The sequence below is a fragment of the Leucopleurus acutus genome (assembly GCF_964270905.1).
Source record: "Leucopleurus acutus genome assembly, chromosome: 10".
Lineage (NCBI taxonomy): Eukaryota > Metazoa > Chordata > Mammalia > Artiodactyla > Delphinidae > Leucopleurus > Leucopleurus acutus.
Window position 1 is genome coordinate 96,877,209 of NC_139153.1, and position 72,089 is coordinate 96,949,297.

The following is a 72,089-nucleotide window of genomic DNA, read 5'->3' on the forward strand; positions in this document are numbered from 1 at the left end:
CAGCAATCCCACTACTGGGCATATACCCAGAGAAAGCCATAATTCAAAAAGACACATGCACCCCAGTGTTCATCGCAGCATTATTTACAATGGCCAGGACGTGGAAGCAACCTAAATGCCCATCAACAGACGAATGGGTAAAGAAGATGTGGCACATATATACAATGGAATATTACTCAGCTATAAAAAGAAATGAAATTGAGTTATTTGTAGGGAGGTGGATGGACCTAGAGTCTGTCATACAGAGTGAAGTAAGTCAGAAAGAGAAAAACAAATATTGTATACTAACGCATTTTTGTGGAATCTAGAAAAATGGTACAGATGAACCGGTTTGCAAGGCAGAAATTGAGATACAGATGTAGAGAACAAACGTATGGACACCAAGTGGGGAAAAAGGGGGTGATGGTGAGGGGACGTGGTGGGATGATCTGCGAGACTGGGATTGTCCTATATACACTAATATGTATAAAATAGATAACTAATAAGAACCTGCTGTATAAATATATTAAAAAATTAATTAATTAATTTAAATTTAAAAAATGAAGTATATGGGAGGATGTGCATAGGTTATATGCAAACACTATGCCATTTTACATAAGGAACTTGAGCATTCTCAGATTTTGGTATCCGTGGGAGTCCTGGAGTCACACCCCAAGGATCCGAAGGACAACTGTATATAATATATGGCCATACTATATATGTGTATTATAAATATATATATATAATCTCTCTTAACTTTTTATTTGAAATAATTTCAGAGTTACAGAAAAGTTGCTAAGATAGTACAAAGATCTCTCATACTCTCTTTACCCGGGTAAAACAGATTTTAACATTGATCCACATGTGCTTTATCATTCATTCTCTCTTTATGTAATTATTATTATAATTTATAAATATTAATATAATTTATATAACATTAATATTAATATAATGAGTCGGTTACATACATGATTCCTCTTTACCCCTGAACGTACCAGTGTTTGCCTGAGAACAGAGATACCCTCTTATGTAACCACAGTATAGTTATCACATTCAAGAAATTTAACAGTGATGATACTGTTATCTAATCCACAGTTCATAAAATATGGCTACAGTGTATCCCAGAAGTCTTAGTGCAGCTTTAAGCTATTTAATGTTTTAATAAAACGAAAAATGTTCTACTCACTGCAGATATCATTCATGAGAACCTTCCTACCGATTTATATTAAAAACAAATCATTTGCTCCGTAAATTATTTATTGATCTAGCTATTTTTAGTTTGTTTATCACCTAGCACTGAAAGCTTCTAAATACCTGTTTACAAATCCAGGAAGATATTCTGACAATCCTGCTGGTATCACGTTGATTTGAAAAATGTGTTATTTTATTATAAATGCAATTAAACAATAAGAAGTTAAAAAGGTAAAATATAGGCTTTAAAGTTTTAGCAGGATTTGGGCTTCTGGGGTACAAAAGAATGAAAATGTGGATTAGGAATGTTCTTTATGAAAATTACCCCAGTGCCCATAAGGCTAGGAAATGCACAGTTAACAGCCCCACCAGAACCCAACAGCGAGAGTCACTAACCAGGGTACAGAACCGTCTTGTTCCAATGTTCTTCCTTCTTAAAGGGAAGGGGAAAGTGATGTTTTCCACTGGGAGGGTGTGTGTATGTGTGTGTGTGTGTGTGTGTGTGTGTGTGTGTGTGTGTCTGTAGTCATTTCATAATAATGTAACACAGAATTGTAGCAATACCACCTACTTACCCTCAGGCACACTGGATCTTACCTCCCTTTCTTCAGAGATGTCTTACCAAGTCAGGGCTTCCCCCCAACAATCAATCACTCTCTCTCTCTCTCCTCCTCTTTCTCCCCCTCTCCCTCTGTCACCTTTCCCTCCCTCTCCATTGGCTTTTTTCCTTACGACCTGGAGCCTACTCAAGTCTTTCCCCGGGAGCCAAGTCCAGGTACACCTCACTTGGAGCAGGCTGCAACGGTGGGTGTCGTGCTTGGGGGGAGGTGGAACTGGAACGTGCAGGGTCAGAGACAAGGGGCCGAATGGACACATGAGGAAGGAGCTACCACGTGAGGAGAAAGTGAGGCCTTCAGTCCAGAATGAGAGAGCCTGGGTTGATGGGAAGAAGTCAAAATTAACTTTATAAAATCCCCCATGGAGAGATAGTGTATGGAGAGAAACAATACATCAAAGGACATAAATACATTTCTGGCTAGTAATAGCTATTTGCTAAATGTCTTATTGTCTAAAATAAACTCTCACAGCATAAGAGTTTACTTTTACTTATTTTCAGTGCCTTGAGCCCAGGTAGTGTCCTGATAAGAGACATTACAGAGAATTCCCATCTGGCATTCCTTCCCCCAATTAACTAGCTTTAAAAAGAAGAAAGGGAGAAGCTACAAAGGGAATTTTAGTTTTCCAGCTCTAGGCAAAAACTGCCGGGTTGGGGTCAATTGGTTTCACCTCCCTCTGACCGTGGTCTTTGCTTGGGAGGTAACTGGGCAGATTGGGTTTCAAAAACTCATACTCCCAGAGCCAGTCCAGGTGGCTGCCTCTGTCTGTTGATGACAGCAGACACTAATGCTAATGAGGAGAATGGAGAGATAAGGGCCTCACCAGCGGCCAAATAACGCAACAACTCAAGAAGGAAAGATAGGGTAACAGCATGGTTCTCTCAGTTGTGGGCAGTCAGGGCGGTGTGGACTCAGGGATCCTGCGAGGCACAAGCAGCTGACCACGCAGCACGCCGGTCACGTTGCTGGAAAACTACAGATCAGAATGATCTCTAAGTGCACGGCTTTATTGAGCATGTCTGCAGCTGTGTTTCATTCCAACAGCACCGTCACTTTACAAGTACTGCACTGTTGAAGCCTCACAACAACCTGAGGTAGCTTTTGAAATCATGTCATACGTGAGGAGACTAAGGTTCCGAGAGATCATGTAACTTTCTCAAGCTCATAAGTGGCAGTAATAGGTGGGAACAGATGGAGGATTCTGACTCAAAAGCCCTCGTTCTTTCCCACTAATATCTAGAAAGCTGACACGTTGATGTAAAGGCAGCACTACCCCACACGCGCCTTCCGTGAATTTCAGATGGAGGTGTACTTTTCCTTCTCAGAAAGCTTCTGGTTTTCCTCTGCCTGTAGGATACAATTCAAATTTATGTGCCTGGTATCTGGTGTGTGTTTACGTTTCAGTCTTACCTTCCACTGTCTCCCACTGCAGCCTCACCTGTCTGTAGCTCACTTCACATATCCTGATCCCCCCACCTGGGTTTCCATTGTTCTCCCACCTGATCTGTCCATGTCCACCCTTTTCCTCTTCATTATGGGCCACCACTTCTGCCTTTAAAAACATCCTTCAAGGCCTGTCCTATTGCCAAATCATCTGTGAAGCTGCCCCTGAACTTCCCAGTCCCCAGGGGTCTCTTCCTTTGCTGAAATGCTGTGACATTTAGCCAGCACCTCTCATTGGACACTTGCCAGATGCAACCTTGAATTTTATATGAGGGTCCCATTTAATATGACTAACTTGAGCCTGGGCCATGCATAGCAAAATGCCATCCAGGGAGCTTGGGCCTGGGACGTCCCCAAAGGACGTTAAGTTAGGAAGCGCCTGACACAGACCTGCCAAACAGGGCTGGGAAGGTACCGCTATGCAGAGTCCAAGCAAAGGATGAGGAGCCAGAGGTCAGCAGACATTGGAGGCCAGAGAGGAGCAACACTGGGAATAAAAAACTCAGGTTAAAACTTAGATATTAAAACCCTGCATCATCGGGGCTTCCCTGGCGGCGCAGTGGTTGGGAGTCCGCCTGCCGATGCAGGGGACGCGGGTTCGTGCCCCGGTCCGGGAGGATCCCACATGCTGCAGAGCGGCTGGGCCCGTGAGCCATGGCTGCTGAGCCTTCGCGTCCGGAGCCTGTGCTCCGCAACGGGAGAGGCCACAGCAGTGAGAGGCCCGCATACCACAAAAAAGAAACCAAAAAAACCCTGCATCAGATTTAGTGTGATTGAGCCGGAGATCTACCTGGTGATGCCAGGTAGAACTTTTTAAATACGCTTGGAAATGCTTTCTAGGAGTCCACAGAATCAGCAAGCGAGAGATTTCTCTTACCGCGATAGACATTCTTCAGAGAATTCATGGCAATGAAACAAAGCCAAATAGAGTTCCTAACTCAAAGCTTTTGAAAGTCTTTAACATGCTTGTATGAATTGTGAATCTCTAAGACAGGGATGTAGAAGACAAGTTTTATCAAACTCACTTGTCCAGCTAATTCTTTCTCTCAAGATCCTCTCCCAGTGAAGGCTCTTCAGCACACACTTAATATGTGCTATTTACATTTAGTCTGACCCGTGTTTCATCATGGCTTAAAAAACAGATAAGCCTGGGAAGTTTTAAAGAGATTGGGCCTTATTTTACCAAATTTATCATTGTATAAAAAGCCAGATTTATTGGTAGCTTTGGACAAGAGGATGAGCCCAGACTGGATTAGTAACAGCTAAGATAACCATCGAATTTTTTGAGGTATACGTCATAAAACTGGAACCTCACCAGATGATTTGATACATTTCTCAGGTTGATATTTTCCAGTATTAAAGGTATTAGCTTGATTGTCCTCATTTTAGCTTATGGAAAAAGTCCTGCTTTAGTGGCAGAACCTATTTGAAGGGCTCATCTTGTTAACTTTGGGGACCGTTCTTTTGCAAAAAATCATGTCTACTTGGTCCCTCTTAATTCTTCATCTGTGCGTGTAAAGAAGCCCTCTGACTCTTGACCACCTCTGCCCCCTTCTGGACATGGTGAGCGAATACAAGGTTTATATCCATTTGAGAAAGAAACGCTTGAAAATATAAAGAGATCTTTGCAAAGTGGTGCAAATTTCAATGTCAGGCAAAAATTCCTTTAGGGTTACTTGTCAGTTTATTATCTCTGCCTCTTGTCCTTCCATTGTAGATGTGTTGTCATAACGTTGAGCTGGCCTTTGTTTATGGGCACTGTTGTAATCTAAATTTCTGTTCAGGCCTTTAATAGTTTCCCAATACAGTTTCAGATACCACAGATTCCTGATGTCATGGGTGGATGTGTTTTTTCTTGATCCTGATTCTGAGGTTAATCAGCACGCTGTTCATGTTTTCCATCGTAGCCAGCAAACCTGCTGCTGACACACTGCAGGCCTCAGTCTACAGATTTTAGTAAAACGCTGCCTCCCATTTCTGTGATACCAAAATCACACTTTTTTCTTTTGGTCTGTTTTGGATTCAAAATGTCCAGGAAGACTTAAGTGTTTTGCTTTGACTTGGCAATTTTTCCTGTCCAGATAATTGGTGGTATGGATAAACCAGTTAAGCTGACACAAGGGTCTCTGAAAATCATGCTGTTTTATTTATGAAAGAAAATATCTGCTCAGTTAAGTGAAATCTTGGAAAACAATTAAATTTGGTGGCACCTCTACTGATAATGAGCATTCTGTCAACACTGTCATGTAACTCTTATGTCTGAAGATGTCCATCACAAGTAAGATATTTCTGATAGAAGAAAACAGGTTAATGCCCCAGTAAGATCTTGTGTGAACACATGTGGGCCTTTCTGCATCCTTAAGAGTTAAAAACTCTTAAGCCAAAGCATTGTGGCAGGAGAATGAGCCGATCATGGGTTACCCAGGAAGTGATCAGTTTCCACGGGGATCTCTTCAGGCCTCTAGGCTGCTGCGGCCACTTCAGGTCTGCTCTTATTATTGGCATTTGTCCAAACAGCTGCCCAGTTCTCATGAAAGACCTGTGTTTAACCAGGTAAATTACTTTGATTAAAAAAACAAAAACAAAAACATTTTTTTCTTTTCCTCCAAGTAAGAACAAATTGTGCGGGTAAAATGAGATTATAGATGTGAAAATGGTTTGAGAGTGAAAGTTGAATGCCAACATTATTACAAGGTCTACCTTATCAATAATATAGGCCTTACATAGTTTATCCAGATACTTGTTAAAAAAATACAACAGAAGTTATACTTTAGATTTGAAATGTTCATCCCTTCTAATTCACCTTGCAAAAAGTCTCCAAGTTAGACAATCTTCAAATAAATCTAAAGATGGATTAAAGCTTAAAACTATAGTAGATATGGCACATGTCAAGTTCAAGGTGTCAAACTGGTCCAGGTCTAAAAGAGTTCCAAGAACAGACCTATACTGATGTTGTCCCATTGAAAGTTTCAACCTGCATTAAAGAGAAGACAAAAGAAGCTAATCTATTTCCATGTTTATCGCAGAAGAAATTGTCATAGAGAGATTAAGTCTAACATGAGCTCTCCTGTTGCACAAGGGGTCAGAACCAGGGAGAAGACCCAGGTCTGATACCCTCCCACTCAGTCAACATGCACAGGGCCTTCAAAAGTCTGAAGTCTCTCAAAATTGTTGTTCCCTCAGCCCTACAATGCCACCCACCCATCTCTGTACCTTCTATTATTTTCCACATCAAAGACAACACAAGTGTCTTCTTGTAGCACATCCTGTAGTCACCCACCAATACCAGTTCCCACAAAAAAATAAGCAAAAGGGACAGGAGAGGTGTCATTTTATGAAAATCTGTTGGGTCCCTTCTCTGGTCTCTTAAGTGCCGTTCTGATTGCTTTAAGACCTAGAGTGCATGTTTGTCTCCGAGGCTATTACAGACCACGCTGTGTAGTAAGACTTGAGCTTTTAAGGTCAGACATTCTGGAGCTGAAGAGACCAACACTTCTCTGTGTTTGAACCATTGGCTGTCTCTGCAGAACAATAAACAAAGCCAAGAAGCCCACTTGCAACAGGATCTGAGGTGGTGGATGACTATGTGCACAGCTGACAGGCGAGTCACGACCATCTTTCGGGGGATTTATGTTGGCTGCTTTGGCTTCCTCATCTTGTACATATTTGGTTTAGAGAATGCAAGGAATTTGCTAGCTGAGCAAGTTTATCCACTCTGTTCTCTAACCAGGCTCTTTTTCACTGAGGTCTGTTTCTGAAAAATTCCCTCAGCCAACTTTGCTGCCAAAGCAGCCCACGGTTCAGTGGAACAGTTTAAACCTGAAACAAATCCTCTCTAAAATCCCAGGGTGCACTGTATGGAAACAGACTTTGAAAATAGAGGTACCTGAACTTATTATCAAAACTCATATGGCAAAGTCCAGAACAACATCATCTTTCTATGTGCACATGACACACGAGAGGAGGAAGCCCATGGGACAGAGTGTTTGCTGAGCCCCCAGGAGGTATTATCCTCATTTACTGATGAGAAAACTGAAGATCACAGAAGTAAAATAACTCGGCCCAAGTTAATATCCTAAGTGGCAGAGCAGGACTTCAAACCCAAGTCTCATGGTGTAAGACTGATTGTGATACGTTGGTATATTCCTTTTATCCCAACAAGTTGACCAACTATGCAATTAAAAATCATTAAAGTATAGACTATTAAAGACCATTATGCATTGAGCTGGAACACAAATTTATGAAGAGTACATAAATCAACGTCCAGATTAATGATTTGCCAAAATCACAAAATTAATGTGATTTTCTAATTTGTAAATAACCTCTGAACACTGCTTTTTAACCTTTTTGGAAAATTAGTGATAACATGGAAACTCTTGGTTTTTCTTGTATTTAATTTCCTCACGTGTATTTTTATCCGAACAAAATAAAATGAATGTATTTTATGGAAATGAGTCCAGAAGTACAGACTGATTTAATTCGGGTTGGTTCATAGATAAGAATGGCCAAGACAAAAGCAAGGGAAAAATAAAATAGAACTACTGCACCATCTAGTGATGAAACTCTTTCTTTGCCAGAAAACCACCTAATGCAATTCCATTTTGCAATTCAATCCCCAGAACTCTGAGCCTGAAGAATACTCATAAAATTGGCCAAAAGAAAAATGTCTGATAACAATGAATAATGGAAAATTAAAAGCAGATAAACAGGAATAGTGAAATGGGACAGACTCTTCTGTTAAGATTCTATTGGAAGCTGGAGGTGAACCCCAATTCTCCTCCTCAAAGATCTGCCATAGATCCTGTTTACTTTTTTCTTTGTACCCTAAAACTTTAGGTACCATTTTATGAATTAACAAGGGTTCAACTTCAAAACATAGATGACATAAGTATCCATTTGATAAGTCTGAGATATTCTTCCTCCACAACTCATTCTCCATCAGAAAGCAAGCTCAGTGTAAGAACTGAGCATCTTTCTTCTAGATTACCTTTCCCTCTGGTCTTATTCTAAACAGGTGGCAATAAATCTGAAATTCAATGCATGCTTTCAACGCTCAGTGAATATCAAAATACCCAAAGATAGCTTTTCCTATTACAAATACTATAAAAATATTACTTCAAGAGCCAAAAAGAATAAAATCAAAAGAGAAAATTTCTTTTTAATCTCAAGATTTATATTTTGTTCAAGAACTCTTTAAGACTCATGGTCAGGAAGGAAATATATTTAATAACTTTATAATTCTTACGGTTGAATGAAGAAGTTACCTAGAAAAAAATACATTTCAATGTAGTAATTACATGAAATATGTCAGTATGTGTGAAAAAAATGTTTACTTCCACTTTCCTTGCACAATTTTTAAAGTTAAGCAAGTTTTTATTCCATCAGGGTTTGTAACAATTTCAGTGACTGGCTCTGTTGGCCCCAATCTCTCCTCAGGCAGGAGAATTAGTGGAAGCTAGTTGGGTACCTAGTACCTTCCCTTAGGAATCCCTAACAAAAATTCAAAATATGCATAGCTTTGGCAATACAAATTCTGAGTTGATAATTTTGAAAATCCCCATAATGCTGTCTGGTCTTTGTCAAAAATGAGATCTTATCTCATTATAAGAGCTCCCAGAATACTCTATTGAAACCAACATAGCACGGTGGGGAAAAAACATAGGTTAGAGTAAGAAAACCCCAGTTGAGCATTAATAGCTGTGTGACCTTGAGAAATTCATCACCTTCTCTGAACCTCAAATGCTTCATTAGTAAAGTGAAGGATCACGTTCATAATTATTAGTAATCCCTTTAACCTAAAGGTTACCATAAGTGTTAAAGAATGCTTATGAGGTGTCTAACAGATACTAAGCACTCAATAAAGGGTAGCCATTTATTAATAAACGTGACAGTAGGCTCTTTAAAACATTAATTCTTAGCAGTAGATGCTTATGTGGCCCAGCACTGGTCCTTGGTAAAACTATGCACTAGGCCAAGTTTGTCTTTTAAACTCCTTGCTCACCTTTTCAATGCTACCTTCCAAATCCAGTGTAAAACTGGCCCAGAAAACCCGACAAAAGGGTAAGAGGAAGCACTTGAGTCTACAGTGAATGAGTTAAAAAGATATGTCGTAAAGAATCAAACACCCCATAAAGCTTTTGAAGACAGGTTTATTTATATATAAGCGCATGAAACTGAATACAGAAACTTTATTAAAATACTGTATATTACAAATTTTTAATCCAATAAATTCTGTGTAATGACATTTAGTGCTGGATTCACTTTTAACAGTTGTTTTGTGTGTATCAGTAAAGAGTTCACCCTGTATATTACAAAGAGGAGAGACACATGTGGACCTCAGAAATGGTCCTGAGATTAGACAGTGGATGATGTTAATTGTGCATCTTTTCTTTAAAGCAGTGAATTGGAATCTAGATCTTGTCTTTGCAGACCAACTTTCTATAATCAAAAATAACTTGCATATATTTATTGCTGCCCTTTGAAGAAAATGAGTGGTGAAAAATAATTTAAAATAAAGAGCAACATTTCTATGCTTACTACAATTAAAATAATTAAAATTCACTGCAAAGTTTGTGTTATCCAGGAAATTATGCTATATACACAATGAGATTTGTACATGAATTGGAAATAAAAAATTGCTTATATAAAATTAAAAATCAATAGTATACAATATTTACAGCTTGTTAGGTATTATAAATAAACATACTTTTTAAATAACCCTTCAAAATTAAACTGTATTATGTAAACATGCAGTACACATACTCATACAGTGTGGTTTATAGTCTTAACAGAAGGGGGAAAACTGTGTTCACATAATGTAGGATACTTCATCACATACGCCTTTGTTTTTATGCGTTACCCCTCCAAGGCTTCTTCTTCCTGTCTTTAAGCTTCACAGTACGTTAAGTATTTCTATAGTAAAAAAAACCAAAAAAATCCCTGATGGTAAACGTATTCCTAAAAGTTACATGAAGTGTCTGCCCTTGTACTACAATATAAAGCTCACACTGTTCACGCTAGACTCTCTAATTTACAACAAAACTGAATTTTAAAATTCCACGTTTAATTGTCTTGACATTTTCTCTCATTTCAAACTTACTTGGAAAAAGAAAAAAAGACAAATACCACATCATGAAAATGTAATGAAAGCAGTTGTCATCTGTCATAGTCAATGGTGAAATAACTGATTTTTACTAAACCGCAAGGACCTAATTCAATTACACTGTTCCTCACCTCTGAATCCCCAGCAATAGGTGTACCAATCCTGAATCTTACTAAATTCACTTTGCGAAAGTATCTTAACTTCCAAGGCACTAAGGCATCATTTAGCTTTTAAAAACTGCACTGTGGTTTACTAAATGATTCATCAGTGGTCTGAGAGTTAACACAATTTGAAAGTGAGTTTTTAATACCTATCAGGTAAACTGTATTTTTGCTGTGTGAATAAAAACATTTTCATTGATTAACTTTAAGGTAAAGTTGATCCCCTCATTCTAGAATGACTAGAATTGAGAGTTAATACTTTACAGTAGGATCCTATGAATTTTACCTAGTTATAGGACTGAAATGAAAAATACTGTGGAATTTTATATTGGTAGAGCTCATGTGTGTGCATGTGTTTGAGAGACGTACAGAACTTTTAAAATTCCTCCACCGTAAATGCATCCGATATCACAAATACCAAGAAAGTGTCAACAATTAGACTATCAACTCATCCAGTATTAAAGTAAATCATTTTTGATTACTTTTCAAACAAGTGCCTCTATTTTGCCTTCTATGGAGAAAACTTTAAAATGTTCCTTCCCAAAGATACTCAGTGATGATGTATAAATACTTTAATTTAAAAACAAAGGAAACTTTTCACCACCAATAGTACTGTCAAGTTATCATTCATTTATACAGGGCTATAAAAATGATGCTTTTTAGAAATTATCAATATGTAACATGTTTAGGAGAAAAAGTGTTATAGTTATGGTGATTATGCATTATAGTTCCTCTTCCTATATATTTATGTAACACTGCTTTCCAGTTTCAGTTACATACGTAAATACAGTTCCCAAATGGGGACAGTCATGTCACCACTGAGGGGAGGTATATACGGGCACAGGATATAATTTAAAAAAACATGCAGGAGGTCCACGCTCTCTTGACTTGCTTATAGTATTTAATTTTCAGCAAGATTATAGCTGCATAACCATAAGGTGTTAAGAACATTCTCTTCTAAACCAGCACTTTTGAGTCTATCAACAAACTGTACATATGTTTAAACTTTACCATATGACATCTGTATGGAAGGGGGAGGAATATTTTTAAGAAACTGCTAAATTAGTTCTCAAAATCAGGAAAGGGTTATTACATAAGTTCAACATATGTGCAATGAATGTAAAGAATGTGAAAATGAGTCCCCTAAGCTCAGGGGAGATGGCTACAGTTCATAGCTTAGTGCTCTCAGAAATCTGGGTGTTTCCACTAATCTAATAGTGTATTAACTGGTATATCTCCACATTTACTGAAAATACTTTATATATTAAGCATTACTTCCTCTAAACAAATTCATAGATACATTTTTAGATAACAACTTCAGCAACCTCCTCAAAAACATTGCATTGCCTACACTGAACAGACATCCTTAAGTTAGTAGGCAAACCTACCACCACACGCACGAAAATGTAGTACGATTTCAAAATGCTTTGTGGTAAGTTTAGTCTCACATATAAAAAAACACTGCATTTTGCAAACATGCACTAAATGTACTCATACAGTGTAGTTTATAGTCTTAACAGAGGGGGAAACTGTGTTCACATAACGCAGGGTGCCTCATCAAGTGTGTCTGTGTTTTTGTGTGTAACCCTCCGACATTTCTTCCTGTCTTTAAACTTCCCTCTGCTATAAATGCTACCACATGTTAGAAAAAGTTAATCAGTTTTTAATCAAATAATGTCCTTTTTATGCTGTAGAGTCTTCCTCCACGATGTTATAAAAAGGACAGGAAGATAAGGGAAATTACTAGTCAATTTTAACCACTGAGATTCTCACCCGATTATTAAAAGAAACAACCGTTTACCCAGTTACCCAAGTGTTGCCAAACTTCTCTGCAATCTAGGTCACTAGAATTTCTTCAGTAACTTTCCACATTCTTCCATCTTAAAAACAAATGGCAACTCTTTGAAGAGTTCTGATTAAGACTTTCTGAGAGAAACATTTGTAATAGTGAGAGTGAAGTAGCTTGAGAACATTTCAGAAAGTCCTCTTAACATCTTGTTACTTCTTGAATTATAAAATGGACATAAATTAAAAATAAAAGTATTTCCTTTTAAGCTACAAACAACAAGTAGGGCTTAAGCACTTTTGGTCCACAGAAGGAGGGACGTGGCAGACACTGCAGCCCAGTTCTGTTCTCACCCCGCATGGTGAAGCCACAGGCTGGGGCGGCGGGAGGTACACAGAGGGAGGGGACACCCCTCCACCCCGAAAGCAAGGAGAGTAAGTTGCATGTAGTGGAGATTCAATGAATATTGGCTGAGTAAATCCAAAAGAAGCAAGCAGGCTAAGGTAAGGGCTAAATCCTGGCTACTTCTCCCTTTCCCTGTTTTAACTAGTAATAAACACAGCCTGATACTGAATCCAGCTTGCCCTGCCATTTCCATTGCCACCAATTCCCAAAAGTGCTCTTAGAGAACTATCTGCTGATTTAAAAACTAAAGAGGTGGAGAGGAGAAGCAACATTATAAGAGAAATTTTTTAGTTTCCATCTTAAAATATATGTAGGGAAAATGTAGAAATGGAAGAAAACAGTTGAATCTTACAAAACAATATATTCAATTGGTATTGCAAAGTGTATTTAAAAAAATTATAATGACTATTGATCATTTACTGTTAAATACTGAGTCGTCTCTTAGTATCCATAGTGGATTGATTCCAGCACCCGCATGGATACCAAAATTTGAGGATGCTTATAGAAAATGGCCATTATAGAAAATGGTGTAGTACTTGCATGTAACCTATGCATATTCTCCCATATACTCTAAACCATCTATTGGTTACTTATAATACCTTATACAATGTAAATGCTATGTAAATGGTGTAAATAGAGTGTAAATGCTATATGAATAGTTGCCTGTGTGGGGCAAATTTATGTTTTGCTTTTTGGAACTTTCTGGAAATTTTTTCTAAATATTTCAGTCCAAGGTTGGTTGAATCCCTGAATGTGGAACCGCAGATATGGAGAGCTGACTGTACTGTTTCGCCATCATAAACAAAAAGTCAACAAGTGGGAGGGCCTGGATTCAAATCTATGTCACGGTATTCCATTTGGTTAATAAACTGAGAAAAATCAGAATTGGGGGAAAAGACAGGACTTAAGCTCTCAGCTAGAAGCAAGATATTCTCCCAACTGTTTTAGGATTTAAATCATCTTGGTAGCTCTTGGGGACTCAAGAGTGGGAACCCCATCTTGGTCATCCTTGTACTTACTACAGAAAATACCAGGTTCAGCACTTTGTACATAGTAGATCCACCAAAAATGTTTACAAAACTGAATTCGCTGGCGTGTAACTGCCAGCTTGGGCACACTGACATGGCAGCCCCACTCTCCTCATCTTAATTAGAGGTTCTCTAAAGACGTTTTCCAAGAACATTTTAAAAACTATTCCTGTTCCTTACATCACAAATATATGATACACAGGGCAGCTCATTTCTTTATTTCTCACTTAAAGTACAAACAAAACCCTCACATTTTGGGGGGGCAGTAGAAATGTATGCTGCAAATACTAAGAAAGTACATTGGGTTACAAACTATAACACTGTTCAGTAAACACTAAGATCTAAAGTAAGAATAATTAACCTGCAAACACTGAATATGGCCACCATTTAGGACTCTCCTTATGTTAACTCCCTGTGTTAACTAATTAACAATTAGTTTGGGCATATAGGCGTCTCTTCTCTGAGGAACTGATTTCACTGTCAGCAATATTTTATTAAGCATTTTTAAAAATAACGAAGTGTAAACTGCAGAGGATTCTCCCCTTCCCTCCTGCATTTTTCACAAAGAAAATTTACTGCTAAGTCACATGTAAATTTTAAGAAGATTTAACCCAAATACATCAATAAGGGCTTTTGTCACATCACAAACAAGGATCTCTACCACTATTAAACCAAGAAAACTTACCCCAAATTAAAAAATCTCAAAGTTCCTTAAACCTATTTAAAAGATCACTCAACTGAGCAAATGTATCAAGTTCTCCACGATAATGTCCAAGTGTTCATTGAACAAAAGCTTTCCAATTAGACTGTATTCATATATAGCAGCTTTATATATATATATGTGTATATAATGATATATGTGTATGTAGATATATATCATTAAATGTTACTTGTCTCTATAAGAAAACCAATAACATTTTAAAAATCTCATCACAGAAACAGCTATTAAGACATTTCATCAATTCACACTATCAACTGCATTTCAAAACATCGAAATAGTAACAGTTGCACAAAATCCCAATGGAAGCAACTAAAAACAACAAAGAAACCAAAAATTCCCCCAAAAGTTAAACACACACACACACACACACACACACACACACACACACACACTCCTCATAACGTAAAGCAACTTGATAATGAGATAACTGCAGGACACTCTACAAACTGATCCACCTTCTCATACTTCATTCTAGAGCAGAAACAGGAGTTTCATTCTCTTTGGTCCATGCAGCCATACACTTAATGTGTCCAAGTTATTTTCTGGCTAATTTCAGATTCTGAACCATGTGTTCCATGTTACCTTACCATGGTAACTTTCTGAAACATAAAATAACCATGTGTTAAAATAAATATTCATTTCTGTAGATCTCAAACCATTTCAACATGTTACTGGTAATTCCTCCCAAAGAATATGAACACTTTAAATTATTGACCAAAGAATTTAAAGAATTTAAAGAATAACCAAAGTAAAGGAAGAACACAATTCAAGTCTAACAGAAAAGGAAAAATCAAATTGACTTGGAAGATTTAGGCCTAAATTTAATTTAGGAAAATGTCAGGAATATAAAGAACACATGAAAACAATTTCAGGCTTGAACATAATAAAAAGAATCAATTTTAAGATTTACTTTAAAGATCTCTAAGAATGCATACTTGCTTCTTGGGTTTTTAAAAACAAATTTCCAAGCCACAGTGTTATTAAACTCCCGCACCGCCCCAAACTGGCTTCCGTACTGGTAAAATACCCCCAGTTCCTCATCGGTGAGTTGTTGATACTACTCAGCTTTTTGGTGGAGAAACGGTGCCGTGGGTAACAAAGGTCTTATTTTGCATGGAACCTAATAGAAACGTATGTTTTTCCAAATTAGGTTATAAAACAGTGAGGCTAGAGTATCAGATTATTGTTTGGATTGTCCTTAACTTATATTTTCCGCAGTTGGCTCTTCCTTTGAGTTACCATATATATAATTGTACCTGGTATTAAAAAAATCTCAGTAGGAGACAAATTCCACCAGGTTCTGTGTTGCCCTTACTTCTTGTACTCTTAAATACAATTACATATTGTCAAAACCTCTTAAAACCTCTAAGGATTTTTTCATTCTAATAAATGTCATCACAGATTCTAGTAAACTTAAATAACAGCATAAAACAAGAGCTGAACAAGTGAAATGAATAACTCAAGTATGCATTCAATACTGTGTTGATATGCTGAGATTTGTTGCCAAATTTTATAATTATTTACTATATTCCCCAATTTTTACTCAGAGAAATTATGATGCTACCACATACCCAAAGTAAGATAGCTTATTACTCTTCCTATATGTTTCTTATCTACAAATGAGGCTTCTTGTTTTCATAGCCTAATTTAGGCCACTCTTTAAATACAGTTAATACTCTAGAATGAAAGACTGCTTATGTTTTGTCAAAAATCAAGGTATATGCAACAAGTGATATAATCCCACTGAGATACTAGTTGTAAAGATGTTTCCTCCATGAGCTACATGGCAAAAACTTTCTTTAGAAGGGTCAAGAATGCAACATGCATTTCAGATTTCTTACAAAATTTATAAGAAAATTTTCAAATTATACTTTTGTGACACACAAGCTACAATCAATGTGTATGACCCATAAAGTTTTTAAATTCATATCAATAGAATGTTTATGTATGAGGGAAACTATTAAAAGAGTGTTACTTAAGTGAGTGAAAAGGATGCACCCTATAAATCTACTTTGAGTCCTTAAAAGAGTTCAGCAGTTTTCCATTAAGTATTATTTTTCACGTAAGTAACAATAATGCCTAATTTATATGAAAGCCCTAAATCCCAGAAACGTTCAACATTAAAAATCAAATAATTTGTCTCCTAGTAAATGATTCGGTATGCAGCACTCATACGGGATTTAGCATTACAAAACAAAAATCTCACTACACCACCTGAATTCATGTCAGATATGTTCACAGCACTCATCTACATCTACACTTGAAAATTTCACATGATCAATGTTAAAAAAAAAAGAAAAGAGTTTGGCACATATGTCAATTCTTCAAAACGTCCCTGTAACTTAACACAACACTGTTAAGAACGATGATTCAACGCCAGTGTTAACCTGATTGGCAGCTAAACAAGGTGCTTTTTCTTGTAGCTTCACGTAGTGTCATGCGCCTTGCCTGGGACGGAGGCACGTAAGGTGCGGTGCGGTAGTGCAATCACTTGAACACCAGAGGGCAATCTTCCCACACAACTCAAGGCCTTATGTTTTGACCTGCTCCTTCCACATTCTTGTACAATTTCATTCCCTTGTTAACAATGCCATTTTCAGAGAATCTGTACATCTGCTTCCTTATGTGAAGTAAGACATGCCCACATAAACCTCAGAGTGTGGCGAGAATCCTTGAAAAGGAGATGATTAATGTCAGTACGGTCTGTCCCACGCCCCACACCAGTGCTTCCAAGGGGGCCATGTTCTTCCCTGCCACTCTGTAAATGCCGGCAACTGCTGCACCTAGACGAGAAAGAGGGAGAGACAAATAACACCTTCATTCATTCTGAGACACGCTACGTGGCTGTAACTTAAAATCTCTTTTCATCTGAGCCAAACAGTAAATCATCAATCATTCTCATTTTATAATTTTCTATGCAAGCGTTCCCATGTGATTGGTAAAAGTCACTCTGCCATACCGCATTTCCCCACAAAACTGAGTAACAGACCTTTCTATTCAACTGCAAAGTATGTATTTATGGTACATGCTGCTTACTTGACATAAAATATGTTCACAAAAAACGAGTAATTCATTATTGTAATCTCTCAGCTGGGTGTTAAATCGGCCAGACCTCATCGGCACTTTCATAAACATATGACACAATATATTGGTAATTATAAATAATAATACAGAAAACCATACAATTTAATATAATTTCTAAATTATCCAAGAAAAAAGTTAATATTAAAGGAATTTTAATTTATTTCAGTAAAATGAACGAATTCTTAAATGTCCCATAAAATATCAGAATTGTGACTAATGTGCTTCACAATCTACCATATAAAATGGTTTCAGTGTTTTAATAAAGCATACAACTGTAAAGTTATTTGGAAACGAGTATCTTGACATCTAATAAAAGTGGAGTATGAACCTGACATCCATCTGTTCTAGGAGAAATTTTTAGATAACGTGCATTTCTGAGAATGAGAGACTCTCAGGAGCTTCAGAGCCCCGAGGCTCGGTTCATCTGATTGCTATAGTATGTATAATGATGTGGTATCTATGAGGCTGATTTTAAAAGTACATTCAGAAATCATAAAAGGAAACATTTAAACTATGGTTATGCCATCTCACAGGTTGAGATGGCCTTACAACCCTTCTCTAGAAAAAACTGTCTATGTATCCTAGAATGATCAAACAAAAAGAACAGAAATAAATTATTTGAAGACACTGAATTATAATTATTTGAGATAGAAATTCTACTCATAAAAATTAGCTAAGAATTAACTCCAGAGTTCACTTAAATTCAAAATATTATATTCCTCCATAGAAGATATAAATAGGAAAAGCAAATTATTAATTTAAGCCAAGGCCTTTCATATACATATTTTAAAGACGGAATTAAAATATATAGTATATTTACAGCATACTGTGTATCTTGACAGGAACTTTATCATCTTAAATATGATACCACTCCTGAGTATTATTACTTAATTTAAAGATGAAAAAAACAGAGGTTCAGAGAGTTTCATTTACTAGCCCAAGGAAATATAGTAAGTACAGAGCTGGAATTTCAATCCTGGTTAGTCTGGCTATAAATTTCCAAATCATTCTATCATTTCACATTTACACCTAGTGAAAAAGAGAATAAGGACTTCATAAAATAATGAAGTAACTGATAATCATCTCAATACTAAATAAAACTCCTAGTAGCACCAACATTTACTTAATCAATTAATAAACTTCACTAGTATAATTAATCATATCCTCAAATTTTAGAATTGGATAACATTCTGAAAATATTTTAAAGATCTTAGCCTTCTTTGTTATCAGAAATTATGTTAAAATAAACCTGAGAAATACTGTCTTTACTTTGGGTTCACCCTAGATTTCCATGACTATCTTCAATTTTAAAAACTACAATTTGGCCTCCATTTCTCCAGCATTAAATTTTCAAAAATGATCCAAAAGGTGAAAAACATAGCAATTACTAGCTCAGGCTGCCTGGGAAGTGCCAGTTTGTTAATTCAAACATCTCATGCTTATATAAAGTTAAGAGCATGGATTTTGGAGCTAGACTTGTGGGTTAAAATCCAAGCTCCACTAATTAGTAGCTGTGTTACACTGAGCAATCACTTAACCTCCCTGTGCCTTATTTCTTCAACTGTAAAATGGGTGGGTTTGAAGATAATACTTGGAAAGTGCTTAAAATAGTGTCTGGTCGCAGTATGTACTCCAAATTTTGGTTAGTAGTTGTTGCAGTAGTAAATGATAAAGGAATTTCCAATCAGTGATTCATCATTCAATAAATGGTGTGGAACAACTGATAGCCACTTGGAAGAAATAAATTTAGGTCCCTACTTCACACCACTCCCCAGAGTAAATTCAGACGGGTTAAAAACCTAGACGTTAAAAGCAAATAAATAAGATGAATTTCACTTTGGAAGGCTTGCTGTTTGAGGAATAACTTACAAAACCACCAATAACCCACTTTTCTTTATACTCTTTCAAGAAACAGAGGATAAGATCTTCAACCCTATAATGTAAGGGGAGAAAAACCACTGTAAAACTCCAGAGTTTCCAAAATCAAGAGAGATATTTATAGTGTTATACAGAAAATAAAACGAACTACTGTTTTCCACCCAGCAGATAATCAGGAACCAATTTGTAAGTTACAACTTCCCTTCAAAAGAAGCAGATTTACACTAGCTCCCATTGCACTATATCATTTCACAACCCAGAAGCACTAGTCAGAAAAGACTGTTCCAGTGGAACTCTTAATCGAAAAGATCTGAAAGAAAACAATTTTGTGTGCCTATTAAATGATTTTGGAAACACTGCTATTAAATATTGAGCAGATATGAAGGAGTATTTATAAAATACGTGTAGACTGTTAAAAAAAACACACAACAAATTCCCAAGTACCACCATCCAACTGAAGAAAAGAACATTACTATTTCATTTGAGGTTCCAGTGCAGTCTCCACAGTCACATCCCATTCCCTCCCAAATTTGGTTTTTATCATTCCTTTGCTTTTCTTCAGCTTTACTGCCTGCCTATATCCTAAGATATCTGTTATTTAGTTTTTTTAATAAATGAATTTTATATAAATTGATACTCTAAGTATTTTGGAATTTTTGGCTTAAGGTTATATTCAGAAAATTATCCATCTTGTTGTATACAGCAGTAATTCATACATTTCCAATGTTGTACAGAATTCCATGTATGAATATACCACAACTTATTTATCCATTCTACTGGGGATGACATCGTTTCTAGTCCTTAACAATGACAAACTCTGCTTCTGTGAACATCCTTGTAACATGACCTCTGGCACACATACGCAATCACGAGTTTCTCTACAACGTGGGTAAAAAGCAGAATGGCTCAGTCCTATGTTATGGGCATTTTCAACTTTACTAGGTAATGCCAACTTGTTTTCCTAAGTAATTGTACCAATTTATATCCCAGTTACTCCATATCCTCAGAAGCAGTTGATATCTTTAAAAAAATTTTTTGTCAATCTGGCAGGTGAGAGATGTTATCTCTGCAATTAATTTGGGTTTCCCTGATTTTTAATGTCATTGAGTTTTCCTCACATATTCTTCACATTTGGCCATTAGGGTTTCTACTTCTATGAAATGTTTGTCAAATCTTTTGTCCATTTTTCTAGTGGATTGTCATTTTCTTATTTGATTCATAGGGTTTTTAAAATACAGTTTGGATATTAATCTTTTTACATTTATATAAGCTAACAAATATCTTCCCCCAATTTGTGCTTTAGTTTTCACTCCTGTTAAGATGTATTTTGCTGAACAACAGCCAGTTGAAGGAGTACAAATATTGTGATCGTTATTTTCTTGGTGAAGTGTGTGCAAGAATGAAGAAGGCAGAAGTGTATGGGGTGCCTGAAATAAATGAAACATGTTTGGAGCTGCCACTGTGAACAACAGCAGAAGGTATCAATTAGAAATATGTAAAGATTCCCAAAGTATTAAGGAGCTAGAGAAGACTGGCATAGCAAAGATGAAGTGGAGAAAGCAATTCTGCTGAGCTGAGCTGAGCTGAAGGTAAATAACAGATGTAAACCTGCAAGGACAAGGGTGACTAGGAGAAGAGTCACCAGTGACAGAGATGTCCATATACAGCAACATAAAGTGTCTGCAGAGAGGTGGACCACTGAAAAGTGATTTGATCTGCCCTCCACATTCCTGAGAGAACGCAAATATAAAGGTTAAGGCAGATTTGGTTCTAATGGTGTTGATTCTCTGTTTGTGTAGTCAGATCAGGGGTCAGCAAACTATGATCCACAGGTCCAGTCTGACTCACCACCTGTTTTTGTACAGCATGTGAGCTAAGAATGGTTTTTACATTTTTAAATGGTTTAAAAAAATCAAAAATAATAATATTTCATGATACATAAAAATTATATGAAATTCAAACTTTAGTGTCCATAAATAATGTTTTATTTGCATACAGCCGTAGTCATTTCTGATACTGAACTATCTTTGCACTCCTAGGATAACATTCTTAAAGTAAATGAACCTATACTTTTCCATCCTTCTGTAGTCTTCAACTTGTTTAGCAACAAGATTACTTTGATCCAGCAAATATGCTGTGCACAGTTTTTAATCTTTCCATTTCCTGCAATAATTTGGAAAAAATAGGAACTGTTCCCTGAAAATTTGGTAGAACTCATCTGTAAACCTCATTTGAGCCTGGACTTCTTTTGGGAGGAGGAGTCTTCAACATTTCAATTGTTTAAACATACTTATTGTATTATTCATATTTTCTCTTTCTTCTTATGCCAATTTTAGCAACTTATATTTAGGAATATATAACTGTTTACAAAACTGTCATTTTTATAATCCTTTATTCTACCTTTATTATTGAGTCTGTAGTTCTCTCTTCTATGTTGTTCCATATTTTACTTTTCTGCCTTAACTATTTTAGAGTTACGGCAGCAATCTATTCACCTTATTATCTTTCCAGAAAACCAGTTTTTTGCTTTGTTATTAATCTCTCATAAACTCAACTTAAAAAACTTAAATGCATTTCTCTATAAATAATATATATATATAATAAAACTAAACAATGTAATTAAAAAAGATACCATGCACAACAACCGTAACATAATAAGAGTTTAGGAATTAACTTAATCAAAATATACAATCCTCCTATTGAAAAAAAACACTTTTAAACTCTAACAAAAGATGTAGAAAATGATCTGAACAAATGGAGATATATTACATGTTCCTGGGTGGGACTTAATTTAATATGTCAATTCTTCCCAAATTAACCTCTACAATCAATTAAATCCTCATAAAAATAACAGTTATACTTTTTGAGGAACTCAGTAGACATATTCTAAAATTTATATGAAAGAATAAAGGTCCATGAATAGTTATGTTAACTTTGAGAAAGAAAAGAAATGAGAGGGACCAGCCCTACCAGATATTAAGAAATACTACAAAATAATAGAGACAAAAAAATGAGGCCTTGCTGCAAGAACAGATAAAAAGACTAACAAACCAGAACAGAATTTGAAGGCAGGTCCATGTACCTTGAGAACACAGTACACAAAAAAGGATGAATCAATGGATATTTTTTAGTGACGTGGTAAAAATTGACTTACTACATGGGAGGAAAAAAAAAATACACATGGAATCCTATCTAATTCCAAACACAAAGATAGACTCTAGACCAGAAGGCAAATTATGACCTGAATGTCAGACATCTGTTTTTGTAAATAAAGTTTTATTGGAAAAAGCCATGCCTATTCATTTACCAATGTCTATGGCTGCTTTTATGCCCTAATGGCAGAGCAGAATAGTAGTGACACAGACACTCTGGCCTGCAACGTTTAAAATAGTTACTGTCTGGCCTTTTAAGAAAATGTTTGCTCAGTCCTGCTCTAGATAAATTAAAGACTTTAATACAAAGGTAAAACTATAAAATTAACAAAAGAAAATATATCAGAGTATCTTTTGACCTTGGTGTGGAGGAGAACTTCTTAAATAAAATTCTAAATTAGGCAAAAAGACTCTTTAAGCTGATTATATAGAATAAAGATTTCTACTCAATAAACAACATCATGGATGAAGGTACTGATAAAAGACAGAGAAGTTATTTGCAAAGTTCAAAACCAATAAGACACCAATACATCTAAGAAACATCTATTGTTTAATAAAAAAACAAGAACCCCAAAAGAAAAGCACAGAATTTAAAGAAGCAATTTGTAGAAGAAATCTAAAAATATGATAAGAATAGAAAGAGATGTTCAAATTCATTAGTAATCAGAGAAATGCAAATTAAACCAACAAAGAGGTGTCACTTTAACCCTCAGACTCGCTAAAATTAGACAGCAATACAATGCCAAGCAATGGCATTATAGAGAAACCCATTTCCTCCCAATTCTGGTATTAACTATCAGTACTAACTGAAATGAAAAATCACTCTATTCTGGAAATAAAAATCTAAGAGGGGGCTTCCCTGGTGGCGCAGTGGTTGGGAGTCCGCCTGCCAATGCGGGGGGCGTGGGTTCGTGCCCCGGTCCGGGAGGATCCCACGTGCCGCGGAGCGGCTGGGCCCGTGGGCCATGGCCGCTGGGCCTGCGCGTCCGGAGCCTGTGCCCCGCAACGGTGAGAGGCCCGCGTACCGCAAAAAAAAAAAAAAAAACTAAGAGGTAGTAAAATATAATAGATATGTATCTATATTCAGTCAGCCATCATGTGCTGAACTGAATATACAGCTGTGATCGTGCTATAGCACTCACAAAATACATTAAGAAAATAAATGCAGTTAAATATTCACAGTGGCTAGTTTTCTTAATTCAAGTGTTTGCAGGTCAAAAAGTTAGCCAGAAGAAATTTATATGTTTTATTGTTAACCTGCATACAAATTTTTACTTGAAATTGTGTCAGACATATTTGTAAGGATTTTTAAATATAACACTGTGGTTTCCAAAATCATTAGCTTATTTTATTCCTGACTGAACTGAAAGCAGGTAATATGTAGATACACATCATTAGGGAAGTAGAATCATGTTCTCTTTAAAATTTCACAATAATTTACAGCAATAAACACACATACAACACACATACTACTTTTGACTTGGGAACAAGCTGCTCCTTCTTCCTTCCTCCTCTGTTTACGGTTCCACAGTTGTAGCAGTGGCCCACATCAAGAATGTCAGCAGTCCCTTTCATGTCTCTTTGTATGCCACCACAGTGAATAACAACTAATTTGGATTTTTCCCTTTGCCACAGTCCTGACACCAACTCCTTTTCCAACCCACCGCCACTAGTCTAGTTCAGATCTAGCCTCAATTCAGATCACAGTTAATGCCTCAACTCCTCTTCTTTCCCCTTTTTCCTCCCTTCTTCCCTCCCCCCACTTTCTTCCTTCCTTTCCTCTGTGCTTCCTCCCTTACTACATCCATCTATCCAACCAGTATTTTCTGAGTATCTGTTCTATTCCAGGTACTGTTTTATTGTTGGAGATTCAGCAGTGATGAAGACAGACAAGGTCCCTGCCCTTTCAGAGTTTCTTCTTGGTTCTTTCTTCACATATATTCTACATTCAGCCATAAAATAGATTTTCCTATTGAATTGCTTTGCCCCTTTCCAACCCCATTCTAAAATATCTAGTTGTTTTCCATGACCCACAGAATAAAGTCCAGACTCTGGCTGGCCGTCCAAGACCCTTGAGGATCTGGCTCTTTCCAGTTGACTTTCCTGCTACTCCACTCTGCACATTCGGTGCTTCAGCGAAATCTGATTTCTTGTTTTAAACTCTACCTATGGCAAAATGAATGAAGTACCACATGAGAAATTTACAGGTTGAATGCAGCACAAAGAAAACCTAACGCAAGATAACACACAAAAACCAAATAGTAAATGAAGACAGGACGAGGAAATAGACTACTCCCTACTTCCCACAACTATTTTATGACTGTCTTATTTGTGCCACAGGACAAACCCAGAGACGTGGGAACAGGGCTCTCCCCTCAAGGCAAGGCATGCTGATCACTCTGGGAAAAGGTGACTGTGGGACACAGAAGGAGGGAGGCCTTGGAGCCATGGAAGAAAAGGACTTCCTCTCATCTCTGGGGCTAAGAATGAACTTAGAAAGGAAGAGGCCCTCGGTGGCGAGTCTTGAAGCAGATCCAGCAGCGACAGCCAGCTACCCTAGCCTCCCAGAAGCCGGCCAGAGTGAACAGCAACAGAAGCTCTGCTGTTCACCTGCAGTGACGAGACTACACAGCAAAGAGAAGCACCAGTGTCCGGCAGAACCACACGAAGGAAGCGGCTGAGGGCCCTCCAGGCTCAACAGGATGCATCTAAGTTCTAGCTCATCTAGCACAGCAGAACCCAGGCTGGAGTTGGGGCCTAAGTACAGCGCTAAGAGGAGAAGGTCAGAGGGAGTGAACCTGAGGGCTGTAGGACACGCACATAAGGCAGCACAGTAGAAAACTTGCAGACAGCTGGAGGACACCGTAAAGTGGCTAATTTCTAGTAGGCCAGGGGAGACTCATGTCATAATAATTTGTGTTTAAGAAGGAAGTGCACTATTATGGTCAATTAATCTGCATACGACAGAGGAGGCAAGAATATAAAATGGAGAAATTCAAAAAGTGCTGCTGGGAAAACTGGACTGCTACATGTAAAAGAATGAAATTAGAACCTTCTCTACCACCATATACAAAAATAAACTCAAAATGGGTTAAAGACCTAAATGTAAGACTGGATACTATAAAACTCCTACAGGAAAACATAGGCAGAACACTCTTCGACATAAATCGCAGCACGAGTTTTTTGGATCTGTCTCCTAAAGTAATGGCAGCAAAAGCAAAAACAAACAAATGGGAACTAATTAAACTTAAAAGCTTTTGCAGAGCAAAGGAAACCATAAACAAAATGAACCAACAACCTATGGAATGGGAGAAAATATCTTCAAACGATGTGACTGACAAGGATTGATTTCCAAAATATACAAACAGCTCATACAGCTCAACATCAAACAAACAAACAACCCAATCAGAAAATGAGCAGAAGACCTAAATAGGTATTTTTTCAAAGAAGACATACAGATGGCCAATTAGGCATATGAAAAGATGCTCAACATTGCTAATTATTAGAGAAATGCAAATCAAAAATATAATGAGGTATCACCTCACACCAGTCAGAATGGCCATCATCAAAAAGTCTACAAATAATAAATGCTGGAGAGGGTGTGGAGGAAAGGAAACTCTCCTACACTGTTGGTGGGAATGTACATTGGTACAGCCATTATGGAGAACAGTATGGAGTTTCTTTAAAACACTAAAAATAGAGTTACCATATGACTCAGCAATTCCATTCCTGAGCATATATCCGGAGGAAAGTCTAATTTAAAATGATACATGTACCCCAATGTTCATTATAGCACTATTTACAAGAGACAATACATGGAAGCAACCTAAGTGTCCATGGACAGATGAATGGATAAAGATGTGGTATATATACACAATGGAATATTACTCAGAATAAAAAAGAATGAAATAATGCCATTTGCAGCAACATGGATGAACCTAGCGATGATCATACTAAGTGAAGTCAGACAGAAAAAGACAAATATCATATGATATCACTTATATGTGGAATCTAAAAAAAATGATACAAATAGACTTATTTACAAAACAGAAACGCACTCACAGATGTAGAAAGTAAAGTTATGCTTACCAAAGGGGAAAGGGGGGGAAGGGATAAATTTGGAATTTGGTATTAACAGATACACACTACTATATATAAAATAGTTAAACAACAAAGACCTACTGTATGGTACAGGGAGCTATATTCAATATCTTGTAATAACCTATAATAGAAAAGAATTTGAAAAAGAATACATATATATGTATAACTGAATCACTTTGCTGTATACCTGAAACATTGTAAATCAACTATACATCAATAAAAAAATTAAAAACTTTAAAACCCAAGAATTTGAAAGGAAAAAAAACATGTAATTGCTACTTCTAAACTTCCAACTGTTCTTAAAATATAAATAAACCAATTTGTCCTGAAATTTATTAAAATGATTAAAAATTAAGACTATGTGAAATAACAATAACTAAAGCTTAAAAAATATTTTAAGTATGTCAAAATTAGAATTTATTCCAATTTTAATTTCCTGGTTTTAAAGAAGGCAAATTATCTGTAATATATTTAGAATATTCTTTTAAAAAAAGAAGGAAGTGCACTTTTATTTTGTAGTCACAGGCAGATGACATCAAGGACCTAAGAGCTATATCTTCACTTTTTTTTTGTTTTTTGGGTTCTTTTTGCAGTACGCGGGCCTCTCATTGTTGTGGCCTCTCCCGTTGCGGAGCACAGGCTCCGGACGCGCAGGCCCAGCGGCCATGGCTCACGGGGCCAGGGACTCCGCGGCATGTGGGATCTTCCCGGACCGGGGCACGAACCTGTGTCCCCTGCATCGGCAGGCGGACTCTCAACCACTGCGCCACCAGGGAAGCCCTATCTTCACTTTTTTTAAATGACAATTATCACTGGCATATTTGTGTGCCTACCTCTCTCCCTTACCACATAATGAGCTCCTTTAAAGCAGAAACTACATCCACTATAAGATAAATTTTCCCACGAACTGCTTTACCTCTTGACAATTTCTACAAGCTTTTCCATTTCCCCAAAACCTTCCATAATGAGTATTCATACAACAGAAGTACCAAAACTATCTGTTCAGTAATTAAGCGAACTTATCTTTACCTTCTAGATGAAGTGTGGTTAGTGCTGAAAAATATTCTACATGAAAGATTACACTGTTGCATTTACAATAAGAATAAAGTTACCAAAACTGTAAGTGCATATAAAATTATGTGCTTAAAATTAAATCAACTTACTAGTAATCATTGCTCCAGTCACGGAAGCCAGAAATCCGATGCTGACTGCAATGACAGAGATTACTCTCCCCTGCCGATGCCTCTGTAGCATCACGAACATCAACACTCCTGCAGCACCATGGACAAACAGAGAGGAGAAGAGAGCCCAGAGGAAGATCCAGTACCACATCTCTGAAAGGAAAAGCAAAATGTTAATAATTCTGTTGAAAAACATCTTAGAAAATCCAGTTTAACAAATAGTGAGCACCTATGGTCTGGAAAAAGGTTAAATGAGATAACAGATTAAAAACATGCCTCGTACAGGACTTGATACATAGTAGTACTAAATAAATTTTAACAGTTATCATCATCACTAATGCTTGATGGGGAAGTCATTCCCTCCATGACTTCAGAAGGTCAAAGCCTCTAATTTCCTCTAAATGTGCCCATCATATAGCTATAATCTATTAATTTCTCTAATAAACCCTCATGTCTGCAAATCTCTTGCAATAAATTATATAAGTTAATTAACTGCTGTTAGATATATAATTTTCTATCTTCTATACTAAGTGCCCAGACATTTTTAAAAACTACCACTTAATTCAAATAATAAGTACAATAAGTATAAAAACTATCTGTTCAATAAATAAATGAACTGATCTTTACCTTCAGAATTCAGAAATAAGTCAGTGATTTTTATCTTTTATGATTTTAAGAATTTCAGGCCATTTCCCTCTTGGCTCTCACCTTTACATACTAAAGAATCAGTCAGAATTTTTTTAATGCTTTGTCTCTCAAGTCGTATGCTAGTCCTTAGCAGGAACTCCTCAAGCTCTATCACTCTTTCTTCAATGTAGTCTCAGTTACTGTTCATTGAAGCCTGGTTTACAGACAATTGATGAGCATGCCTTTCATTCTCTCTCTTTCTGGCTGAATGGTGGTTGCCAAGGACTTGGGGGAGAGGGAAATGGGGGACTTCTTATTTTAAAATGGCTACAAACACAAGGGATCTTTGTGGCAATGGAACTGCTCTGTATTTTGACTGTGGTGGTGGATACATATACAAGTGATAAAACTGTACAGAACTAAACACACGCACACACAAATGAGTACAGGTATACAAGCAACACTTGTGGAATCTGAAAAAGGTTGGTGGGTTCTATCAATGTCAATATTCCTGGTTTTGATATTATACAGCAGTTTTCCAAGATGTTCCCATTGGGTAAATGGGGTAAAGGGCACGTGGGTTTTCTCTATACTATTTCTTACAACTGCATGTGAATCTACAATTATCTCAAAATTAAAAGTTTAATTTTTAAGAAGAGAGGATATATAGAAAACAGATTTTTTAAAAAATCAGTTTCAGCCTGCTAAATTCTTAAGAATTGACACTTAGAATGGACTTATAATTTGAAATCATTTCAAGGAAGAGACATCTGATATATTTTTCTGTGTTAAAGTACCATGCATGCTTCTCTATGGCATAAGAGAGAGATGCTGGTGATTAAGGAAAAACAGACAAAGCTTGCCTTTTAGAGGTCTTTCTCTTCCAGCTTTCAGAGAAGTAATGCTTTCACACTGTCACTCCCAAACAAATAGCTTCAATTTATAAAAAATAAAGACAAAAATGCTTAACTTGCCCTGAAGAATATTTATATTTTAAAAGATATAATTTTCCAGAGTGACCCTAACAAAGCGAGACTATGATACAGCAATAACAGGGGGGGAGGGATGCTCATCAAGGCGGTTCTGAGATGAGACAGGCGCTGGAACAGGCACCTGCTCTTAATAAGAGCAGCCATTTGCCTTGATCCCCAGTCCTGCTTCTCACCAGGGCTACCCCCAAAAGCACTTTTATTTGTTGTCCTTATAATACAGGTAGAGTGAAAATTTTCTTGACTATATGTAACACTATGAACAGGGATTATCTGACATTATAAGTAATGTTGTTTGCCTACTGACTATATAGGTATAGTCAGTATACCTAATAATTAGGAAAATTAAGTCTAATGTCTTATAAATCCCCAAGCTATCAAAGAATTATACAACTGAAACAGAATCTCAAATGGTCCTCTAATGTCCAATCCAGGATTATCCCTCAAGCAGACTGAGCACAATCTGCCCAAACTCAAATTTATTTTTATGTTTCTTTGTTTTTCTTAATCACACTATTTATCATGGAAAAAAAACCGAATGCTGCTGAGAATATCTACAATTAATTTAGGTTCCATGTTGTTACTACTTTTTTTTTTTTGCGGTACGCGGGCCTCTCATTGTTGTGGCCTCTCCCGTTGCGGAGCACAGGCTCCGGACGCGCAGGCTCAGCGGCCATGGCTCATGGGCCCAGCCGCTCCGCGGCATGTGGGATCTTCCCGGACCCGGGCACAAACCCGTGTCCCCTGCATCGACAGCGGACTCTCAACCACTGCGCCACCAGGAAAGCCCGTTACTACTATTTTAAATTACCTGATAGATCAATACAACCATGTCAGTGAACAGGGCCTCTGAAGACCTGGTTCTACTCCAGATAAACAAGTCTAAGGTCCGACTCACTATTGGCAAACGCAGCACACCTGGAGAACCGCAGGAGCCTAAGTGTAGAGCGAAGACAGATGCCCCAGGGCCCTAGAGAAAGAACAGTTGCTAAGAACGGGAGAGGAGTATGACAACCTTTTCTTAACTTGTGCAGGCTTGTACGGCTAACGTGAACACCCAGAAGCCCAGTTTTCTCTTTCCACCCATATCCCACCTAATCCAAGCTTCTTGCAACTAAGCAACAATAAAAGGATGAAGCCAGAGGGAGAGTTTGCTGGTGCTAAACAAAATACAAAATGAGAAATTAAAAATACACTTACAAAACAGAAACCTTGAAGCATGCCGTCCATTCAATTACCGTAATTCACTGAAAGGAGATATTCCGTCTTCATTAAAGCCCTTTCATTATTTTTCCCTATTCAAGGCTGTCCATAATCTTCATCTTAAACTGAATTGTTGCAGTGTGTTTGTTTACTTTTAGTGGGATAAGAGGCAGAGGAGTAGTGATTTGTTCCAGTCTCCAAACAATTCTAGAAATAGCCCTGATCCCAATCTGTATCTCTCTCTCAGCCCTGGATGCCAAGTCACTAAAAATTATCTTCTGTGCTTTTGTTTGTTTGTTTTGTTTTTTTGCGGTACGCAGGCCTCTCACTGCTGTGGCCTCTCCCGTTGCGGAGCACAGGCTCTGGACGTGCAGGCTCAGCGGCCATGGCTCACGGGCCCAGCCTCTCCGTGGCATGTGGGAAACTTCCCGGACCGGGGCACGAACCTGTGTCCCCTGCATTGGCAGGCGGACTCTCAACCACTGCGCTACCAGGTAAGCCCTCTTCTGTGCTTTTGATTTTAATCTTTGGACAAAATTATTTATGAGAAATAAATTTCTCTAGATATCTAGAATATATTAACTAAGTAAAAACAAATCAAAGAATGGTACATATTGTATGATCCTTTTTGTTCAAAAATTATAGGTACAGAGAAACACATAAACAGATTCTAACAATGGCTATCTTTTAAAGATAAGAGAGGAGATGGGTTATATTATTTTATTCTTTACTGATTATTTTTTAGCAACCAGCCTGTTTTTTGTTTTTTGTTTTTTTACTTTACTGCAGATACACTGTCTTTAAAAGATAGTTTTTCATTCTAGAATTCATCAAAGGAGAACATGCTCAATGAAGCCAATGCTTCTCAACCCAGACTGCTCACAAGAATTACCCACAGAGCAACTAAAACTATCACTTGAGGGGGGACCTAGACAATTATATTTTCATCAACTCTACCAGATAATCATGACATGCAGTAAAGACAGAAATCACCACTCTAGGCTAAGGTTACATAAAAGGTACTTACTAAAAAAATCCAAAAGTCATAAAAACAACAAAACCTATCTCAATAGACAAACACTAAACATAATTTTTAATCCTCTATAGCATATCTAACCCTTCTAACAAAATCATTAGCAAATAGATACTGAACATTTATATGTATTCAACATACTCTAAGCCTCAAGGTGAAAATAACAAACCAGTAAGACTAAATTTGGGGGCTGTTCATAATTTCTATCTTCTTTATAGAAATGGTCCTCATTATATGTTTAAATAATCTGTGTTCAAATTTGTTTATCTCAAGTTTGTTTTTTCATTCCAGCAAATCTAAGGTGAGGCAATCGCTCCCCTTAGTTTCCAACACCAGTGACTTCTCAGTTTGGGGATGTGTCCCACACAGGCAGCTTATTAAACTCTCAGGGAGGTGATGCATTTATAATTTGAAAAAATCCCCTAGATCAGGGATTGGCAAAGTATGGACCATGAGTCCTATCTGACCACCAACTGTTTCTGTACAGTCTGCGAGCTGACAATGGTTTTTACATTTTGAAATGGTTGAAGAAAACCCAGAAGAACAATATTTCATGACACGTAGAAAGTACACAGAATTCAAATTTCAGTGTCCATAAAGTTTTCCTGGAACACAGTCATACTCATTCATATTGTCGATGGCTACTTTCATGCTACGATGGCAGAACTGAGTAGTTATGACAGAGGCCACGTGGCCCACAAAGCTGAAAATATTTACTGCGGTTACTATATATATGCTGAGTATGTTAAATACTGGTCCTTTATAGAAAAAGCTTGCTGACTCCCGGTATAGATGATTTTGACATATGCTCCAGGGGGCTGGGTTGTTACCCCACACCTTACTGAAAATTACAGTCACAGTACTTTCATATATTATCAAGACCTGATACTTTGGGTGTTTAACTAATGGTACGTCAATGGCATATATTCTAACACCACAGGTTCTTCAGGGCACAGTATGCAGCTGTCGCTATGGGGTACATACACCCATAGTTACACAGAACAAGAGGGAGAAATGTCAAGAAAGATCCCAAGAGAATTCGTTGCCACCTGAATTTTTTTTTTTTTTTTTTGCGGTACGCGGGCCTCTCACTGTTGTGGCCTCTCTCGTTGCAGAGCACAGGCTCCGGATGCGCAGGCTCAGTGGCCATGGCTCACGGTCCTAGCCGCTCCGCGGCATGTGGGATCTTCCCGGACTGGGGCATGAACCCGTGTCCCCTGCATCGGCAGGCGGACTCTCAACCACTGTGCTACCAGGGAAGCCCGCCACCTGAATTTTTAAAATAAACAGGACTGAACCAAATGATAAACACACTGGAGATGGAATGAGGGTGAGGAATGGGGAGTGGGGCACTCGAAGCTAACGGTTCTCAGCCTTGGCTAGATGTTGGAGTTACTTGGGAGAGCCTAAAAGAAATATCACCCTCAGAAATTCTGACTTAATTGGGCTTCAGAATTTTTTAAAGTTTTGATTCTTAGGCACAGCCAAGAATGAAAAACTGCACTAAGACAAAATGATCTAATCATGGAATTATGTACAACTGAGAATATGCAATTGCAAAACCTCCAGTTTGGCTAAAGCCAAGAAATATGGAGAGAACTGGCTGCAGATTGTAGAGGTGTGCCGGAGCAGCTTTTGTGGGGAAGGGAGAGCGCTTACAGACCCTGAAGATTTGGACTTTATTCTGAAGATTGAAGGTTATGCAGAGCCAATGAAAGACTTTAAATAAGGAAGTGATACAATCACATTCACCTTTTAAAAAATTAATTATCCTGGCAAGTATGGGAAAGGAGGACTAGAAAGAGATGAGAGACTATCAGAATATTTCAAGAGTCCCGAGAGAAACTCAGGCCTGGACTTAGGCACTGGCCTCAGGATTGAAAATAATTTGAAATATTTAGGATTTGCTGATGGCCTGGATGATGGAGGTGAGGAAGATGTGATGTCTGGCCTCCCAGATTTCTGCTATGGACAGGTGAATAGACGACAATGCTGTCAGGTTTGGAAACATGGGAAAATATGTTTCATGCATCAGCAATACTATTCAAATGTTGGTGAGAAGCAAGGAGTAAAGAAGCTAAAGGCAAGAATATGTCAAGTAGGGCTTCCCTGGTGGTGCAGTGGTTGAGAGTCTGCCTGCCGATGCAGGGGACACAGGTTCGTGCCCCGGTCCGGGAAGATCCCACATGCCACGGAGCGGCTGGGCCCATGAGCCAGGGCAGCTGAGCCTGCGTGTCCGGAGGCTGTGCTCCGTAACGGGACAGGCCACAACAGTGAGAGGCCTGCGTACCGCAAAAAAAAGAAAAAAAGAATATGTCAAGTAGAAAAATGTGAAGACTACCTATACATGCATATTATGGGCCATGTTTTAAAAAGCAGTAAATCTCAAGTTTGTTGTGTCAGCAATCTTCCTAAGTTCATGATCTGTCAAATTTTAAATCTATGATTACTAAAACAATTCTGTTATTAGATATAAATTTGAATTAAATTTAGGATATAGAAAGCTATAAAGAATGTCACTCCCATCCTAACAATGAGAAAAAGATAAACTACAAAATCATAGCTCTTCTTTAGCCCGTCAGGTGACACTACAAGATAACAAAGTAACCTGAATTTCAAAGAGGGACAAGACCCTCCAAGGAGACAGGTGACATACTCACTATGTTTCCTGTGGCAAAGCACAGGAACAGGAAGTGGGTACCATACAAGTGGGTAAAAAGAAATCTGCTAAAATTTTAACCGACAGTTAAAGTCCAAGTGTGCAATTAATCGGTCAGCTTGGAGTAAGTGACACAAGGAAAGTGCACAGTCACCTGCAAGCTCTTTTCCACAGGTCTCTACCGAGCATTCCCTAGAAAGACGGAGACTGGAGAGAGCCACCCCAGTGGTGTATGTCGGCCTATAGGAGGTGATCAGTGGCTGCTAAGGGAAACAGACAACCTGGCGTGCTTCTTGGATACCTTTTTCCTATTCAAAACAAGCCTTAGCCATTGCTGGAAGGCAGCAAATCCTGTCACCCTCAGGGGACAAGCAAAGACCCACTGCAGCTCCAGCTTGGGGAAGAGTAGAAGGAAAAATCCTTTACCCCTGGGGCAGGGGCAGAAAACCATCCAGGACCCAGGATCCTATTCTAAGCAGAGTCGGTTACTGCTGAGGGAAGGATAGAAGACTCCTGCCCAAGACCAATCACAGATACTAGGGAGAGTGTGGCTACCACGGTTCAGAAAGGCAGGACCGTGGACAGCCCCACCCAGATACCCCACCACACAGAGCTTGCCTGAGACTAAAACTGGACAGGACAAGAGAGAAATTTCCCCTGCCCCAAGTAATGAGCAACACAAGGCTGTGGCTGGGGGAAGGCAAGGGTGTGGAGAGACACTTCTTCCATGGTGCAGGCTTGCAGAGATGGCTAAAAGCTGACAATACAGCACTAACACTGATACTAACCCTGCAGCACCCAGCCCCCACCCTGCGTACAAGGCAACAACAGCACGTTCTGGGGAATCTGAAGCCTAGGGTGTGCTGAAGGTAACCATAACAAGAAAGCTCAAACTCCGCTCACTCCTGACTAAATTAAATCAACCTTCACCCTACTGGTCTAGCAGAAGAAGCCCATTTCCAGGCATAAATATTGATATTACATACCTCAGTCACTACTGTTATACATATAAAGTCCTTAATTCAATAAAAAAAATATTGAATTAAGACACCCTCAGAAACAGGAAAACCAATTCATTGTCAAGAAATAAAGTGATCAGACGTAGAGATGATCCAGATTTGAAAACAACCAGACAGGGACCTTAACTATAATTAACATGTTAAATACTCTCCTGGAAAAGGTAGACAACGCACAAGAACAGATGGGGAATTTCAGCAGAGAGATGGAGAGTCCAAGAAAAAGTCAAATGAAACTGCTTAAAAGAAGAAAACAAGAAAATGCAAAAACAGAAAAACCATAATATCAGAGATGAAGACTTCCTTTAATGGGCTCACCAGCAGACTTGACATAGTCAAGCAAAGGATCAGTGAACTTATCATAGCAGCACTATTTACAAGAGCCAAGACATGGAAGCAACCTAAGTGTCCATCCACAGATGAATGGATAAAGAAGATGTGGTACATAGGTACAATGGAATATTACTCAGCCATAAAAAAGAATGAAATAATACCATTTGCAGCAACATGGATGGACCCAGAGATCATCATACGAAGCGAGATTAAGTCAGAGAGAGAAAAACAAATAGCAAATGACAGCGGTCCCCAACCTTTTTTGGCACCAGGGACTGGTTTTGTGGAAGACAATTTTTCCATGGACCGGGGCGGGGGTGGATGGGTCAGGCAGTAATGCAAGCAATGGGGAGCGGCAGATGAAGCTTAACTCACTCACCTGCCACTCACCTCCTGCTGTGCGGCCTAGTTCCTAACAGGCCGCAGACCGGTACCAGTCCACGGCCTGGGGGTTGGGGACCCCTGGCATATAATATTGCTTATATGTGGAATTTAAAAAATGATACAAGTGGGCTTATTTACAAAATAGAAATAGACTCACATAGAAAACAAACTTATGGTTACCAAAGGGGAAAGGGGGGGAGGTATAAATTAGGAGTTTGGGATTAAAATATACACACTACTATACATAAAATTGATAACCAACAAGGACCTACTGTATAGCACAGGGAACTATACTTAATATCTTGTAATGACTTATAATGGAAAAGAATTTTAAAAAGAATCTATTTACCTATCTATCTATCTATCTATCTATGTATCTATCTATATAACTGAATCACTTTGCTATGCACCTGAAATTAACACAACATTGTAAATCAACTACATTTCAATAAAAAATTTTTAAAAAATAATCAGTGGGCTTCCCTGGTGGCGCAGTGGTTGAGAGTCCGCCTGCTTATGCAGGGGACACGGGTTCGTGCTCGGGTCCAGGAAGATCCCACATGCCGTGGAGCAGCTAGGCCTGTGCGCCATGGCCAATGAGCCTGAGCGTCCGGAGCCTGTGCTCTGCAGCGGGAGAGGTCACAACAGTGAGAGGCCCGTGTTCCGCAAAAATAAAAAGATAATAATCAGTGAATGTAAAAGTAGACAAATAGAAATTATTCAAATTGAAATATAAGAGAAAAAGAGTGGGGGAAAAAACAAAGAAGTAGTAGGAGGGAAAAGAGGAACCATCCAAGAGCTATGGAACAATTTCAAATGGTTTAACATACATGTAATTGGAGTCCCAGATGGAGAAGAAAGAGATAATGGAGAAGAAAAATATTTAATGAAACAGTGGCCGAAAATTTCTAAAACTAATAAAAGATATCAAACCACAAATCTAAGACTCCCAGAGAATCCTAAGCAAGAAAAAGACCTCCCAAAAGAACTAAAAAAACAAAAATAAAGCACACACACATACCTAGATTCACCACAGTGAAATGACTAAAAAAACAAAGATAAAGGGGAAGTATTGAAGAAGAAATAAGGAAAAAAGAAAGAGAGAACAAAAGACATTACACACACAGAGGGACAAAGATAAAAAGTACAGCAAACTTCTCATCAGAAGCAACCAAACCAGATGACAAATTACAGTAACACTTTAAAAAACTAAAATGCAAAGTCAGAACCTATATTCAGGAGAAACATTTTTCAAAACTGGAGGTGAAATGAAGATTTTTTTCCAGGGGAAAAAAAAAAAACTGGAAAAATTAACTGCCAGTAGACCTGTGCTACATGGCATATTAAAGGAAGCTCTTCAAACAGGAGTGTAGTTCTAGATGGAAACTTAACGCTCCACAAAGAAGTGAGCAACAAAGAAAATTAAAATGAAGGTAAACATAAAAGGTATGTTTTCTGGGCTTCCCTGGTGGCACAGCGGTTAAGAATCCGCCTGCCAGTGCAGGGGACATGGGTTCAAGCCCTGGCCCGGGAAGATCCCACATGCTGTGGAGCAACTAAGCCCATGTGCCACAACTACTGAGCCTGAGCTCTAGAGCCTGTGAGCCACAACTACTGAGCCCATGTACCACAACTACTGAAGCCCATGCGCCTAGAGCCTGTGCTCTGCAACAAGAGAAGCCACCACAACTAGAGAAAGCCTGTGCACAGCAGCAAAGACCTAACGCAGCCAAAAATAAATAAATTTTTTAATATGTTTTCTTATTTTTAATCATTCTAATATTTTAACCAGATTTAAAAATAAGTTGTTGCGTTTTTTCACTTGAAGACTCATTTAACATAGAAGTTAAAGCTATTGTAGATATTTTATAGCTGCCTGCTTCCACTTCTTAAAAGAGAGCAAAAACATTAGTTTTTAAATTTAATTGTGACACCTTCAAGAGCTGCTTGAATATACTGCCTCTCTCAAAGCTTACAGCAATACTGTTTATTACCCACTTAAACCAAATTACCCTTTCACCAGCTAATTATATAATTTTAAACTGTAAATTACAGTACTCATCATTGAATAGAAAAAAATTCTTAGAAAAATAAATTTTTAATTTAAAACAATCAGAATATCATTTGCTGTAAAAAAAAAAACAGGTTAAGCCTATTTAAAATAGTTCAAAATTTGCTTTACATTTAAGCCACAGCACTACCTTCCTAAAAGATGCCATTCAATTTGTTCTTTCCCATAATTGATTAGTTACTCATTTATAAAAGTATACGGATTGGGCTTCCCTGGTGGCGCAGTAGTTGAGAGTCCGCCTGCCGATGCAGGGGACACGGGTTCGTGCCCCGGTCCGGGAGGATCCCACATGCCGCGGAGCAGCTGGGCCCGTGAGCCATGGCCGCTGAGCCTGCGTGTCCCTCCGCAACGGGAGAGGCCACAACAGTGAGAGGCCCGCATAACGCAAAAAAAAAAAAAAAAAAGTATAAGGATTGAATGGCAAAATCCGAATCTATTATGAAGTTATAACACAGCAATGTACAATAGTTTCAACTTTTATTACTTATATGCCCTTAAGCATCTTAAATTATACATGTCCTACCAAAAAAATGTCAGTAACAACATATTTGTTTGAATCAGTCACTGGCCTAAAAAATAATCTTTTCAGTGACTGATAAAACGTTACAGTCTCATGATACAGTATTTCCAAAGGATCTTTACACTGAACACTCAAAAATGAACTTTTCACATCAATCAGCATAACTTATAATGAAACTCCCAATATAACAAATTCTTAAAATTAAATCTAAATAAGAGACCAAATGAATGACAGATCAGAAAATAAAAGCACAACTAGGAAAACAAGCAATGCACAAGCACGGTCAGAACAGTCACACCTTTGATATGATGACAGTAATCCTCAGGAAGCAGTTATGCCACACTGGGGTTAAAAACAAAAACACAGATAATTTCAGAACTGGAAGGGATCATCAGATATTGAATCCAGAGTTTCCTAAACCAAGTCTTAAGAAGGCCTAGTTCTAAGAACTATTAGATGGTATTCAGAGAACAAAGATTTTCTAGGTCTTAAACCTCACTCTAATAATTAGCATATTAAAGGTCTGAAGCCCCACTTAAAAAAGAAAGTTTCTTAATTTTAAAGACTAAAAAAACAAATTTATATGCAAACGGGTAAATGTTTTTCTTAACTCACAGTAAAATCTCTCAACTTTTTTCTTAACTCATTAAAATTTTTAGATCATCTTTCCTTTAACATCAATGTGAAAATTGTTGTCATTGGATTGTCTTATAGATGAGGAAACCAAGGTCTCGTTAAATATGTGGCTTTTCCCAGGGCATGGAAGCAACCTAAGTGTCCATCGACAGATGAATGTATAAAGAAGATGTGGCACATATATAAAATGGAATATTACTCAGCCATAAAAAGAAACAAAATTGAGTTATTTGTAGTGAGGTGGATGGACCTATGGAATCTAAGAAAAAAATGGTCATGAAGAACGTAGGGGCAGGACAGGAATAAAGACGCAGACGTAGAGAATGGACTTGAGGACATGGGGAGTGGGAAGGGGAAGCTGGGATGAAGTAAGAGAGTGGCATGGACCTATAAACACAACCAAATGTAAAACAGATAGCTAGTGGGAAGCAGCCGCATAGCACAGGGAGATCAGCTCGGTGCTCTGTGACCACCTAGAGGGGTGGGATAGGGAGGGTGGGAGGGAGACGCAAGAGGGAGGAGATATGGGGATATATGTATATGTATAGCTGAATCACTTTGTTTTAAAGCAGAAACTAACACACCAATGTAAAGCAATTATACTCCGATAAAGATATTAAAAAAATATGTGGCTTTTCTAAAGTATGAGAGCCAATTAATAGCATTCAAGGATAAAACTGTTTACTGACTCATGAATTCAAGGATCCTATTGCTTCTTTAGACTCTTTATTTGCATACAAAAATCTAGCAGAACCCAATTTATCCTAGTGGGGGAAGTTCCAATAACTGCACTTTATGTAAGTATTTACATAAACATTGTTAATGTTTAGTTCTCCCATATACTTCAGATTAAATATAACTAAACTGTTTAGAATTTTTAAAGTACTACCATTTAATAAGAATTTTTCTCTATAGCTAATAGCTCATATAAATAAACATTTTTAAAAGATAAATTCTAATATTATCCTCTAATGTTAAAAAACAGTCACCTAAAAAAACTGGGTTATAGCATCCTCTTGGAAATGAGTCATTTATCTTGAATTTTTTTTTTTTTTTTTTTTTACAGTACGCGGGCCTCTCACTGTTGTGGCCTCTCCCGTTGCGGAACACAGGCTCCAGACGTGCAGGTCCAGCGGCCATGGCTCACGGGCCCAGCCGCTCCGTGGCATGTGGGATCTTGCCGGACCGGGGCACGAACCCGTGTCCCCTGCATCGGCAGGCAGACTCTCAACCACTGCGCCACCAGGGAAGCCCTATCTTGAAATTTTAATAAGTCTTTAGCTATACTAAACACTCCACATTAACTTGCATTATATATCACAACACAGTTACAAATTGATCACAAAAAAGCTTCATTTTTAAAAAATCCAGTGTTCCCAATCCTTGAGTTCTCAGTAATAAAATCGCCTTAAGAGCTAGTTTCAAATGTACCTTCCTAGGCCCTGGTCTCAAGGATTCTAATTCCATAGCTGTGGACTGGGTCTATGGACTGTACCCTCAACCAGCCCCAGGTAATTCTGATATGTAGCAAGGTTTAGTAACCATATTGGATTAAATTAATTCATGGTAGGGACTGGAGAGAGGGAGAATATTATAATGAAAACATATTAGCGGGACTTCCCTGGTGGCACAGTGGTTAAGAATCCTCCTGCCTATGCAGGGGACACGGGTTCAATCCCTGGTCTAGGAAGATCCCACATGCCACAGAGCAACTAAGCCCATGTGCCACAACTACTGAGCCCACGTGCCACAACTAATGAAGCCTGTGTGCCTAGAGCCCGTGCACCGCAACGAAGAGTAGCCCCCGCTCGCCGCAACTAGAGAAACCCTGTGTGCAGCAATGAAGACCCAATGCAGCCCCAAAATTAATTAATTAATTATTAATTAATAAAACATATTGGCTACACATAGTTATCCAAAAGCAATATAATACTTTAAAATTTAATCAAGTCCTGGTGGTATTCCTGAACCATCCTCAAAACAGATCACCTCTCCTCTCTCTCCATCATCCCTTAAACAGGTTCTTTCTCTACTCTCTACCTCTTTTGCTGTCTTCAAAATCCCATTACCTGGTTCTCCCTGAACTCAGCAAGCCGCCGAACTACGACTTAACCTGAAGGTTAGTTCGCCTCTCTACACCATGAGCCCCTTATGGAGAATGATTGACATTTTCATTTTTGTTTATCAGTGTTTGCCACAGAGACTGGCAAATGCTCATGATCAAGAAATATCCAACAAGCCTGATCCTTGAAAATGCTAGACACTGCTTCTTAGTATAATTATTCTATATACATTTAATAAAATACATTGTATGGCCACTTCAATTATAGTAAGTAAAATGCACGCAAAATGCTTTGTACAGTACCTGACATATAGTAGGTGTTCAATAAATACAGCCATTGTTAGAATTATTCATCTGATTCTAAGGTAAGTCCAATGCACTGAATTCTCTGGGCTCTCCTCTTACATCTGACCGTTCTTAATTTCAGTTTCCTTCCCTGGTTCCAATTCCTCCTCCCCATCTCTGCCTCATCCTTCCTCTTCTGTTTAGAATTCCTTTCTACAGGAAAAATATTCCTAGTTATTCTAACTTTTCCTCCTGAATTATCTTACTTTTCTGGTCCTTTATTCCAATCACTAAACAAAGCAAAGATAAATATATTTATATTTTGATAGTTAACCATTTAAGAATCAAAATCATAGCTTACACAGTCCCAAGACTTATCTGGAAATTGCTTTAGGTTTAAGAAATATCATCTGGACCTTGGACATGGTACCGCCAGAGGATACTGATATATGATTCAAAGATAAAGAGATGGGTATTAGGAATGTAAAAACCTGAAGATGGCAATTCTAATTTTTGAAAAATTACAGTGGCTTCATTCTCGATAACACAGGTAAGTCTTCCAAATGGAAAAATCCTATAAAGTACAAATCATATCAGTACTTATTGTCTCAGTACCACAAAAGAGTAAGGGATTTTTCACATGTATTTCAGAAAAAGTAAATTTGGGGGTCTGGCACAAATATTGAAGAGTAGCACATTGTCTTTAGGGCTACATTTACAAAGCATAAATTTCTATAATTGGACATCTGAAATAATTTTATCTGCATAAACTCACCTCCTATAATAGAGCATTTAGGAGGAGGAACTTAACCTAATGGGACACTAGAATACGTGCAGGGACTGAGAGAAGCATACCAGTTTGGGAGCACCACCAAACGAAGTTGCTGGCTCTACTAGTATGAGGTGTGAACAATTACAAGTATGTATACTAGGTACCCAAGTTTTCCCCCTTTCTCTCTTTTTTTTTTTTCTGATAATCACTATTAACACTAAAGTGGCTTAGCAACTATAAAATCTAAACGGGAAATATAACAGTGTGTATGTATATAGTAAAAATAAATAAGCACATATATATTTTGTAAACACACACACACACACACACACACTTGACCTTCATTCCAGTTTGAATTCCCAGCTTCCCGATGTTTATACCAATAGAGAGGTGCATCTGTGCCCACATTTGCTGCTGACACAGAGAGGGGATAAGCCTGAAGCCAGACTTTGCCTTTTTTCCAAGGAACCAATTATTCCTTTCCCAACCCGAGCCCAGCTCTGTGTTTATCCAGGGGTTTAGGGATCCTGCCTCCTTCTAAGTAAAAAATTCTTCTCTAAACTCTTAGCAACCAAATTTGGGTGGGAACACAAAGTTGGGAGCCAAAATAGTTGAAGAAAATAAAAGTAAAGCAAAAGGATACATTTCATTGTAGATCGTTATTTTGAAGTTAGGTTACCCATAAAACTGAAAGAGTATATACATTCTGACTCTAATTTTAGGTTGTGGTGGGCAAGAGGGATTTAGGACATATTCAGAGAAAGAAAAACTGTATGGGAAGGAAGGAAGCCACCTATCTCTCTACTCGAGTGAGCTGAATAAGCATATAACCTATACACAGTTAACAAACAATTTAGGAATCCTGAGAATCACACACTGTGGGAAGTGACATACAGAAGAGAACTCTGGCAATAGTTATCAAGTGACAAAGATGGGGTCTCCAGGTGTTAATCTCTATATGAAATCCCCATAGTACTACTGTCTTCCAGGAAGGAGAAAAAATAGATTGAACTTGGTAGGATTTCTAAAACTAGATATATAGTAAATATGGATCACTAACTTTTACATAGGCTATGGCAACTTAAAATTCTAGAAAGATTATTACTATTATTATCACTATTCAATAATATCTTACATTGTACAGTATCTTTTATTTCTGGACAAAAATTAGTTCCATTCACCCATTCTTGGGCTCATTTGAGGCAAATACTTACAAAGCTATCCTTAAGTGCCTTAAGATTTATCATCTATCAGACCTGCCTGAGTTAAAATCAGATGTGGAATAAAAGCAAAAGGCACAGAACTGAGAGTCAGTGAACAACAGTTCTAGTCCTGGCTCTGTCATTAAATGACTGTTTGATCCCAGTCATGTATATCTCAATATTTCTAAAAGGAAGTAATCAAACTACATAACTTCTAGCTCTAAAATGTTGGCTAATTCTAATTTCTAGTTGTCATCACTTTTAAAAAATATATTTCTATCAAAGTAATACATACACAAGACTACTTTCAAGAGATTGGTCTCTGAGATAAAAAGGTCAAAATTCTGCTTCACCTATGGGATAAGATACAGACAGAGGAATAAATCATACCTGTTAACTGAAAAAAAAGATGAGAGTACATTACCCTTTTATTTACTTTTTAATTAACCAGAATTCCTATTAACGAGATTTCTGCAAATCCTTCACAGTCATTTCTTAAATCTAAATCAGTCTGGTTCTACACTATGCTCCTTTCTATATTACCTGTTTCATTTTCAAGTTTATGATGATGACAAAAATGCCTTCTGACTTAATATGTGTTATCATAATCTGAAAAAAGGTAATAATTTTTCACTTATTAGCTACCAGATCTAAGCAAGTTACTCTTTGCTTCAATGTCTGAACCTGTAAAATAAGGATAAACACTAACCTCTCTCAAGATGGTTGAAAAGATTAAATAAAATACATGAAAGAATGGTAACTAGCACAAAAAAAGCATTTTTGTGTTTTAAAAGTATGACAATTATCTATATAAATTGCTTAAACACTTTATGTCCTAGTTAAAAGCATATTCGGGCTTCCCTGGTGGCGCAGTGGTTGGGAGTCTGCCTGCCGATGCAGGGGACACGGGTTCGTGCCCCGGTCCGCGAGGATCCCACATGCCGCGGAGCGGCTGGGCCCGTGAGCCATGGCCGCTGGGCCTGCGCGTCCGGAGCCTGTGCTCCGCAACAGGAGAGGCCACAACAGTGAGAAGCCCGCGTACGCAAAAAAAAAAAAAAAAAAAAAAAGCATATTCACTCTAGAGACTTTTTCTTCCCACTTTGTTTCCTGGTGCACGAGGAGAGGGGATTAAGAGCACTGCTTAAAGGAGCTCCAGAGACGGGCGCGAGTCGCGGCTAACAGCGCGGACCCCAGAGACGGGAATGAGGCGCTAAGGCTGCTGCTGCCGCCACCAAGAAGCCTGTGTGCGAACACAGGTCACTCTCCACACCTCCCTTCCAGGGAGCCTGTGCAGTCCGCCACGGCCAGGGTCCCGGGATCCAGGGACAACTTCCCCGGGAGAAGGCACGGCGTGCCTCAGGCTGGTGCAACGTCACGCCGGCCTCTGCCGCCGCAGGCCCGCCCCGCATCCGTACCCCTCCCTCCCCCCGGCCTGAGTGAGCCAGAGCCCCCCAGTCAGTGGCTCCTTTAACCCCATCCTGTCTGAGCGAAGAACAGACGCCCTCCGGCGACCTACACACAGAGGCGGGGCCGAATCCAAAGCTGAACCCCTGGAGCTGTGCGAACAAAGAGAAAGGGAAATCTCTCCCAGCAGCCTCAGGAGCAGCGGATTAAATCTCCACAATCAACCTGATGTACCTGCATCTGTGGAATACCTGAATAGACAATGAATCATCCCAAATTGAGGTGGTAGACTTTGAGAGCAAGATTTATTATTTTTTCCCCTTTTCCTCTTTTTGTGAGTGTGTATGTGTATGCTTCTGTGTGAGATTTTGTCTGTATAGCTTTGCTTTTACCATTTGTACTAGGGTTCTATCCGTCCGTTTTTTTTTTCCTTAAAAAATTTTTTTTCTTCTTATTTTTTTATTTTAATAACTTTATTTTATGTTATCTTATTTTATCCTCTTTCCCCTTCCTTCCTTCCTTCCCTCTTCCTTCCTTCCTTCCCTCTTTCTTTCTTTCTTTCCACTTTTTCTCCCTTTTATGCTGAGCCATGCGGATGAAAGGCTCTTGGTGCTACAGCCAGGAGTCAATGCTGTGCCTCTGAGGTGGGAGAGCCAACTTCAGGACACCGGTCCACAAGAGACCTCCTAGCTCCACGTAATATCAAACGGTGAAAATCTCCCAGAGATCTCCATGTCAACACCAGCACCCAGCTTCACTCAACGACAAGCAAGCTACAGTGCTGGACACCCTATGCCAAACAACTAGCAAGACAGGAACACAACGCCACCCATTAGCAGAGAGGCTGCCTAAAGTCACAGTAAGTCCACAGACACCCCAAAACACACCACCAGACGTGGACCTGCCCACCAGAAAGACAAGATCCAGCCTCATCCACCAGAACACAGGCACCAGTCCCCTCCACTAGGAAGCCTACACTACCCACTGAACCAACCTTAGCCACTGGGGACAGACACCAAAAACAACGGGAACTACAAACCTGCAGCCTGCAAAAAGGAGACCCCAAACACAGTAAGATAAACAAAATGAGAAAACAGAAAAACACACAGCAGATGAAGGAGCAGGATAAAAATGCACCAGACCTAACAAATGAAGAGAAAATAGGCAGTCTACCTGAAAAAGAATTCAGAATAATGATAGTAAAGATGATCCAAAATCTTGGAAATAGAATAGAGAAAATGCAAGAAACATTTAACAAGGACCTAGAAGAACTAAAGATGAAACAAGCAACAATGAACAACACAATAAATGAAATTAAAAATACTCTAGAAGGCATCACTAGCAGAATAACTGAGGCAGAAGAACGGATAAGTGACCTGGAAGATAAAATAGTGGAAATAACTACTGCAGAGCAGAATAAAGAAAAAAGAATGAAAAGAACTGAGGACAGTCTCAGAGACCTCTGGGACAACATTAAACACACCAACATTCAAATTATAGGGGTTCCAGAAGAAGAAGAGAAAAAGAAAGGGACTGAGAAAATATTTGAACAAATTATAGTTGAAAACTTCCTTAATATGGGAAAGGAAATAGTTAATCAAGTCCAGGAAGCACAGAGAGTCCCATACAGGATAAATCCAAGGAGAAACACGCCAAGACACATATTAATCAAACTGTCAAAAATTAAATATAAAGAAAACATAGTAAAAGCAGCAAGGGAAAAACAACAAATAACACACAAGGGAATCCCCATAAGGTTAACAGCTGATCTTTCAGCAGAAACTCTGCAAGCCAGAAGGGACTGGCAGGACATATTTAAAGTGAGGAAGGAGAAAAACCTACAACCAAGATACTCTACCCAGCAAGGATCTCATTCAGATTTGATGGAGAAATTAAAACCTTTACAGACAAGCAAAAGCTGAGAGAGTTCAGCACCACCAAACCAGCTTTACAACAAATGCTATAGGATCTTCTCTAGGCAAGAAACACAAGAGAAGGAAAAGACCTACAATAACAAACCCAAAACAATTAAGAAAAAGGGAATAGGAACATACATATCAATAATTACCTTAAATGTAAATGGATTAAATGCTCCCACCAAAAGATACAGACTGGCTGAACGGACACAAAAACAAGACCCATATATATGCTGTCTACAAGAGACCCATTTCAGACCTAGGGACACATACAGACTGAAAGTGAGGGGATGGAAAAAGATATTCCATGCAAATGGAAACCAAAAGAAAGCTGGAGTAGCAATTCTCATATCAGACAAAATAGACTTTATAATAAACACTATTAGAAGAGACAAAGAAGGCCACTACATAATGATCAAGGGATCGATCCAAGAAGAAGATATAACAATTGTTAAGTATTTATGCACCGAACATAGGAGCACCTCAATACATAAGGCAAATACTAACAGCCATAAAAGGGGAAATTGACAGTAACACATTCATAGTAGGGGACTTGAACACCCCACTTTCACCAATGGACAGATCATCCAAAATGAAAATAAAAAAGGAAACACAAGCTTTAAATTATGCATTAAACAAGATGGACTTCATTGATATTTATAGGACATTCCATCCAAAAACAACAGAATACACATTTTTCTCAAGTGCTCATGGAACATTCTCCAGGATAGATCATATCTTGGGTCACAAATCAAGCCTTGGTAAATTTAAGAAAATTGAAATTGTATCAAGTATCTTTTCTGACCACAACGCCATGAGACTAGATATCAATTACAGGAAAAGATCTGTAAAAAATACAAACACATGGAGGCTAAACAATACACTACTTAATAACGAAGTGATCACTGAAGAAATCAAAGAGGAAATCAAAAAATACCTACAAACAAATGACAATGGAGACACGACAACCCAAAACCTATGGGATGCAGCAAAAGCAGTTCTAAGAGGGAAGTTGATACCAATACAATCCTACCTTAAGAAACAGGAAACATCTTGAATAAACAACCTAACCTTGCACCTAAAGCAATTAGGGAAAGAAGAACAAAAAAACCCCAAAGTTAGCAGAAGGAAAGAAATCATAAAGATCAGATCAGAAATAAATGAAAAAGAAATGAAGGAAACGATAGCAAAGATCAATAAAACTAAAAGCTCGTTCTTTGAGAAGATAAACAAAATTGATAAACCATTAGCCAGACTCATCAAGAAAAAAAGGGAGAAGACTCAAATCAATAGAATTAGAAATGAAAAAGGAGAAGTAACAACTGACACTGCAGAAATACAAAAGATCATGAGAGATTACTACAAGCAACTCTATGCCAATAAAATGGCCAACCTGGAAGAAATGGACAAATTCTTAGAAATGCACAACCTGCCAAGACTGAATCAGGAAGAAATAGAAAATATGAACAGACCAATCACAAGCACTGAAATTGAAACTGTGATTAAAAATCTTCCAACAAACAAAAGCCCAGGACCAGATGGCTTCACAGCCGAATTCTATCAAACATTAGGTAAGAGCTAACACCTATCCTTCTCAAACTCTTCCAAAATATAGCAGAGGGAGGAACACTCCCAAATTCATTCTACGAGTCCACCATCACGCTGACTCCAAAACCAGACAAGGATGTCACAAAGAAAGAAAACTACAGGCCAATATCACTGATGAACATAGATGCAAACATCCTCAACAAAATACTAGCAAACAGAATCCAACAGCACATTAAAAGGATCATACACCATGATCAAGTGGGGTTTATTCCAGGAATGCAAGGATTCTTCAATATACGCAAATCAATCAACATGATACACCCTATTAACAAATTGAAGGAGAAAAACCATATGGTCATCTCAATAGATGCAGAGAAAGTTTTCGACAAAATTCAACACCCACTTATAAAGCTCTGCAGAAAGTAGGCATAGAGGGAACTTTCCTCAACATAATAAAGGCCATATATGACAAACCCACAGCCAACATCATCCCCAATGGTGAAAAACTGAAAGCATTTCCACTAAGATCAGGAACAAGACAAGGTTGCCCACTCTCACCACTCTTATTCAACATAGTTTTGGAAGTTTTAGCCACAGCAATCAGAGAAGAAAAGGAAATAAAAGGAATGCAAATTGGAAAAGAAGTAATGCTGTCACTGTTTGCAGATGACATGATACTATACATAGAGAATCCTAAAGATGCTACCAGAAAACTACTAGAGCTAATCAATGAATTTGGTAAAGTAGCAGGATACAAAATTAATGCACAGAAATCTCAGGCATTCCTATACACTAATGATGAAAAATCTGAAAGTGAAATCAAGAAAACACTCCCATTTACCATTGCAACAAAAAGAATAAAATATCTAGGAATAAACCTACCTAAGGAGACAAAAGACCTGTATGCAAAAAATTATAAGACAGTGATGAAAGAAAGTAAAGATGATACAAATAAATGGAGAGATATACCATGTTCTTGGATTGGAAGAAACAACATTGTGAAAATGACTCTACTACCCAAAGCAATCTACAGATTCAATGCAATCCCTATCAAACTACCATTGGCATTTTTCACAGAACTAGAACAAAAATTTTCACAATTTGTATGGAAACACAAAAGACCCCGAATAGCCAAAGCAATCTTGAGAACGAAAAACGGAGCTGGAGGAATCAGGCTCCCTGACTTCAGACTATACTACAAAGCTACAGTAATCAAGACAGTATGGTACTGGCACAAAAACAGAAATATAAATCAATGGAACAGGATAGAAAGCCCAGAGATAAACCCACGCACATATGGTCACCTTATCTTTGATAAAGGAGGCAGAAATGTACCGTGAAGAAAGGACAGCCTCTTCAGTAAGTGGTGCTGGGAAAACTGGACAGGTATATGTAAAAGTATGAGATTAGATCACTCTCTAACACCATCCACAAAAATAAGCTCAAAATGGATTAAAGACCTAAATGTAGGGCCAGAAACTATCAAACTCTTAGAGGAAAACATAGGCAGAACACTCTATGACATAAGTCACAGCAAGATCCTTTTTGACCCACCTCCTAGAGAAATGGAAATAGAAACAAAAATAAACAAATGGACCTAATGAAACTTCAAAGCTTTTGCACAGCAAAGGAAACCATAAACAAGACCAAAAGACAACCCTCAGAATGGGAGAACATATTTGCAAATGAAGCAACTGACAAAGGATTAATCTCCAAAATTTACAAGCAGCTCATGCAGCTCAATAACAAAACAACAAACAACCCAATCCAAAAGTGGGCAGAAGATCTAAATAGACATTTCTCCAAAGAAGATATACAGACTGCCAACAAACACAGGAAAGGATGCTCAACATCACTAATCATTAGAGAAATGCAAATCAAAACTACAATGAGGTATCACCTCACACTGGTCAGAATGGCCATCATCAAAAAATCTACAAACAATAAATGTGGGAGAGGGTGTGGAGAAAAGGGAACACTCTTGCACTGCTGGTGGGAATGTGAATTTGTACAGCCACTATGGAGAACAGTATGGAGGTTCCTTAAAAAACTAAAAATAGAACTACCATATGACCCAGCAATCCCACTACTGGGCCTATACCCTGAGAAAACCATAATTCAAAAAGAGTCATGTACCAAAATGTTCATTGCAGCTCTATTTACAATAGCCAGGAGATAGAAACAACCTAAGTGTCCATCATCGGATGAATGGATAAAGGAGATGTGGCACATATATACAATGGAATATTCCTCAGCCATAAAAAGAAACGAAATTGAGCTATTTGTAATGAGGTGGACAGACCTAGAGTCTATCATACAGAGTGAAGTAAGTCAGAAAGAGAAAGACAAATACTGTATGCTAACACATATATATGGAATTTAAGAAAAAAAAATGTCATGAAGAACCTAGGGGTAAGACAGGAATAAAGACACAGACCTACTAGAGAATGGACTTGAGGATATGGGGAGGGGGAAGGGTAAGCTGTGACAAAGTGAGAGAGTGGCATGGACATATATACACTACCAAACGTAAAATAGATAGCTAGTGGGAAGCAGCCACATAGCACAGGGAGATCAGCTCGGTGCTTTGTGACCACCTAGAGGGGTGGGATAGGGAGGGTGGGAGGGAGGGAGATGCAAGAGGGAAGAGATATGGGAACATATGTATATGTATAACTGATTCACTTTGTTATAAAGCAGAAACTAACACACCACTGTAAAGCAATTATACTCCAATAAAGATGTAAAAAAAAAAAAGCATATTCACTCAAACAGATGTAGCTGAAAATAAGGCAACTAGAATGTTTTAATCATGCAACTGTTAAGTATTGTTTTAAAAGCTCAATTCAATAAACATGCATTGAGCATATACTACGTGCCAGATACAATACGCTAGAATTCCAGAATTCCATGATTACAACAATGACCCCACCCTCAAAAAGCTCACAGTCTAGAAGAGACAAATAAAAATTATAATGTAATTGAAAAATATAACAACAAAAGCATGTGTAAGGAGCAGAAGGAACAAGATGAAGCACTTAATTCATTCTGTTTATAGAGAACAGAGAAGAAGTAGCTAAAGCAGCTTGGAAAGGGGGAAAGAGTAATTCTGTAGGCAGAGACGGGTTTCAAGCCTAGCTCAGCCATTTCAAGCTATTTGATGTGGGCCAACTTTACCTCTCTGAGCTTGTTTGTAAATCTGCTTTGGAGAGTTACTCTGAAGATTAGAAATAATATATGTAAATTGCCTGATACATAGCAGGCATTTAATAAATAGGAGTTATCTTGTTTTAGAAGTTGCGTGTTTGTTTTTAATAGACTAAGTTCTAAATGGCACTGTAGACGCAAGAGGGAGGGGATATGAGGATATATGTATACATACAAGCTGATCCACTGTGTTATACAGCAGAAACTAACACAACATTGTAAAGCAGTTATACTCCAATAAAGATGTTAAAAAAAATAAACAATTTTAACTTACATCTTAATTATGAAGCTGAAAAAAAATAAATGGCACTGTAGGAGGCAGCACTTAACTAATGATCAAGCTGCATCTGGGATCGCGAAGGTCACCAGCGTGGAGAAGGTCATGATGAACCACATCAGAATGTTACCACTTACGGAGTCTACTTTTTAGCAGTGATGGGGTTCCTAACGTGGTACATTCACCTGCTGGTGAAGCCTATTTCTAATCTATTTTCTCCATTTTTACAGAATTTTGCGTACTCAGACTCTATTTAAATTTCCTAGAAGAGGTTCCCATGCTCCTCAGTCCCCCCTCAGTCCTGGTTTTGGATGGTCAGCATATCCCATATCCTTTATAAAATGGCAAGTCCAATGAGCAACAGCTGATTATTAAGACTATGTTAGGAGATAATTAGAACTAACCCTGGGTTGAAACTACTATTGTTAGCCTAACGGTTGACCTATGGGAACTGGAAGCCACTGTAATGATTCAGAATGTTAAAGTAAATATTTTAAAATATTGTTAAATCTGTCCGAGAGGTAAGTTACATTTACATTTACTCTATGGTTCCCAAAGCTAATTTTCTCTAAATACCCACCGATGAGCTAAGCCAGTCATTAACATATACAAATACATATTCTTAAATCCTTATTTTTCATTTTACTCCAATAAACATAATTCATACAACATTTGAAATATTAACAGTGGATAAACACAAGGAACGCCATAAGTAAAATAAAGCGGTCTATCTCAAAATTCAATTGAATTATGAAATGGTTCTTATGTCAGTGTAGGTTTTCAGAACCAAAAACATGTTCCTGACCTGCAACCAGCATGTAAGGTCAGTGTGCTCCAAGTTAAATAACCACAGATTAAAAGTGAGGGCACTATAATCCAATCCAGAATCCACATTAATTTTATTTATTTATTATTTATTTACTTTGCGGTACGTGGGCCTCTCACTGTTGTAGCCTCTCCCGTTGCGGAGCACAGGCTCCGGACGCGCAGGCTCAGTGGCCATGGCTCACGGGCCCAGCCGCTCCGCGGCATGTGGGATCTTCCCGGACCGGGGCACGAACCTGTGTCCCCTGCATCGGCAGGCGGACTCTCAACCACTGTGCCACAGGGAAGCCCCCCCGCCCCATGTTAATTTTATATAGCAGTTTCCACATTCAAGGCACACAGCGTCTTTAAACTCAACCTTGTGGTAAATAATTCCAATTTTTCTCTATGAATATCTGAATTCCATGTAATGCTAGATTTTATAATATCTTGTATCCTATCAAGACAGGTTATATTTGTAAAATATTCTCCATAGTCTTAACCAGTTTAACATAATGCATTCTGAAATACTAATGCTCTATCAAAATTAGCTGTCTTACACATTTCCAAAAATTAAATCCTGAGTATGTTTTTAAGATTTTTCCCTGAGAAGCACGCACTGAGGAGTCATCAAACTGCAACTGAAATTACTTTCTTGTAAACACTAGTCTTTAGCGAGTATTTTTTAAAGTCAGGGTATAATACAAGCATTTCTGCATTAACCAAGCCAGAAGTCTCTCCACAAACCAGACCTACAAATTTGATTTTTAAAGTTTATGAGTATTATTGCTCACTTTTACAACTAGAAATTGATGTTAATTACTATAATATATTAAGTCCAATTCCCTCCTGATAGCCTTGACGTATGAAGGGAAATACACAAAATTATCAAATGTCACAGAAGCAGCAGCTTGAGGCCAGAGGGAGTCAGACAGACAAAAGGAAATAGGAGAGGGAGGAGATATACGGTTAAAGCAAAAAGTGCTTAGAATTCACTAGACCTTGACCCAGCCCGTGACCTAATATAATCTACTTAATGAGTCATTTATATCGCAAAAAAACAAAAACAAAAATTAACAGTTGAAGCAAACTGATCATTGTGAGCAGGGAATTTAAGTCCTGCGTTCGATTTGAGATTTGCAAGAAAGAAAAAGAGCTAAACTAGAAAAAGACCTAAAGAGCAAGAAGCGCGCGCGCGCGCGCGTGCGTGTGCGTGTGTGTGTGTATGGAGGTGGGGAGATAAATAAAGGCTAACTGTACTCAAGTCTCAGCGCTAAAGCTATTCCACGCGTACTACAGAGGCAGGGCGGTCGCCGGCCCTCCCCATGCAGGAAGGGAGGGGAGGCGGGGGTCGTGGATTCTCCCCCAGCGCTTCTGGAGCCGGGGTCTCGGGGGACTGGCGTCGGCGCCCCCAGAACAGGAGCGGAGCGGATCCAATTAACACCTTCCTCGCCAGGACTTGGGACCGCGAGCTCCCGAGCGGTGCGCGCTCGGGGGTGGGGCGGCGAGGAGCGCTTCCCCTCCGAGGGAGGGAGAAGGGAGGCAAGGGGCGGCACCGCATCCCGGTCCCCACCCCGGGCGCATCAATTACCCGTAAGGTTCCTCAGCACCGTCCCGTGGGCCCAGAGGCTCAGGACCTGCTGCACCGACAGGTTGATCATGGAGTGGTCGCCCCCCTCCGCCTTCATCTTCCCTGGGGGGCGCCCGCCGCCCTCTCCTCCGGCGCCGGGCGGCGGCGGCGGCTGCGAGGCTCCGGGGGCGGCGGCGGGTGCGCGGCTCCTCCAGGCCGCCGCCGCCGGGGGAGGCTTCGGGTCGCCGGGCTGGTCGCTGTTGCTGCCGCCGACGGGCCTCGGGGGGGGGCCGCTCAGCGCGTCTCCCAGGCAGCCCCCTCCCCGCCGGGGAGACATCGAGGACGGCGGACTGGGGAGGGGAGGGGGCCGGGCGCTCTCCCTGCTCGGCCCCCGAGCGATAACTCGGGTCGGAGGAGGCCGCTGCCGCTCTCTCTCAGGGGCAGCTCGGAGCCGCGGGGGCCGGGCACGCGAGGAGGCCGAGGTCACGCCGGGAGGTCCGGGGTGATGGGCAGCCGGCAGGTGCAGCCCCCGACGGGGCTCAGCTCATCACCGCGAGAGGACGAGCAGACCCGGGACTCGGAGGAGGCGGAGGCGGCGGCGGCGGCGGCAGTGGCCGCGGCAGCACCTGCCGCCAGCCTGCCAACCCTCCTGCCGCCGACACTCGAGGAACCGCCCCCTCCACCCGAGGCCGCCCCGGGCCGATCGTGCGCGCGCGCACGGGTCCCCACCTCCCCCGCCCTCCCCGGAGCTGCTGCGCATGCTCATTCTCCCTCTTCCCGCGACCCGTCGCCCTTCGACAGCCGGCCGGCCCCAAAGCCCTCCTCCTCCTGCTTTGCGCGCGCGCGAGCTCGCGAGGCTGAAGGGGCTGAGCCTCGGCCCGCAGTGGGGCGGAGGGAAGCGCGGCCTACGTCACTAGCGCCACCGCCGGGCCTCGCTGCTGACTGGGCGCTCCAGGGGAACCAGCTCCACGCCCTCCCTGCCCCCGGCCCCCCGGCCCCGGGCGCGCGCCCTGGGAGAATCCGGGCGGTGCTGCAGCTCCACGCTGAGCTGCAGCCCCGACCCTGCGTGACGGGAAGCGAGGTGTCAAACTCCGTCAGGTGGATGCTGTGACAGTTCACATCTTTGGCTTCGAATGAAATACATTGGATAAAAAGGTTTGAGTACAACTTTTTCTAACAAGTGTAAATATCTCAACATTGTAGATTTGTCAGTTTGTGGGTTTGGGGTTTGGGGTTTTTTGGGGGGGGTGAGTCACATGACCTGGGTAGGTTACTACTTGCAGAATATATCCGAAAGCCATTAAAACAGAAACAGACCCACTTTACGATTCATCCAGTCCTACCCACAGCAAGAACCTGGGCCTCCCGTGGTTCCGGCATCTGAAATCACCTGGAGTCCTGGGGCTAGGCAGGTGGCCACCCTCGGGGCTAGCTCTTTTTTCGTTGCAGTACTCTCTTTACCTAAATTGTAAAAGTCTCCGTTATCTCCCCCCACCCCCGCCCAGGACTTAAACTAGACCTCTCTTCCCGTGGTTTGCTGCCTTTCTCCATATTCACCGTTAGCCCGAGGAACTGTCTAAAATTCAGCCACAACAAAGTGAACTCCTCCTTGAAGTCTGAAACCTTTTATCTTGAAAAATAAGAATTAAGTTTTGGCAGTGATCACATATGCACCAGTCAGCCGCCTCTCCCCATCCTTTTTCAATCTCTTTACTGTCTGAAAAGAAAATCTGCAAAGGACGCCGAAGTTCATGCTGTGGCTAAATCATCAAGTACTTCGGGCAAAACGCAGGAGGGTTGGATCACCTGTAAAGGGTGTCCTTGGGGACCACCTTAAAATATACATATGTATATTTATATACGTATGTATGTGTCAACGGAAATAATGTACAGCGAGAGAGGTGTGAGTTAAGTTTTATTTGGGGCAGAACGAGGACTGTAGCCGGGGATACAGGCTTTCAGGCAGCTCTGAGCAGCTGCTCTGAGGAGGTGCGGAGGTCAGTATATATGTGACTTTGGTGAAGGGGACGTATGTGCTCTTAAGCACACATTTTGGCAGAAAGTTGCTGCTGGTCACAAGAAGGTTGGTGCTGGTCACGAGGAGCAGGTGTCTCTGTTAATGATTTTAGTGCTTTTGTAGATGTGAGAAGATGCAAGAAATTGGGCTCATAAATTCTCCTGAAAAATACCTAACTGAAGACCTGTTGTGCCAGTTTTTCCTGGAGCACGGAGGGCCTCATTCCTGATCTCCACCCTGAACTCCTTTCAGGGTGTGGGGAAGTTTAGCGGCTGCAGTGGCTACTGACTTCATTCTTATAGAACCAGAAGGCAAAAAACAATTTTTAGTTGGCATATGTATTGTCTGTTTGATGTCGCAACACAGGAGGAAAGGGAAGAGTCTGCATCACTAATAAGAACTGAGCCAAAACTCAAAATGTGGAGTTATCGTCTTCTGAGGATATAGAATTAATGAGATCTTAATTTAAGATTATAAAATAATCAGACCTAAAAGAGGCTTTACCACTTTGCCAATTCACTTTATTTTACAGATAGGGGAAACTGATTCTGCAGAATTAAGTGCCTTAGAGAGGTGACACCACTTCACAGCCCAGTTTCTGAATTCCTAGTCTGTTCATTCTTTCCAGTAGCCACATCTTCCTTACCTAACTATCAACTCCATACCTTTAAGGTTCTGGATGGGGAGATGCAGGTTACCTAATGATTACCAATAAGAGATTTGACATGATATGATTAGCGGTATTAGAGAATATGACTACATTCAATGAAGGGTTCATATCAAACTCTCTAAGCAGCAGCTCATTAAACTCTCACATCAGGAACTTTTAGTTAGTTTACACGGAATCAGTGGGGTTCTTATTATTACACACTACTGTTTACAACATGGTAGCATGCATTTAAAATATTCAGAACCTGGGACAGTGCCTAGCACATGGTGTTCATCAAATATTTGTTGAATGAATAAATGAATAAACTTAGAAAAGTCAGCGTTTTTCTTGTTTCACATAATTTTTTTAATGGAACCTAAGTGTTGATTTCTGGAAATGAGAAAGTAAGACACAGCAAGGAAGGCCCAAATCGATAATGCACTTTGATAACCAGACAACGTTTCCCTTGCTATTCAGCTCAATTCAGTAAGCATTTATTTGGCATCTGTTATCTGTAATAATGTTCTGTGCTAGGCATTATCTACAGGATTTGAAGATTCATAAGGTCTCAGCTCTCTAGGCTAATACCTTGCATTCAACTTGTGTTTGCCTTGATAAAGCTAATGATAAACATAATGATATGTTGGAAGCATATATTCTTAAGTGAATTGAACATTTCCCAATGGCCAAGGTTATGAAACCCAAAACTGAATTAATGCAGGTGGAAGTTGTGTAATTTCTTTCAGTATTGAGTTAATACACCGGTCAAGGAATGGTTTAGTCACATTCCTGCCAGAAATCAGGGAACACCCCAAATAAATTCTAGAGGTCTCTTTTAGCCCCGTGCCCTTGCATGTGAAATAAATAACAGTTCACAAAGAGTTCCTAGTTTATTTCTTACACACAAGTAAGGGAACACCCATAAGTCTTAGGAATCCTATTAATTGTCCAGAGAGGGCCCAGAAGAAGGCTTTTAAAGTCAATTAGAATATAAAATGATATTGATCCTTTGAGAAAAACATTAACTATGAGGACATCTTTCTCCTTTATTATCTTCCTTTCTCGCTGTACAGTACTATATCACAGAATCACATTACATAGGCAACCTAATTTCATCTCACGACACATTTCAGCAGCTCCAAACTCTGAGTGATGGGGCAGGTTTAAAAGATTCATTATCTGGAAAATATGGTTTGAACACTGGCTGCATCACTTACTAGCTTTAAAATGGGAACACTAATGGTACCTCTTCAGATTTTTGGCATCATTTAACTAGTAGTAATAATCAACACAGCTCCTTCCTCCTGCCAGACCTTGTGCCAAGTACAACATATTAGCTCATTTAATTTTCACAAGGATGGGTTGAAATTTCATAACACTAATTTAATAGTGTTAAATTTTATAACACTATTAGACAAATGTTTTTTCAAAATCTATACACAAAACCTCACTTCTGCCCAAATCTTGTATCTTGTTCTTATACGCGCACACACACACACATACACACACACACACACACACACACAGAGCGAAAGCACTGTTGGTTTTTTTGAAGAAGAATATAAAATTCTGTTGGAAGAAATGACAGAAATAAGAGGAAGAAATGGTCGTGCATATTATTTTAAAATAGGCACTGCACTGAAATGTACTTGTTGAAATGTTTCTCAGAACCCCTGTTAAGAGTCAAGAGACATTTCCATCACAGTAAATCAGAAAAACAAGGTATGTCCTATTTTGTCTCCACAGTAAGATATGGCATACCTAGGGTGCCAGGTCACCATTATGGGGCTACTGAGGGGTCCAGCCCTGTCCAGAAAAGAGCAGAGAGATGCTCCATATTGGCAGTGGGAAATGACGTCCACCCACAGTCCTGGAGGGTTAGGAGCGTGTTTGAGATGGAAGGACAGGCAGGTAACTGCCCGTGCCTCTAGCTCCATTTTCCACCTCATCCTTGTTGTTTTCCCTCCACCTGTGCATACAAACCACCTACCTTCCAATTTCTGCCAGATGCTGCCCAGCCCACTCCCCACTGCCGTGTAGCTCCTTGTTTATTATCCTAAGTCTTTAAAAAAGATAATACACGACATTTGAACCCTAAGAATTCATTCTCTGAGGCCTGAATATGAGTGTAAAGAAAGACTCTGCTAAAATCACACGCATACAAAATCCTGCATTTGGCAACACAGGAGACTCAGTTTCCCCCCTAAAAACCAGTGTCTGAAATTACCCTGCATCCAGTCTGGTCATATTATGGATGGAAGGCCAAACATAAAACACATAAAATAGTGTGTTGATTAAATGCCACTTGTAGATTCATGATGCATAATCCACACTAAACTCAATTCTTAAAGTACTTAATCGTTGAGCTAAACATCATAACACATTGTATGCCAAGAACAAAATGGTGAAAATGGTATTTCACTGTATTTTATTGGCGATTTTCTGATTTTAAGTGAGGTGACACATTTTATGTGTGTGTGAAGGAACATATTGATTGCCTTTTCTAGGCACTTCTGCCCATTTTTCTTCGGGGTAATTTATCTTTTAAAACCTTACATGTAGGAGCTTTTAAATATTTAACAAATTAACCATTTGTGATATGTACTGTATACATCTTTTTCAGTTTGTCAGTAGCCTTTTAGCTTTAACAAAACTCTTTGGTCATGTAGAAATTTCTGATACTTACGTTGTCAGCCTTTTCTTTTATGGTATCTAAGTCTTCCGCCATGCTTTAAAATGTCTTCCCTTCTCAGATTTGATGTTTTTAAGTCTCATATCTCTTCTAAAAATTTTATGGGTGTCTTTGTTTACACCTTTGGTACACTTGGAATTTTTTTAATGTAAAACGTTTAGTAGAGATCTAATTTTGTTTTTCCAGATGGCAACTGAATTGTCCCAAAACATTTATTGAAAAATCCATCATTTTCCCACTGACCTAAAACACCAGCTATATCATGTTCAAAATTTCTGTGTATACTTGGATTTATTTCTGGACTTTCATTTTTGTCCTATCTATCTATTCATGTGTCAGCACCATACTATTTTTATTTTCTTTAACTGTACAATATGCTTCAGGTTCTTCTAAGATAGATCTTCCTTTTCTATTCATCTTTCAATTTTTTTCCTGATTAATCTTGAATGTGTATCATTCTGGAAGAACTTTAAAATCAGCTTCCTAATTCTAAAAATATTACTGGTTATATTTTCACTGAAGTCGTGTTACATTTATAAATAAATTTAAGGGATGTTGAGCTATTTTAATGTTTTATTTTATTAAGAAATTTGATTTTGAAAAGTTGTTGAATAGGTCTCTTTTTACCATCTATGGATATGACAATGTGATTCTTCCTTTGGTCCTAAATATATGAGGATTATATTAAAATTTTCCTAATACATTTTCTTTGAGTTTCTAGGGTTAATGCCACTTAGTCATGATCTCTCATTCTTTTAATATGCTACTTAATTCCATGTCTTAATCTTTTATTAGAATTATGTCATCAGTATTGTGAGTGAGATTGATCTGTACGTTTCTCTTTAGAATTGTGTTTAATTTAGTTTGTGGTTTTTATTTTTATTTTTTATTTTTGCTAATTAATGTTGTGTTGGCTTTATACAAAATATTTAGAAGCTGTCCTTATTTAGATTTTTCTTTTCCTTTGGTGTTTGGTGAAATTCAACTGTAAAACTGCTGTCGATGCTTTAGGGAAGCAGCTCTTTGTCAGTTTTTTTCTAGGTAGTGTTTTTTCCTATGGCAGTTTATCCATTTCGATATTTTTTCTCTTCCTGATTTCTTTCTGTAATTTTTTCATTTGAACCATTTTTATCTATCTGATACAATTTCTAAAAGTAATTTGCAGTGTTAATCAATACCTCTTGCAAATCTTTTAACTTCTCCAACAAGTTGCTTATTTTGCGAACGTACACATTCTCTAATTTTATCTTAATTATATTTGCTAATCATTTTATATTTTTTCCAATTAATCAGCTCTAAGATGTATTTATCAGTTCTCTGTGTTTCTGTATATTCACTTTTTTTCTTTTATCATTATCAGTTAGTTTCTTCTGCTATTCTTTGGATGGTTTTGTTATTTTTATAAATATTTAACTTTGAATTTGCCCTGAGCACTGCTTAGGTTGTATCGTGTAGCTTTTTTTTTTTTTTTTTTTTTTTTTGCAGTACGCGGGCCTCTCACTGCTGTGGCCTCTCCAGTTGCGGAACACAGGCTCCGGACGCGCAGGCTCAGTGTCCATGGCTCACGGGCTTCGTTGCTCCGCGGCACGTGGGATCTTCCCGGACCGGGGCACGAACCCTCATCCCCTGCATCGGCAGGCGGACTCTCAACCACTGCGCCACCAGGGAAGCTCTATCCTGTAGCTTTTGATACATGATGTTCTATTAACATTTTCTGTTGTTATCTTCTAGAAATTCTGCCATCTTACTTTTGATTTCTACTTTGAAGTTATGTAAAAGAGAGATTCTTTTTTAACTTTCAACTTTCAAAGGGAGGCAGTTCTATATTTTTTTAGCAGTTCATAGTTTAATTACTGTGTAGCCAAAGAATGTTATTTATACCATTTCCCCTTTGAGGGATTTACCGATGTTTTCTTTGTAGCCCAGTATATGGTTAATTTGGGGAAGTGAGTACACAATTAAAGAAGGTGCATTCTCTGTTTTTAGGGAATAGTGTGGTCTATATGAATAAGATCTACCATATTTATTACGTTACTAAAGGTCTTCTATAATCTTACTTATTTTTGTCCACTAGATCTGCTTTAGGCTATACCTTAGGTTTCACTAGACCATGCTACATAACAAAGAAACTTAGAATCTCATTGGTTTAAACAACAAATCTTATTTCTTTCTGGTGTTGCACGAGAGCTGCAGCCCAGTTGCGGTTCCCCTGGGATCTACCTGGATAGTAAATATCTGGGGTAACTGGGAATGAAATGAGAACATCTGGCCCACTGTAAAAGTATAAGTTTGAACTGAAGTTAATAATTTTCATCACTTTTCTTTCATTATACTAATCATATGTGTTAAAAAATAACAAAAACACTGTTCCTTCCCTTAAAGACCCTAGCATTGGTTTAAGAGAATAAAACATACATTAGAAACAATAGAAGACAGTTAACAACAACCTGTGACTGAGTATACACTAACATTGTATAATTATATATATGTAAATGTATGTTTATTATGTATACATGTATAATGTAATGCATAATATGTGTTATTATACATGTATATAGTATACATTTTAATATGTATTATATGTAACGTATAGTAATATGTATAATAATATACATATATGTATTGTATATTGCAGGAATAATATATATTATATATTTTACATATGTTACATAATACATGTGTGTAGTCAGTAAATATTACATATATGTATATATTTATATATGTAATACAATGCGTATACTCAGTTACAGACATATATATTTACTATATATATATATATATATATATATTCCATAAGTGCTGACGGTATTATAAAAATAAGGCAGGATGAATTAGAGCCTTCTTCATAGCCAAGGTCATGTGACCCAGTTCTCAGTTGGGGAAAAGGTAGTATCAAGTAGGGCACTGGGCTCCTTCTCTTAGTTTCTCCATGACTCCTGATGACCAAAGGAATGGAAGACTGTGCCTTAAAATCAAATTAACAGGGGCTTCCCTGGTGCAGTGGTTAAGAGTCTACCTGCCAATGCAGGGGACACGGGTTCGAGCCCTGGTCCAGGAAGATCCTATATGCTGTGGAGCAGCTAAGCCCGTGCACCACAACTACTGAGCCTGCGCTCTAGAGCCCGCGAGCCACAACTACTGAGCCCGTGAGCCTAGAGCCCGTGCTCCACACTAAGAGAAGCCACCGCAATGAGAAGCCCACGCACCGCAACGGAGAGCAGCCCCCACTCACTGCAACTAGAGGAAGCCTGCATAGGGCAACAAAGACCCAACAGCCAAAAATAAATTAATTAAATAAATAAATTTTAAAAAAAGAAATCAAATCAAATTAACAGATGTTGATTGAGTGAGGAGTAAGTTGTGCAGTTGTTGAACAGATGTCATCTCTCACGATTAGCCAAGAGTTCTGCGTAACCAAAAAGTTGTACAACAAAATGCAACTTCCTCTCTGCAACCAGGGCGCATTTCTTGCTTCTCAGAGTCTGGCCTCCGAGGGAGCCTCCTCTTTTATTTCAACCTCCTTATATTTTTCCTGGATTTCCAAGCTCAAATAAAGTGCAGGCTAGTATTTCACTGTGAAATATGACACAGAATGCAATAGAAGGATGAATAAAGAATTTAATTTACTCCAGCGTGAAGATGAGGCAGTGAAAAATTTGTGTTTCATGTGAACTAAGAGTCCCATTAAAAAGATCTCATTTTGGGGCTTCCCTGGTGGCGCAGTGGTTGAGAGTCCATCTGCCGATGCAGGGGACACGGGTTCGTACCCCAGTCTGGGAAGATCCCACATGCTGAGGAGCGGCTGGGCCTGTGAGCCATGGCCACTGAGCCTGCGCGTCCAGAGCCTGTGCTCCGCAACGGGAGAGGCCACAACAGTGAGAGGCCCACAAACCGCAAAAAAAAAAAAAAAAAAAAAAGATCTCATTTTAAGCAAAGTGACTTTTTTTTCATGAAAAGACATTTTATCTTAAATATAGCAGTGTGTACATGTCAATCCCAAACTCCCAATCTGTCCCTCCCCCAACCTTTCCCCACAGTAACCGTAAATTCGTTCTCTAGGTCTATGAGTCTGTTTCTGTTTTAAGCCAAGTGATGTTTTGTTAATGATCTTTTTTTCTTTCTTTCTGTAATTTCTGGGAAAGTTAAAGCAGGGGCAAGTTAAAGATGACCCTTTTTCCCTTTGCTTGTCCTTCTTCCTTTCTGAAAATCTGAACATGATGTGAATAGATTATTAGGCATTTTGAAATCATAGTTTATTCCTTTCTGTTCTTTGTAAGCCTTTGAAAAACAAGGCCATTTCCTTCTCATGCATATTGAGGTATAAGAAATAAGGAGGAAAAAATAAAGCCATGTATTTAAATGTACTTAGAAATTGCTGAGTGGACCTCAGTTGGAAATTCACCAGTAAAAATACCATCATTGCTTCAGTGAGTAGCCAGTTAGGGCTTAACTGTTGAAGTATCCGGGGAAAAATTGATATATAATATGTACTTAAAAAAACTTTTGTCAAAAGCCTTGCCTGGTTTGAAGTCATCAAGCGTGTATGCCAACGAGATTGATACGCTATTTGAAATCAGAATGTTTTCTTTCACATTTGGGTATTTAAGACTACTTTGATAAATATTTGGCACACTTTTAAAAAATGCCCTCAATGGTACTAATGTTTATAATTTAAGGGTGGACTTGGCATTTGGAAAGAGTCAGAAGTTGCTTGGTGTAATGTCAGTTGAGTGGCCAGCCTGGCAAGAAACGTCTTTTGAGTAAAAGTGAGGTGTGTCATGAGTGGTGAAACCTTTGTGTAGTTTGGAACTACCTGGTTTGGAAGAAAATTAAAATGTGTTTGAAGTAATGGCAACGCCATTTGAATAACAATCTACCTTCCAGAGTGTCTTCTCTGAAGAATTATATCATTTTGGAACTATAAATGGTAGTAAGTCATTAAAACATGCAATCTATTACTTTATAGTCACATCTCATGAAATCTTTCATTTGCCCTGGATTTGGTCTTTGATGAAGATATATATTATCTCTAAATTCTTTAGTCTGTTCCTCTCTCTGGAGATTTTATTTATTTTCTGTGTTTAAATATGCACACATAACTCCTACTTAAAAAGAAACAATTGGCCCTGAACCAAGATGGTGGAGTAAAAGTACATGCTCTCACTCCCTCTTGGGAGAGCACCAGAATCACAACTAGCTGCTGGACAGTCATCAACAGGAAGACACTGGAACTCACCAAAAAAGATACCCCACATCCAAAGACAAAGGAGAAGCCACAATGAGATGGTAGGAGTGGCGCAATCACAGCAAAATCAAATCCCATAACTACTGGGTGGGTGACTCACAAACTGAAGAACACTTATACTACAAAAGACCACCCACTGGAGTGAAGGGTCCGAGCCCCACGTCAGGCTTCCCAACCTGGGGGTCTGGCAGTGGGAGGAGGAATTCCTAGAGAATCAGACTTTGAAGGCAAGTGGGATTTGATTGCAGGACTTTGACAGGACTGGGGGAAACAGAGACTCCATTCTTGGAGGGCACACACAAAGTAGTGTGTGCATCGGGACCCAGGGGAAGGAGCAGTGACCCCAGGGGAGACTGAACCAGACCTACCTGCTAGTGTTGGAGGGTCACCTGCACAGGTGGGGGGTGGCTGTGGCTCACCATGGGGACAAGGACACTGGCAGCAGAAGTTCTGGGAAGTACTTCTTGGCATGAGCCCTCCCAGAGTTTGCCATTAGCCCCACCAAAGAGCGCAGGTAGGCTCCAGCTTTGGGTTGCCTCAGGCCGAACAACCAACAGGAAGGGAACCCAGGCCCACCCATCAGTAGTGAAGCAGATTAAAGTTTTACTGACCCCTGCCCACCAGAGAAACAGCTCTACCCACCACCAGCCCCTCCTATGAGGAAAGTTACACAAGCCTCTTAGATAGCTTCATCCACCAGAGAGCAGACAGCAGAAGCAAGAACTACAGTCCTGCAGCCTGTGGAATAAAAACCACATTCACAGAAAGAGAGACAAGATAAAAAGGCAGAGGGCTATGTACCAGATGAAGGAACAAGATAAAACCCCAGAAAAACAACTAAGTGAAGTGGAGATAGGCAACCTTCCAGAAAAAGAATTCAGAATAATGATAGTGAAGATGATCCAGGACCTCAGAAAAAGAATGGAGGTAAAGATTGAGAAGATGAAAGAAATGTTTAACAAAAACCTAGAAGAATTAAAGAACAAACAAACAGAGATGAACAATACAATAACTGAAATGAAAAATACACTAGAAGGAATCAATAGCAGAATAACTGAGGCAGAGGAACAGATAAGTGACCTGGAAGACAGAATGGTGGAATTCACTGCCGTGGAACAGAATAAAGAAAAAAGACTGAAAAGAAATGAAGACAGCCCAAGAGACCTCTGGGACAACATTAAACACAACAACATTCGCATTATAGGGGTCCCAGAAGGACAAGAGAGAGAGAAAGGACCCGAGAAAATATTTGAAGAGATTATAGTCGAAAACTTCCCTAACATGGGAAAGGAAATACGCACAAAATCCAGAAAGCACAGAGAGTCCCATACAGGATAAACACAAGGAGAAACACACCAAGACACATAGTAATCAAATTGGCAAAAATTAAAGACAAAGAAAAATTATTGAAAGCAACAAGGGAAAAATGACAAATAATATACAAGGGAACTCCCATAAGGTTACCAGCTGATTTCTCAGCAGAAGCTCTACAAGCCAGAAGGGAGTGGCATGAAATACTTAAAGTGATGAAAGGGAGGAACCTACAATCAAAATTACTCTATCTGGCAAGGATCTCATTCAGATTCGATGGAGAAATCAGAAGCTTTACAGACCAGCAAAAGCTAAAAGAATTCAGCACCACCAAACCAGCTCTACAACAAATGCTAAAGGAACTTCTCTAAGTGGGAAACACAAGAGAAGAAAAGGACCTACAAAAACAAACCCCAAACAATTAAGAAAATGGTCATAGGAACATACATATCGATAATTACCTTAAACGTGAATGGATTAAATGCTCCAACCAAAAGACACAGACTGGCTGAATGGATACAAAAACAAGACCCATATATATGCTGTCTACAAGAGACCCACTTCAGACCTAGGGACACATACAGACTGAAAGTGAGGGATTGGAAAAAGGCATTCTGTGCAAATGGACATCAAAAGAAAGCTGGAATAAGCAATACTCATATCAGATAAAATAGACTTTAAAATAAAGAATGTTACAAGATACAAGGAAGGGCACCACATGATGATCAAGGGATCAATCCAAGAAGAAGATACAACAATTATAAATATATATACACCCAACATAGGAGCACCTCAATATATAAGGCAAATGCTAACAGCTGTAAAAGAGGAAATTGACAGCAACACAATAATAGTGGGGGACTTTAACACCTCACTTACATGAATGGACAGATCATCCAGACAGAAAATTAATAAGGAAACACAAGCTTTAAATGACACAATAGACCAGATAGATTTAATTGATATTTATAGGACATTCCATCCAAAAACGGCAGATTACACTTTCTTCTCAAGTGCACACAGAACATTCTCCAGGATAGATCACATCTTGGGTCATAAATCAAGCCTCAGTAAATTTAAGTAAATTGAAATCATATCAAGCATCTTCTGTGACCACAATGCTATGAGATTAGAAATGAATTACAGGGGGAAAAACATAAAAAACACAAACACATGGAGGCTAAACAATACGTTACTAAATAACCAAGAGATCACTGAAGAAATCAAAGAGGAAATCAAAAAATACCTAGAGACAAATGACAATGAAAACACGACGATCCAAAATCTATAGGATGCAGCAAAAGCAGTTCTAAGAGGGAATTTTATAGCTATACAAGCCTACGTCAAGAAACAAGAAAAATCTCAAATAAATAATCTAACCTTACACCTAAAGGAACTAGAGAAAGAAGAACAAACAAAACCCAAAGTTAGCAAAAGGAAAGAAATCATAAAGATCAGAGCAGAAATAAATGAAATAGAAACAAAGAAAACAATAGCAAAGATCAATAAAACTAAAAGCTGGTTCTTTGAGAAGATAAACAAAATTGATAAACCATTAGCCAGACTCATCAAGAAAAAGAGGGAGAGGACTCAAATCAGTAAAATTAGAAATGAAAAAGGAGAAGTTACAGCAGACACTGCAGAAATACAAAGCATCCTAAGAGACTACTACAAGCAACTCTATGCCAATAAAATGGACCACCTGGAAGAAATGGACAAATTCTTAGAAAGGTATAACCTTCCAAGACTGAACCAGGAAGAAATGGAAAATATGAACAGACCAATCACAAGTAATGAAATTGAAACTGTAATTAAAAATCTTCCAACAAACAAAAGTCCAGGACCAGATGGCTTCACAGGTGAATTCTATCAAACATTTAGAGAAGAGCTAACACCCATCCTTCTCAAACTCTTCCAAAAAATTGCAGAGGAAGAAACACTCCCAAACTCATTCTATGAGGCCACCATCACCCTGATAACAAAACCAGACAAAGATATTACAAAAAAAGAAAATTACAGACCAATATCACTCATGAATATAGATACAAAAATCCTCAACAAAATACTAGCAAACAGGGCTTCCCTGGTGGCTCAGTGGTTGAAAGTCCGCCTGCCAATGCAGGGGACGCGGGTTCGTGCCCCAGTCTGGCAGGATACCACATGCCGCGGAGCAGCTGGGCCCGTGAGCCATGGCCGCTGAGCCTGCGCGTCTGGAGCCTGTGCTCCACAGCGGGAGAGGCCACAACGGTGAGAGGCCTGCATACTGCAAAAAAACAAAACAAAACAAACTAGCAAACAGAATCCAACACCACATTAAAAGGATCATACACCATGATCAAGTGGGATTTATCCCAGGGATGCAAGGATTCTTCAATATATGCAAATCAATCAATGTGATACACTATATTAACAAATTGAAGAATAAAAACCATATGATCGTCTCAATAGATGCAGAAAAAGCTTTTGACAGAATTCAACACCCATTTATGATAAAAAAAACTCTCAAGAAAGTGGGCACAGAGGGAACCTACCTCAACATAATAAAGGCCATATACAACAAACCCACAGCAAACATCATTCTCAATGGAGAAAAACTGAAAGCATTTCCTCTAAGATCAGGAACAAGACAAGGATGTCCACTCTCACCACTATTATTCAACATAGTTTTGGAAGTCCTAGCCACGGCAATCAGAGAAGAAAAAGAAATAAAAGGAATACAAATTGGAAAAGAAAACGTAAAACTGTCACTGTCTGAGATGAAATGATACTATACATAGAGAATCCTAAAGATGCTACCAGAAAACTACTAGAGCTAATCAATGAATTTGGTAAAGTTGCAGGATACAAAATTAACACACAGAAATCTCTTTCATTCCTATACACTAATGATGAAAATCTGAAAGAGAAATTAAGGAAACACTCCCATTTACCATTGCAACAAAAAGAATAAAATACCTAGGAATAAACCTACCTAGGGAGACAAAAGACCTGTATGCAGAAAACTATAAGACACTGATGAAAGAAATTAAAGATGATACCAACATATGGAGAGATATACCATGTTCTTGGATTGGAAGAATCAATATTGTGAAAATGACTATACTACCCAAAGCAATCTACAGCTTCAATGCAATCCCTATCAAATTACCAATGGCATTTTTTACGGAACTAGAACAAAAAAAATCTTAAAATTTGTATGGAGACACAAAAGAACCCGAAGAGCCAAAGCAGTCTTGAGGGACAAAAACAGAGCTGGAGGAATCAGACTCCTTGACTTCAGACTATACGACAAAACTACAGTAATCAAGACAATATGGTACTGGCACAAAAACAGAAACATAGATTAATGGAACAAGATAGAAAGCCCAGAGATAAACCCATGCACCTATGGTCAACTAATCTATGACAAAAGAGACAAGGATATACAATGGAGAAAAGACAGTCTCTTCAATAAGTGGTGCTTGGAAAACTGGACAGCCACATGTAAAAGAATAAAATTAGAACACTCCCTGACACCATACACAAAAATAAACTCAAAATGGATTCGAGACCTAAATGTAAGACCGGAAACTATAAAACCCTTAGAGAAAAACATAGGAAGAACACTCTTTGATATAAATCACAACAAGATCTTTTTTGATCCACCTCCTAGAGTAATGGAAATAAAAACAAAAATAAACAAATGGGACCTAATGAAACTTAAAAGCATTTGCACAGCAAAGGAAACCATAAACAAGACGAAAAGACAGCCCTGAGAATGGGAGAAAATATTTGCAAACAAATCAACGGACAAAGGATTAATCTCCAAAATATATATAAATAGCTCATGCAGATCAATATTAAAGAAAGAAACAACCCAATCCAAAAATGGTCAGAAGACCTAAACAGACATTTCTCCAAAGAAGCCATTCAGATGGCCAAGAAGCACATGAAAAGCTGCTCAGCCTCACTAATTATTAGAAAAATGCAAATCAAAACTACAATGCGGTATTACCTCACACCAGTTAGAATGGGCATTATCACAATATCTACAAACAACAAATGCTGGAGAGGGTGTGGAGAAAAGGGAACCCTCCTGCACTGTTGGTGAGAATGTAAATTGATGCAGCCACTATGGAGAACAGTATGGAGGTTCCTTAAAAAAACAAAAATAGAATTACCATATGATCCAGCACTCCCACTACTGGGCATATACCCAGAGAAAACCATAATTCAAAAAGACACATGCACCCCAATGTTCATTGCAGCACTATTTACAATAGCCAGGTCATGGAAGCAACCTAAATGCCCATTGACAGATGAATGGATAAAGAAGATGTGGTACATATACACAATGGAATATTACTCAGCCATAAAAAGGATCGAAGTTGGGTCATTTGTTGAGACGCAGATGAATCTAGAGACTGTCATACGGAGTGAAGTACGTCAGAAAGAGAAAAACAAATATTGTATATTAATGCATATATGTGGAACCTAGAAAAATGGTACAGATGAACCGGTTTGCAGGACAGAAATTGAGGCACAGATGTAGAGAACAAACGTCTGGACACCAATGGGGGAAAGCCATGGCGGGATGGGGATGGTGGTGTGATGAATTGGGCGATTGGGATTGACATGTATACACTGGTGTGTATAAAATGGATGACTAATAAGAACCTGCTGTATAAAAAAAAGGTGCCTTCTTCATAAAATGTTTAAAATAAAAATGTAAAAAGAAGCAATAACAACATTTACCTAACCATATGTGTGGTTTTTCTAGGACCACTTTTTCCTTTCTTCCACACCAAATTGTTCAAAGAAAAAAATAATATATGACAATATATAACTGGGCTCTTCCAGTGGGGCAGACACTGTGCTAAGCATTTTTCATATTATATTGCTAACCCTTCCTATAATGAGAGTGTTAGTATCCTCACTTTAAGGGTGAGATTACCAAGAATATTAGTTTACTGGAGCTGCCATAACAAAGTACCACAAAATGGGTGGCTTAAAACAACAGAAATGTTTTTTCTCACAGTTCTGGGGTCTCGACGTCCCAAATCAGCCCTGTTAGCAGGGCTGTACTCTCTCAAGTTTCTAGGAGAGAATCTGTTCTGTGCCTTTCTCCTAACTTCTGGTGTTGCCAGGCATCCTGAGTTTTCCTTGGCTTGCAGTTGCATATTAATTCCAGTCTCTGCCTCCATCCTCACGTGGTCATCTTCCCTGTGTGTGTCTCTTTCTGTGTCCTTTCCTCTTCTTATAAGGACATCAGTCATATTGGACTAAGGGCCCACCCTACTGTGGTATAACCTCATCTTTACTAGTTACATCTGCAACAGCCCTATTTCAAAATAAGGTCACATTCTGAGGTTCTGGGAAGGACATGAATTTGGGGGGATGCTATTCAATCCAGTGCATGGAGACTTAGGTCAACTTTTGTGTGTTGAGTTGCCCAGTCTGGATGGAGCCAGGATTCAGGTAGAGTTGCCATCAGACCCTGTCCTCCTAACTGCTTCATTATTCTGCACATGTCCACTTGCTCATCACCACATAGCTCCTTCCCTCCCTTGTCTATGTGATCTGGTTTCCAGTCCCAGATCACTATTAACTCCTCCTGAAGTCCTCATCTTCTCGCTCCTTCACCTTCTTCCAGCACTGGTGACAGCGTCCTCCTCCTTAACCACTCTGCTGCCTTAATTATCTGGCAACACTATCTGAGTCTCACCTACATCCCAGGCCACATGTTCCCTCTTGCATTGGCTCATTTTATTTGTCCTATGCCCTAAATGTGGGTGGTTTCCAACTTTCATTTCTCTGTTCTCTCCTCCACATTCCTTCTTTGATGAATC

General features: G+C 38.9%; 1 protein-coding gene across 1 annotated transcript; it reads right to left on the reverse strand.

Moving 5' to 3' along the window:
- Positions 1-12,820: 12,820 nt before the first annotated feature.
- On the reverse strand, positions 12,821-54,697 carry TMEM170B (transmembrane protein 170B). Its single transcript, XM_082847835.1, has 3 exons — positions 54,369-54,697; positions 27,812-27,982; positions 12,821-17,216 (listed from the first exon to the last, which is right to left on the reverse strand). The coding sequence occupies exons 1-3, from the start codon at positions 54,682-54,684 to the stop codon at positions 17,086-17,088; spliced, it is 618 nt and encodes a 205-aa protein (XP_082703961.1). The 5' UTR covers positions 54,685-54,697; the 3' UTR covers positions 12,821-17,085.
- Between the last annotated feature and the right edge of the window lie 17,392 nt (positions 54,698-72,089).

Bases quoted from the DNA above. Each gene is read 5' to 3' on its own strand.
- TMEM170B (XM_082847835.1), bottom strand. From the start codon at position 54,684: ATGTCTCCCCGGCGGGGAGGGGGCTGCCTGGGAGACGCGCTGAGCGGC. The intron at 27,983-54,368 runs GTAATTGATGCG...TTTTCCTTTCAG, and splicing joins GGTGCTGAGGAACCTTACGG to AGATGTGGTACTGGATCTTC. The intron at 17,217-27,811 runs GTAAGTTGATTT...TTTCTCGTCTAG, and splicing joins GACTGGAGCAATGATTACTA to GTGCAGCAGTTGCCGGCATT.